General features: G+C 41.3%; 1 protein-coding gene across 2 annotated transcripts; it reads right to left on the minus strand.

Annotated features, from left to right (window-relative positions):
• Positions 1-22387: 22387 nt before the first annotated feature.
• LOC131895612 (desmocollin-2) lies at positions 22388-60090 on the minus strand. 2 transcript variants are annotated; one of them, XM_059246109.1, is made up of 17 exons: positions 59679-60090; positions 50737-50821; positions 49455-49654; positions 47856-47975; positions 45972-46127; positions 43205-43349; positions 42173-42339; positions 38853-38987; positions 38417-38602; positions 35375-35631; positions 35113-35255; positions 31652-31876; positions 27186-27422; positions 26509-26633; positions 24969-25229; positions 24244-24289; positions 24057-24157 (listed from the first exon to the last, which is right to left on the minus strand). In XM_059246109.1, the coding sequence occupies exons 1-16, from the start codon at positions 59745-59747 to the stop codon at positions 24254-24256; spliced, it is 2547 nt and encodes an 848-aa protein (XP_059102092.1). In that variant the 5' UTR covers positions 59748-60090; the 3' UTR covers positions 24057-24157; positions 24244-24253. The 2 variants fall into 2 exon arrangements, with proteins under 2 accessions (XP_059102091.1, XP_059102092.1); XM_059246108.1 differs by lacking the exon at positions 24244-24289 and having other exon boundaries at positions 22388-24157.
• Between the last annotated feature and the right edge of the window lie 11718 nt (positions 60091-71808).

Consider the following 71808-nt stretch of genomic DNA (forward strand, 5'->3'; position numbering starts at 1 on the left):
TTTATAAATCACTTTGGTGTCTGAAGCCATTGAAAAAAAAAAACTCCACATTATTTTGGTACTGTACTCTTTCTTGGCTAGCTAAAGCCTCACCTAATGCTTTCAGCATTTGGTACATACAGATAAGTAAATAGAGTACAAAGATATATGGTTCCACTGCCTTCATACTAACTACTAAAGTACAATACCATACTAATCAGGGACTCAGGACAGTCCTGAAAGCAAACTCTGCTTCTCTTTGAAATAGCTCTTTCATCTCCACTGAGAGAGCAAGAGTCCTTTATCTCTTGTTCTTCCTACCTTTCATCTGAGCCTCCCCGACTGAACTGGAATGGTAAGAGCTCTCAGGTAACAGATGTCTGACAGCAACTGCAGCATGATTCCAGAAACCACAACTTTCCTGCCACAGCTTTTAGGACAGTTCAACCTCTCTGACACCCAGACTAGTTTAAATAGAAGGGGAAGGGTACTTTAGAGAGGTCTTCCATGAACTGCCAACTTTAACTCAACACTCAGATTTTAGAAGTGACCAGTGGTTGGGAAGAAAAGCATTTCAGCTTGAGAGAACACTGAATGTTAAAAAGGACAAGCTCTGTTTGCTCAGAGAATAGAGAGGAGTGAGTAGGCTGTGGTGGTAACAACTGAGGAAGGACATGGAGGGCTTAAAAGAAGTAGGGATGACATAACAATGGTCTCACAGCATGCATTAAAGGGTATATATAGGCTTTAGCTCCACTCACAAACAGCTACTGAAGAGACTCTTACTGTAGTATATGGGAAATGGTTGGATTTGCATTTTAAAATCATTCATTCAAGATTGCTATAAGAAAAAAGATAATAAACACGATAAGTTGCATTTGTGATGACCTGAAGCTAGACCTCACAGGACTCACTTACAGATTAGAGATGGGGTACGAGAGAAAGAGAAGACACAAGGATGCTAACTGGGGACTTGGACTAAGCAAGAGTTTGAGTAGAGTGAAGAAACGATGAAGTCGGGGAGAGAAAGTGGTTTGGATTAAAGTATCAAGGACACTCATAGGACTGTGAAATTTGGGATATCTATCATTTGGACAAGTAGTGTTGCATTATTTAAAACTTCGAGACAGAAAGTGTCTAAGGAATGAGCAAAGGTAAAACCCAGCTCTGGGTGTCAGGAGAGGAGTAGGCAATGGCTTCTTCTAGACTAAGACACAGGAGTAACGGCCTGTGGATGTGTGTCCCATAAGCAGAGAGGACAGTTTGTCAGCCAGAAGGAAGGGATTAACTACGAGAGTGGGCATTTGGTAAATCAAGTAAGATTAGAGCTAGAAATTCAGATTCATTGGTCTGGTGATGGTAAGAGCACAATAGTAGTGAATCAAAGACAGACTGAATGAGGAAATAAGGAAATAGGGACATAGCTGATCTTTCTCAGGTCACTGCTCCCTTCTGTTCCATTGGGTCTCTTGAAAGATGAACCAGCAATGTGGATGTGAGAGAAACTAGTCCGTCTAGAGGTAAGCCCAGAGGCACAGGCAGAGAGAGAAAATGTATTGTTAACAAAGGGTGTGTTCCTGGGCTGATCAGTGCAATGTGGGCTTAATCTACCCTGTTATGGTTACTCCTCAATGGTTAATTTTGATTGTCAACTTGATTAGAATAAAAAATACCTAATGAGGTGTAATTGAGGAGACATGCCATTGTGTGTGTCTACAAGGGTGTTTCCAGAGAGGATTAGTTGAAGGAAGAAGACACTCTGAAGGCTTTGGCCATCTCAAGAGCTGGGGTCTTGGACTGAATATAAAGGAGAAAAGGAGAAAGCCAGATGAGCCCTAGAATTCCTCTTTGCCTGTCTCATCTGCCCAGATGTGACCATCAGCTTCACCCTCCTGTTACTGTGATGAACTGGACCCCTAAATCATGAGCCAAAGTAAATCTTGAGCCAAAGTTAATCTTGACTCCCTCAAATTCCATTTTCTCAAGTATTGGGTCATAGCAATGAGGAAACTAACTAATATATCCTTTGAGACACAGATGGAATGTACTTCAGACATGCATGATCTTAAAAAAAAGAAAACCTCCAAGTTCACAGGCTTAAAATGACACACATTAATGTTTACTGTTTCATGTCAGAAGTCTGCACCCAAATTCACTAAGTCATCTGCATTAGCATTTCATTGGTTTGCTATTGAGGTTTTCAATAAGGCAGAGTTTCTTCTAGAGGATCAAAGAGGAAAGAATACACTTCCACCTTCATTAACAGTTTTGGCAGGAAAAAAATGAGAATAGCAATTTCTTATTCAGGTAAGAACAAAGATAATTAAGAGGCATGCCATTTCTACAACAGGAAATGTTGCATGTTAGCTGCTCTGTACTCGAGATGTACTTTTTTACTAATCTCTTCTCTTTATTGTTAGAAACCATGCAGGCCAGAGTGAATAAGTGATAGTGTAAGAGGCAGAATTTTGAGGGACAGAGTTCTTGAGGAGGCAAAGGTCATAGGAAACCAGCATAGTAACAGAGGCATTGCATCAAAGGATGCAGAGAGAGGTCATTGTAAGGGTGCTAGTCAGAGTACATGGAGAGATGCTGGCAGGTTCGGTGTAGATGGCGATGGGAACATGGAGTTCTCTTCTGCTTCTGGTTCATAACTGAAGTTAAATGTGAGTTTTAAAAAGTGGGATACAGATTTGAAGACAGACTAGATGTGAAGTAAATCATTGACAAGTTCGGTGTTTTGAGTTGTTGACTTTAATCTACTTTAAAACATTGTTTCCAGGGATGGGTATGTGACTCAGAAGCAGAATGTTTGTCTACAATACACAAGGCAGTGGATTTAGTCCTTAATATTACAAATAATAGATAAATAAGCAAATAAATACTCTACTGTTGTGTAATTAGTATATATAATCTGGAACAAAAGCTTCATGAACAATGGATACTATACCATTCTAATACATTATTCCTCTTCATTGTCTTCTAATACATTGATAATTGATATCACCTCCTCTCAAGTTAAGTTTTCTCTCTCGGCATTTGTAACCTTGAACTTAGGTAACAGTACAAAGTTACAAATCCAGTAGTGGCACACACCTTTAATCCCAGCACTTGGGAGGCAGAGACAAGCAGCTCTCTTAGTTCGAGGCCAGCCTGGTCTACAGAATGAGTTCCAGGACAGCCAGGGCTAAACAGCAAAACCCTCTCTTGAAAAACCAAAACCAAACATACAGTTACAGCTCTACCAGGTCTCTGTTCCAGACCTCAAGTAAAAGTCATAATGTGGGTAGCAAATGGGTTTGTCCGATAACAAAGTTCTTAAGCAGATTGTGAGGGAAGAGAGATGAAAACAGGAGGTAAGGGGTGTGGGACAACAGACTAAGCAATGAACAAATACATTTAAAATGATAAATAAAGGAAATATTGAGATGAATAAGTATACAAGGAAGTAGCATTGTTTTCTAGTCTTTTGATTGTGCTGGGAATACTAGAATAAGAGACTTAAACAACCAAGAGAATGTGTTCACTATTGTAGTTGAAATTTGAATTTTGATGAGGTTATTAGAAGTATAATAACAGAACAGATGAAGAAATATGACAAAAAAGGTCTTTGGAATTGAAGGAATCTGAACACCTATTGAAGCAGATAAATTGCCTATGTAATGAAGCAGCTGTCTCCTCTTATAACAGGACTGAACTTAACAAGGCCAGGTGTTTTTGGTTTTGTTTTATTTTTTCCAGGGGCTGTTTTTCATAGACCTCTGCCCGTATTACCCCACTATCCTATGTTGACTCATATTAGGTTTCAATCAGACCCTCAGGAAGTATGTCCAGTCTGGTAGCCTATCAGGGTCCTACCTGGTCACAAGCAGGAACTGTTCTTGCTATTTTCAGTCAAACAGACCCCTGACCCTGCAACCACCATTGCTGACCAGATGTCATGAGCCAATCATAAAATGATTCCTGTACCAGTAAGAGTTTATACCTAATCACTTCAAAGTATATTTAACCACAGCTGGAATTCCCCTAATCCTGCTTAAAAGGTGCCTATGAGCTCTTCTCGGGGTCACCATTTTGTCACTTTGTCAGATGGTTTGACCCCAGCATGCTGGATTCTTTTTTTTTATTAAACACTCTTTCTAACTGCATATGTGACTGGTGGTCTTTTATGGGACTTCTCACAGAACTTAACATGTAAAGACACAGCTGTCGATAAATTTAATAAGTGAGGAATGCCCCAATATAGATAGCTAGACAAGAAGAGGTTGGATGGAATTTTAGGGAACAGAGAGGACTCTGGGAAGAAGAGAGGCAGCGAGATGCCAGTGGGACTCTAACTAAATTAGACGTATGGTATAGGTGATAGATAACCCAGCCACGAGGCATAAATGTCTGATCTCTGTTCCATCTTGAGTACTATGAGTTTTAATACGGAACTGCTCCCTCTCTATGGAAGGGAGGCTTATTTTGCTGTTATTTCTCTTAACATCTTTAAGGAAAATGAATAAATAGCATATTACACTTTATAGCAATTTAAAATTTCCTATGAAAACACTAGGAGTCAAGGAGAGAATTTTGTCCAAACTACAAGAGACTAAAAAAAATGATTTTTTAATAAAGCATTTGGTAACTCACTGTGAAAGTAAAAGGGGACTTCCCAAGTAACTGAGCTTGGGAGAATACCCAGACAGATGGTACAGCAGGAGTCCAAAGAGTCCTGAACACAAGCCTCAGGGTCATGTCTGGTCATTTACCTTGTCAGCTCTTTTAGGTGTGAAACTAACACACTAAAGCTACCCAGTAACCCTGACCTGCACTGAGCACACAACCACACACATACCATGGATGCTTGAAGTATGGTGTCCTTGAGCAGGAGGATGATAGAAAATCAATATTTTATTAAGACAGTATTTAAATGCTGTCTTCCATATTTAATTAGCATGGCCGTATAGAAAACAGCACTTGAAAGTAACCTTATATTTAGTCTGATCTAAATCCTTATTTATATTTATTTATTTATTTAGTGTAAATATGTGTGTATATACAGACATGTTCATGCCACAATACAGATGTGAAAGTCAAAACACAGCTCAAGCCTCTCTTCTTCCACCATACGATTCCAGGGGTCTGAACTCAGGTCATCAGGCTTAGTGGCAAGCACCTCTAACCTCTAAGCCACCTTGCTAACCTTGAATCTTCATCACACTGAAGAAATATATGCTCCAAGAAGGGGTTATGTGATTTACCTAAAATACACTGAGGATTTAAAAATGGTAAAATTGAATTGGGACGATGTAGGTCATTTAGTAGAGCTCTTACTTAGCATTCAGGAGCTCCTGGGTTCAGTTCTTAACCTGGGGCTATACAACTGCAATGGCACAGTGTTCAAGAGGTAGAGGCAGAGAAACAGATATTTAATGTCATTCTCCACTACATAGAGAGTTCAAGGTCAGCCTGGGATACATGAGTCCTTGTTATAAAGGAAAAGAAAGAAAGGAAGGGAGAGCAAAAGATGCTGAGATAAAATGTAGAATTTTATTGCTATTCCAATCTCTTAAAGAAGTCTTTAAATATAAATTAATCTGCCAACCAAAGCCAAAATGATAATATTGTTTTCTTCATTTGTATTTTAAACTAAAAAGGTCTTGGCAAGGTTTAAATTACTAATGCCTTTCTTGGGAGAAACAGAATACCTAATTATAATAGTAGAAAATGAAGCAATACTTGCAAGTTAAATCCTGCTCTAGTCTCTAGGAAATTATCCAGAATTTTTTATTGTTCTATAATTTGTTGTTTGGGAGGTTTACGAGAGATCACTAAGCCATACAGAAAGCTTTAGCAATATTTGTATTACACAGATGTATTAGTATTATGATCTTTATTCTCACAAAGTTTGTGTGAAGTGTGTTATGCAACAAGGAGTTTGAACTGACTGATGACTATATAAAAGCTTTATGTGAGATAAGAGATAGATCAACATAGTTAGAAATGATTGCTTAGCCAAGCATGGTAGTACACACCTGTCATCCCAGCACTCAAGCACATAGAGTGTGAAGATCACTTCAAGGCCAGCCTGGGACACATAATGAGACTTCTATAAGACTATGCTAATAATGAGAAATAATGACCATTAGTTCATATTCTTTTACTTGGAAAAAATGAGAAATGGATATTGAAAGAGATAGCCAACACTGTCTTCCTCATGAGACAACCTGTACTATTTCTGATATATGGTTTCAGTAGATACCAACTCTTTGGACTCTGGGTGTGGCTCCACCCCTACCCCTACCCAACCCATGGGAAGAGCCAGGATTTCTTTGTTGATAAGATGCAGAATTGTTAGCTGGAGCTTTGTAATGAAATATCTATGTTTCTACCTTTCCTCACTAGAGAAGACAGAAATCTGCTGACCCCATCATGTTCATAAAACTTTTGGATTTTGTCCTAGATTAATTTTTGCTCTTGTAATAAAAATACCCTGACAAACAGCAGCTGGGGAGAGAAAGGGGTTTGCTTCAGCTTTCAATACCAGGTTACAGTGCATCAGTGTGAGGAAGTCAAGACAGACTGTCAGTCACATTACAAGAGAAAGGAGCAAAGAGAAATGCATACACTATTGAGAGCTGCTGGTAGCAAAAGGCCATGGGAGTATACAGCAGATGACAACTAGTGTTAAAAGGTCATCCTATCAGAACCAAGGGTTCTAGTAGAGGACCAAGCCATCATACAAGGCATGTTAGAGTTATTGCCTTTTGAATGAACTGGCTGTTTCTTGTTGTAGACTTCTTGTGCAATAACAGCTATAATATCTACCCATTACCATGCATTTTCATAAAATGTATATATGTAATCTCATGATTACATCTCAATCTTTTGGACACATATCTGTGGAAAGTCAGAAAGATAACTTTTTATTTAGCTGTATCATTTTGATATATAGAAAATATAGGGGTTGGGGATTTAGCTCAGTGGTAGAACGCTTGCCTAGCAAGCACAAGGCCCTGGGTTCAATCCTCAGCTCAAAAAAAAGAAAGAAAGAAAATATACTAGGATATGCTTCATGGCCAGATCCATTGTCCCATGAGACTGTAGACACTTAAAGCCTGCTTTGTTCCTTTTGCTCAGACTAACACGGAAAATAGTAATCTCTCTTCAGACTAACACAAACTGCACACATTTATCTCATTTTTACCTCAGAGCAAGTTCAAACTAGACTTAAGGCCTTTGTAAATAGATCATACATTTAAAACTTTACAGTTATGCAGAAGGTCAGAGTCACAGGTGTCCTACCAAGGTACTAACACAAAACACCCCAAGAAAAGCCTGTCAATTCTTCCCTTGTCAAGTCTGCTGACCAAAGCTATGCCTCAGAGTTTGTCACACTGGGCATTGCATCGCCTGCCTCTGGTTCTAAGACCTTGGAACCTTGCGTTACCATGGTAATGGCTCTGCTCCTTATCATCTATTCTAGGAATGAGCTATGACCTTGAGGGTTTTGAAACTTTTCTCAGGATTGCAACAAGACTCCTGTTAGAAATGTAAGGATAGTCAGGCAAGAGTGAGAGCTGAAAAGAAGCAGTAGATTTAGAGTAGTTTACTTAGATCAATAAAGAGATGGACTAAAAGAGAACAGTGTGAATAGATGTATTCTTATGCCTTCAGATAAGTAGATTTCTTTGATGGTTGTAGCATCTTCCTTGGACTCTGGGAGAAGGCTCTTTGATGCAGGGCCCCAAATAGCTTTAGTTAATGCACATGCTCACTTGCTTGCCTGTGCTTAGCTTAGTTCTTCCATTTTTACATAGTTCAGGACCCCCTGCCTAGGGACTGATGCTACCCATATGGTCTTCCCATATCAATTAAATTCAGACCTCCTTGACAAGCCAACCCAAAGTAGACAGTGACTTACTAAGACCTTCCCAGGTGGTTCTGGATCATCAGTTAAAGTAAAGCATCATAGCTTTATGATTTTTTACAGATCACATTTAATTGAGGTTGGCCCTTGGGTTCCACTAAAGGCCTCAATGTTTCATTAAAGTTAAATCAGCAGCCACAAAGTCACTAACTATACCAAGGAAACACCTTTTACAGAAAGGGAGATACAGAGAGTGATAATGTGGAAACCCACCAGCTAACTCCAAGTCCTTCAGGATTACTGCTGTGGTCCAGGGGATACTGATATCCTGTCTATGTTGCCCCAATGGGAAATGCCACCTCTGTTTCCTGGTTTCCTCAGGAAGTCCCATGTACAGAAGGGATGTTTGACAAATATATCAACTGTTTCAGATCCTTTCAGGTTGGGCTTGCTTAGTTTCTCATTCTCTAAAAGTTTTTTCAAGTCCTTGGTTCTTGGAAATTTCTAATTTCCTCCTTCCCATGGGGATTTTACACTGCAAAGCTGTGGCTCTGCCTATAACCCCATCCATGTTTCTTAGGCCCGTTCATGTTTTTTGGTGCAAGTCAGGACCAACATGATCATCCAATAAGGATTACCTGCCACCTTCCAAGCACAACCTCCTCCACAAGGCCACCAAATAGTTGCCACCTACTCGGCAGTCATCTGTTCCACCAGGTGTAACCCATGTCTGAAGACCTGGCAGCCCTCTTTGTCTTTGGCGCACACTCAGCCTAATGTGTGTACATTGTACTGCCTAGCAGCAGACCCGGGGCTAAGCACTTCCTTTTGTAGAGTGCTTACTATGTAGTCTTGTCCATGTTCTTTCCAATCACACTACTGTGCCACCAGTTTACATCTGTGTAATGTGTGGGAGCCATGGAAAATGAGCTTATCCTCTAAGATGCTTCATTTACTGAAACTGGAGCATTTTTCTAACAAATGTGCTTTGATTTTGGTATTACTAGCATTTTCTTTAAGGCACTTACATAAATAAGTACATAAAAATTTTCAGTGGCTTATTTATTCATTTATTTACTAGGACAATTTTTCTGTCTCAACCAAGTGTTGGGCTTACAGTGTTTGTTTTTTACATTTTGTAAGTTACTTGTTTCGTAAACCCCCAAATAATACATAATCTCAGTGGTTAAGTCACTACTACTGATACTTGAACTTTAAAGCATCCCCATGACCCAAGGGAAGACTAGAGAGATGACTCAGCAGTTAAAAGTGTTTATATGACCTCTGGAATCCTAATCCCAGGATCCATGCAACAAACTAAGTATCCTGTGCACACCTATAACCCCAGCTCTGAAATGGGTAGAGACAGGAGGACCACTGGCGCTTACTGGATGTGACCCTAGCTAAGAATATATGAGCCCCAGATTCAGAAAGATTGATACTACTTCAAAGGAATAGGTGGAGAGTGCAGAGAAGTGCCCTATATCAACTTCTATGTCTACACACAGTCTCTCTCTCTCTCTCTCTCTCTCTCTCTCTCTCTCTCTCTCTCTCTCTCTCTCACACACACACACACACACACACACACACACACACACACACTAGCAAACTTTGGCAATTCAAAGGATTTACAAGGCAGTTTCTCAGTGTCACAAAGCATTCTTTGTAGATACGATTAGAGTCACACATAGCAGTTGCTTGTCAGCTTTTTGATTCATGGCCAGCAGTAGATACAGTTGTGAAAGTAATCTTATCCCTTAAAGGGGCAGCTACAGGGGTTACAAAGGGGGAGAGCCAAACCATTGGGAATTCTAAGAAGGGAAAGAAATCATATACTATTCTACATTTTCTTAAGTATAACTAACATTTATAAGCTATTGTTTTGTGACCAGTAAAATGCAAAAAGCAAAACACGAAAAAGTGCTGCTTTCTCCAACTGGGAGAGTGCAGCTGCCCCTGAAAGTGTGTCAGTAACCCTGGCAATCTGCAGAAAGAAAAGGGGAAGCAAACAGCATTGATTCTCATCAGTACTTTTGTCAAAAGGCTGACTGACAGGAAAGGCGTTTCATATCTAAAAACACATCTTCTACCCTATGCGTGGTTTCAGAACAAAGAGAGGACCTTGTAACTTTTATTCAAGGCTGAGGCTGGGCATCTCTTTCAACTCTGACCATCTATGGAGTCCACTCCCACGGTAACTGGGCAAGAAAGCTATTTCTCTCCATTTGCAATGATGTTCATAATTCCTGTCTCCCCTGAATATAGGATACCAACAGGAGACATAACACAAGCCTGTATATCAAAGGAATTATAATTAAGTTGTGCAGGAAATTTAAGATTGACATGATTAAAGGCAGCTATCAAATGGTACAACTGAGTTTGAAATTTGGGGGAATGAGAGGGCAGGGCCACATTAGTGGGACTGGCCCAGCCAAATGTCATCCATTGATTTGCAATGGGTTCTAAAGAGGTGTAAGACCAATCATGTATTTTCATAAAGGCAATATTATAAGGACAAAAGGTAACTCATGGCTAACTTCTGTTTTAGGGAATACACATTGTGTCCATTTAGGATGGCCAATAACAGGTTTCACGTTGTCCCAAGTATGATTTGATAGTTTAGGATTACAAGCTGGAAATTTCTTAGGGGGTAATGTGGAATCAGGAACGAGTCCAGCTGGCTGATGCCAATCTATAGGAGAAGTTATATTAATGACCAGATATTATGATTAGACTGACTAGCTTTAAGTGTTCTACATCTCAGAGGCAGACATCCTGTTATAGGAGTAGTGGTAGAAGCAAAAAAGCACGAAGGGAGACTGTCTGAATGTCCCTGGAAGTCAAAGTGTTTGGCTAAGTGAGAGTGTATGAACTAGATCCCTCTCCTCCCATTAAAGAGGAATCATTAGTGACAAGCTTTATTTCCTCAGAATCCTACATGGCTGGGTGGAAAAGAGGGGGTCCAAGGACGTAAGCCCAATAGGTGTCTTGAGCAAGAGCAGAGGGAATGAAACAAAATACCCGAAGAGTAAGCTCAGCCAGCATTACCAGGAAGTGATTTTCAGGGCTTGAAGCTTTCCCCTGATTCACTAAAATCTGAGCAGCCTCAGATGTCAGGCGTTTAACCTGCCCCCAAGAAGGAGCTGAACCGCTGCATACAGAAGCAGCAGACCATGGTGGGTGGCAGGGATGGGGCTGATGATTTGGAGACCATCCATCAGGAAAGCCAGGGCATCTGAAGTTAGTTGTGGGCGCTCAGCTTCTTCATCAGAGGCAGTGCTTGGAGACATCATCAGCTGGGGTGGGCAGGGAGGGAGCTGTAAAGGTGGAAGTTTTCGCTTTCTTGTCGCTGCTGTAAGCTTTGGACGTGTCTGATCTGCAGCAGGCCAGCCATAGGGTCCAACCAACTGCTCTGGAACCCACAATGGAGGTCAGCATCCTGTGGAAATATACAAGCATACTCTCTTCCTGATGATAATAGTACATCTGATCCTTTCCAAAGACGAGTCAGGAGATCCTTCCATTTAACTAAAGGTTTGGGAATAATTTTTGTGGAAAAGTATCTGAGGAAGGAACTCATATTGTCCTCAGAGATATTCATATTGTTGATTATATACAGAGCATGATTAAGATTATTATGGGGTGATGAGTATTTAAAATTCCCATGTTGTAATTTAGATATATGAATTTTGAAGTTATGGTGAGCTCTCTCCATAATAGCTTGACCCTGGGGATTATAAAGGATGCCTGTGGAGTGGCAAATATTTTTTGAAAGCCTTGGAAGTGTACACAGGATCATTGTCCATTCTTAAAGCTCTAGGCATTCTTAGTATAGAAAAGCAATAAAACAAGTGTTGTATTACATCTTTAAAAGCCTCTCCAGAGCAGTCAGAAGCACAGATAACATGAGAATATGTATCCACACACACGTGAACAAAGGCTAGCCTTCCAAAGGAAGGGATATGAGTAACATTTGCTGTAAGTCACAAGGACATAAGTCTCATGGGTTCACTCTCCCAGGAAGAGAGTGTATGGCTGTGGGACAAGCAGGACAATGACACACAATGGCCCAGGCAGCTTCACGAGGAAGTTGAATTGGAAGCGGAGTGTTGCTGCATTCTGATGGTGCAGGGTGTGGTTCTTTTTAGCTGCTTCTGTGGAATAGGCTAAAATTCTTGTGAAAGAATCAGTCATACGATTTCTTTCACATAAAGGACCAGGAAGCATGGTGTGTGCTCTAACAAAGCCCACAAAAAAAGGGATAAATTCTGGATTGAATTAAAATCTGCAGTTTTGAGAACAAACTTAAAATAGTAGAAAAGCTAGAGGGTAGGTAATGGTGCCGTTTCTATATGGGGAAACAATCTGACCACTTATTGAGAGTCAGTGTACAAATTAAAAGTTTTGTCTGTAAGTCTTTCAAAGACAGTAATTACTGGTATTAACTCCACTCTCTGGGAGGTTTCCTGTGTAGGGAAGGATTCTTTATGGCCATCAATAATCAATGCAGCTAGACCTGAGGCTGAACCATCAGTAAAGACAAGGCTGCTGGAGGAAGAAATGGAGCTGATTTAGTTCTATAAGGAAATACAACAGGATGTTGCAATATGAATTTTTAACAAATAATGATCAGGCAATTGCTATGAAAAGTACCTGTATACCCTAATTGAGCAATTTGCCATTCTACAGACTCATAAGACAAAAGATTATGTTGCTCAGCTGTGTAAGGGATAACTACATTGTGGACATCTTGCCTAAACAATTCTTTACTCCTTTTTCTTCCTCTACCTGATAATGAGGCAACCAGATAGGTATAAGCAGTTACAATTTTTCTATGGGTTGCTGGCAAATGTAACCATTCTAGTGGTCCTTTCTGCTATAAACAGGCAGTAGGAGTATATTCAGTGGGTAGCAAAACAAGACTCCATTGGCTAGTATAATCTGTATGAAGAAGTCTGAGAATTTAAGTTTTTCTTCTTTAAGAGCCAAGGAAGTTTCAGCTTCTGTTGTTAACTTTTGTGGTGACCTAGGGTTAGGGTCACCTCAGAGAATATTGAATGAAGGTTTAAATTTAGTTGTGGGCATATCTAAATAGGAGCTAATCCAATTAACATCTCCAAGCAGTTTCTGAAAATCATTTAAGGTTTTTAAATGGTCCATCCATAATTAGAAAGGTTGTGGAGGAACAAAATCTGTGTGAATAACACGTCCCAAACAGGAAAAAGGAGGCTGAATTTGAATTTTTTCAGGGGCCACCTGAAGCCCATATAAAGTTAACTGTTGAACCAGGAATTGTAATGCCTTCTGTACATAAGCTCTCTCAGCACGAGAAATCAATATGTCATCCACATAATGAACAAGGTAAACATCAGAGTACTGTTTACGAACTTGCAAGAGGGCTACATCTACAAACTTCTGACATGAAGTCGGACTTGTCCTGCTCTCTTGAGGTAAAGTTTTCCATTGATATCTCTGATAAGGTCTCTGAAAATTAGGTGAAGGCAGGCTAAAGGCAAAGCGCTGACCATCTTGGGGATGCAATAGTATAGTAAAAAAACAGTCTTGTATGTCTAGAACAATTACATTATGGCCTTTAGGGATGGCAAATGGCGGTGGCCACCTGGGTTGTAAAGATCCCGTGGGCTTCATGAATTTCATTTAATTTTCTAAGATCTTGTGACTCTCTCCATTTGCCCAATTTTTTTTCTTAATAACAAATATTGGAGTGTTCCAAGGGCTGGTGGAAGGCTCAGTGTGACCCTTTTGAAGTTTCTCTTCCACGAGACAAGTAGATGCTTGAATCTTTTCATGGGTTAAAAACCACTGTTCCACCCAGATAGGAGCAATCAGACTTCCAAGTAATGGGATGGGCAGCTAAAGGAACAGTGGCCCCTGTGATAAATTTTGATATCTTAAACTGGATCTGTCATTTTTAATCTTTGGAATAATGTACTCTATTCTGCCCTGGGCTTGTTTACCCAAGCCCTTGCCAGGGTTAAATCCCATCTATAACATTTGTGCTGATACTAGTTCATTAGAAGAGATCAGCAGCACACCCATCTTTTGTAGCACATCTCTCCCCCATAGGGTGAGGTGTAGGGTGGAGATGACACACGGGCAGAAAGTTCCGTGACTTTTGTCATCAGACGAACGTAATATTTCTGAATTCCGGGCAACATTAGATGCCTGACCTATCCTCATAAGTGTGGAGGGAGTTATATAGATTTGTCAGTTTGCCAGCTAGTCCTTCCCAGAAATGCATCCACTCCAGTGTCTAACAAACCAGTTATCCTTTCTTCCTTGAACTTTAAGAGTTTTAGTTGGTCTTGAGTCCTTGACTTCCTGAACCCAGAATGCCAGGTCACTGGATCCAAACCCAGCAGCACCCCTCAGAGTTTTAGACTCGGACTGCCTGTAACCTGATACTGGAGCTGCAGCAGCTGTGCTATATGCTGACCTGAATGAATCTGAACTGTTTTTGTGGGGACTACACAATAATATTGATTTCTCTAGTAAAACCAGGACCAATTTCTCCTGGAACCACATTAATACCCTGTACGGAGGAGCTATGGCCTATAATCAAACCCATCATTTCCTTGGGGCGGGGGTGGTCATAGACCTCCATATTGAGGCAAATCATTGGAGAGGTGAGTCAGAGGTTAATACTACAGCGGTGGAGGAGCACAAGTCCAGCCCCATGCTTCTGGGAGCTGCTCTTTATAATTGTTGGATAATCCTCCATTGAGGAAGGGGTTGTTTGTCTGGGGTTGTTGAGTTGCCCCTATTATTCAGGGGGCCTGGAGTCAAGCCCCTCTGAAGCTTCCCTGGTTAGCCAGGGGTCCTGTGCTGACAGAAGGGGCATTAGCATCAGTCAGAGGACTGAGATTCTTATGGAAGCAGGACCAACAGTCCCTTTTCCAATGATAACCTTTTTGGCAATGGGGACATGGTGTAGAAGGCATTTTTCAGTTTGTGTTTTGACTTAAAGCTGAGGCATTTGAGCTTATATTGTTCCTTTTTTTTTTTTTTAAAGGGGACAGATTTCTGATATGTCCAGTTTTCCATATAAACAGCATTTCAGTGTCATAACTCCTTGATTAGGCATTTCTTTTTCTTGTTTAACAAAAAATTGAGTAGTTGTCTGTCCTTGTGATGCATCTGCTATGGCTACACCTTGAAGATAAGAGGGAGAAACCTCAGCACATGCTTTAATGTAATCAGAAATGCTCCCAGATTTCTTTATTGTCCTCAGTAGAGATTGACAAGTAGGAGAAGCATTTTCAAAAGCCAGTTGTTTCAGGATTATATCTCTTGCTTCAGGGCTAGGCACCACTCTCTCCACAGCCTGCGTTAGTCTAGCAATAAATTCTACAAATGGCTCCTTTGGTCTCTGTTGTACATTAGCAAGCCCCTTGATGTTAGCATCGGCTGTGGGCAAATGCCTCCAACTGCTAATGAAGCTGCCTCCAACGCTGCCTTTTTTTCTAGAGCTTTATCTCAAGCCATTCTCCAGCACCCATAATCATATCATATGTGAGTTCCTTTTTTCCTTTCTTTCTGTTAGATATTTTAGACAATACCTCATGAACCAATTCCTCATATTCAGCCTTCTGAATTGAATAAGTAAGTGCCTCTTGCTAAACAAGCTTTAGCCACCTGAAACCAATCATATGGGGTCATCCATTGGGAAGCTAAACTTTCCACAAGAGTAAGTGTGTATGGAAAAGTCGGCCCACAGGCAGATGTAGCCTCTTTTATTTCTTTGAGCGGTTTAAAGTGAAGGGGTTGCCATAGGGGGTCGTCATCCTCTTCTGCATTAGCCTTCATTATGGGGAGGCATCCCAGCGATTCACTTTGTAGCTGGTCTTGACAACAGTTGCAGCAAAACCATAGGTTCCTGTCACTTCTTTTTATGTTTTTCAGGGGCCCGTGTGGAGTGCATACCCAGGCGCTGCAGGGGAAGGCTTTAGGGGGTAGGGTGGTCTATTGCCTCCCCTCCCAAGCCATCTTGCTCCTCAAATGTTGATTTTTTTTCCTCATCAAATTTTTCAGAATTGGCCGGGCGGTGGTGGCGCACGCCTTTAATCCCAGCACTCGGGAGGCAGAGCCAGGTGGATCTCTGTGAGTTCGAGGCCAGACTGGGCTACCAAGTGAGTTCCAGGAGAGGCGCAAAGCTACACAGAGAAACCCTGTCTCGAAAAAACAAAAACAAAAACAAAAAAATTTCAGAATTGTCCTCTGAGTTGCTTTCTTTTGGGTCCCTTATTAAGAGACAAATGTTTTGTCTAGACTCTAAGTGAGGTGGCTGTAGGGAAGTTCCCTCGTGGAGACGGGCAGCGGGAGGGAGAAGAGGTGACTCTGGTCCTGGTTCATGAATTTTTCAACACAACGACTTCTTAGTTGTATTTCTCCAGGAGGTGATGCTTCAGTTTAAAAAAACAAAAAACCCACTAGCATGTTGGAATGTGTGACAGTAGAGATAGTCTCAGATGTAATTCTCATGTTGATAAATGGGTTTCAGTGTAAAGGGGACAAAGCATTTTAAGTCATCACAGCCAGTCTTGGTCAGGTACCTAACCATTATGAACTCCTTCTCTTATCCTTTCACCCATCAACACTTTCCAGCGGCTTAGAAGGCCGGCAAGATCCCTGTGTGTCACAGCTCGATGATGTGATTTACGTGATTAATGGAGATGGGAGTGGAGGTGACTGGAAGCCACCATACTCAGTCACACTGCTTAGAAGTCCTGCTCTGCCACCCACACCACACAACACAGAAGCAGGATGGGAATCCCAAACCCCAGTGTGTCTCTTTCCTGTGCTGAATGGCAAATGCAAATGTTTTGGTTTTGTTTATTTAATGTCCCTATATGAGGGAAGAATAGTGCATGCATTATGTCTGTCCAAAAACAGTCTATGCCAAGAGAAAGCAATGAGCAAATTGAACCTCTAATGTGTAATTTTTAATGTGTTGGCCCTTTTTGACTTAGACAATACAACTTGATCTCATTAAAATGTGCTGATAGCAAAATTATAAGGACATAAAAATGTGAACGCCATTCTGTTCTTCATGATTTTCTCCCATGGTAAGAAACACATATACACACATATGTACAAATCTACAAGTGAAAGCTATAGTACTGTGCTCTAGACATGCAGATGTCTTCCTTTTTGGAGGAGATGATATTTGAACCACAAATCATCAGAGTCCTGTTGTTTTTTTTTTTAAAGATTTATTTATTTACCACATATATAGTATGCCTGTACACCAGAAGAAGGCACCAGATCTCATTATAGATGGTTGTGAGCCATCATGTGGGTGCTGGGAATTGAATTCAGGACCTCTGGAAGAGCAGCCAGTGCTCTGAACTCCTGAGCCATCTCTCCAGCCCCAGAGTCCTGTTTTTACAAAGGAAGAAATGGACAGTGAGTGAGCCAAGTTTGAGCCTTCCATGAGCAAGATGGGTTTGTGGCATCGCTGTCCGCACATGATGAGCTTAACACCTCTGACCTGGGATAATTGCACAAACATACTTACACAGTAGAGATCATATAAAGTACAGAGATCAGTAGCTCAGTGTGAGTCTATGTCTCAGACCCACAGTAAGCTGGAGACACATGGGAGAAATGCTATGACCTTGTCTGCTCTCCAATGACAATTGGAAAAAGGGTTAGAGAAGGTGAGAGCCATACACTCACACTCTAGTTATTGACATGCTGTGAGGGCTTGAATGAGTAGGTATTAGTGAAAAGACTGTAGCTGAGGCCAGGGGTGCTGGAGAGAAAGCTCAGCAGCTGTTCAGTTTCCAGGACCAGAAAAGTGAAGTACACCTCCATCTGTAACTACAGTACCCTGGAATCTGAAGCCCTCCCGTGGTCTTCAAAGACACCTGCACTCACACATACTTCACCCTCCCACATACACTCCACATAATTAAAAATAATATATATATATATATATATATATGTCTGTCTGTGTATGTATATATGTATGTATTTCTTTAAGAATTGGAGAGAGAAGTATATACCCTCTCCGACTACAACACCTGCTTGCTTGTACTGTTTAGAGTTGTTTCACATGCGTTGAGTGTTTACCATATTCTAGGCATCATATGGGTTTTTACAGGCTTTAGCCCATACCCTTTCCATACCCTGCATGTCCTGACCTGCAGGAGGGGATGTGGGAGGGTTGAGGAGCTGATTCATCATGTCCTCTTTCATGGGGTGCAGTCCTTGTGTGCACATTATAAAAGGTCATGGATGACTGCACAAGGAAGTCATCAAATGCTTTCATGGATGAGATTGTTTTAAAAATTCTCAGAAAGTTTGACAATGCAAGCAACAAATAAGATGTGCTGGGCAGGAAACTGAGGAATCAAAGGTTCCTACTTTCAAGCCTATGTAACTGGAAGGACACAGTGGACATAAGAAGCTTGGGAAGACCTCATCTGATAGGGTAGCAAAATGCATTTCTCTTTTTTACAATGAAGAGTGTTAGAGTGTTATCAGGATAACTCACATCCTATAAGCTCCTAGACATCCACTCTTCTCTTAGGGCACTATTGCTTAAAGAGACTCCAAGGGCACAGGAGGAAAGAACATTTTACTCCAGAAGTCACAACAATGGCTGGACCAGACATTGGCTTGGGGCTAAAACTGTAGGTCGGTGGTATGCACTTGCCTTACATGTAAAAGGCTCCAAAGTCAAGCCCCCACAATGGAAAATAACACCAAAAGGAATTTTTATTTGGGGCCAAGAAAAGGGGGTAGAAACGGAGACTAATAAAGAAGGCTACAATCAGAGTCAGATTTTACATGAGAGGATCAGAACAAAGATTAAAAACTCAAATCTTGGAGTAACTGTCAAAACCAGGAAAGTAAAAAGGGGACTATTACTAGAGCAGGGGGTTGGGGAAGCAACAGAGGATAAGGAATAGCAGGGTAAAAGTGATCTGATCAGGGAAGTGGAGAAAAGGAGGGGGCTCTAATTAGGGCAGGGTGGGAGATACATACAGAAGGAGGAGGGAGGAGAGTAAAATAACAGTAAAGACATCTCAAAAAGTCCTAAGAAATCATACATTAACTATCTTCCTAAAAAAAGGTATTACATCTAGGTCTGAGTATAAATATACATACATAGCTTAAGTGAATTTTCTCACCTGGGTTAACAATGCTCCCTCCAAGAGCCAAAGACCATAGAGCAAAAACCCAACACCCAGGTACGAGAAGCCTGTTTGTGTTACTGGTTGAGGGCTGTCCAAGAGACTCCCAAAACTTTAGAGGCTATTGCTATTGTCCTTGGTTGTCCCCCAGAGGAAGACAGTAAGTCCCTATTGCTGAAGGCACCATGCACTTCAGAAATAGAGCCTGGAGGTCACTGACCTGACTCCTTGAGGACTAGCTTTCTTGGTACCGGAAGGGACCATGCAGGCTTACAAAGGAGGAAAGCAACCAACAGTCCTACCTACCCATGATTACCTATGAATCAGCAACCAGCATGGCATGATCACCCTAAGGATGCCGTAGTGGCACACATGCCTGAATGGCAACCAACAGCTCTCTCATTGAACTTAAGATCCACCAAACAGGAAGGACAATATGCCTGGTACTGGAAAGCTAGACAACTATCAAGAGCCATGGAAGTTACGGATCTTGGAGGAGAATGTAAAACCACCACTTTACTAAACCAGCAGAATACCTGTCAACAATCTAAACCCTTGTCCTCATACCCACAGATAAGCATAATCTTCACCCCTTATCAACAAAACTTCTCTTTGCAACAGAAAACCACAATCAAATCAAAAAACAGAGTTGTGGAGCCCAGCCCCAAGTGGATACATCTACAAAACAACTCCCTCACCTAAGGCTCAGGGAACATTACAAAAGAGGGGATAGGCAGATTATAAGAGTCAGAAGGTCGGTGAGTTAACTGTGAGGCTGTGTTTCCCGGTACTGTCAGAAGCCACGCCCATAAAGTCTCACCAGCATGACTGTCTAGACATGAGCTGAACAAGGACAACAGACGTAGTAAAGTGGATGGGGGACAGAGAAGGAGTCCAGGAGGCTTCAGACATACACAAAGAACTACAGCAACTAAGGAACGCTGAGCGTGAGAGAAAGTCTTCCCCCTGGAAGAGCATACCAAGTGGTCAGCCCTGCAAAAACACATACAAATAACATTATACAGTATGCAGACTGAGTAGGTTATATTTAGCAATAAGTATGTATATACAAATACATATATGCATCCAGTAACAAAGAAAAAAGAGGCCATGAATTTGAAAGAGAGCAAGAAGGGCTACATGGAAGAATTTGGTGGGAGGAAAGGGAAGGGGGAAATGATATAATTTATATTATAAATCAAAGAATATTCTTAAAAAGCTCACATCAAGATGAGAAATTTAAACAAGAAAACTACAGCAGTAGAAAATGGTTAGAGAGAAACCCCAAATAAAACTTCACTGAACCTCCCTGGTAGGCTGAGGCAGGAGGATCATGAGTTTGAGGCTAGCCTGGGCTATATAATGAGATCCTGTCTTAAAAAGAAAAAAAAAAAAGAAATAATTAAACTCACTGACAACAGAGCACCATTGGTTTTCTCCTTGGGAAGATGTGTCACATCCATTTCTCTGGGAAAAGTCCCTAAAATTTTGCCTCCTGATACAATGATGGCTAATTAAGAAGCTTCCCTTCCTTTTCAGTGGTCTCAAGACTTATCACTCTGATTCCTGGGCTATAAATGAGTAAAACAGAGCCTCTGTGACTTCAAGAGTGAGATGTAGAAACAAGTCTGAGCCATGAAGTCCCAAAGTCCATCCCAGGTAAGATGCTGGTTATGCTTCTGGGATAGATGGACAGGGGCAGGTGGCAGACAGCAACAGAATGGAGACTGCAGCTGTGATGACTCCCCCATGCATCTGCAGCATCAGCAACAGCTGTCCAGATGCACTTAGTGCAATTCTGCAACAAGTCTTCATGAATGGACTCATCCTTGCCCGAAGTCCTTCTGAGCTCTCTTCTCCCCTCTCAACATAAGGTAGGAAAGTAGGCCTAGAGAGTTTAAATGGCACCTCAAAGCCTGTGCCCAGTAAGGATAACAATGGGATTTTCAGGGAAACCACTCTGGAGCCTGTGTACTGTGGATTGCTGTGCTGACTAGAAAGAACCACGGACTTGCAGTAATCCATTGCTAATGTCTGGCAGGACAGGTGGGAGAGCAGCTGAGGAAGGGCCTTCCAGGTAAAGTTTTAATTCAGAGGGCTTCAGAATTATCAACCATATAAGAAGTGGATATTCTTCTGTCCATCTGCCTGAACCTGGAATGTCAACAGCATGACCAACTAGGCAGTCCTGTGCAGATGCTTCAATGTTTGCAGATGTGTTCTAAACAACTGCACATATGAGATTCAGTCATAATTGATCATTATGAAAATACACATTCTCAAATGGCAAATGTCTACTCAAAGCAGCCTCCATTGCCCCATTTTCTTAATTGATTACTATTGGTATAAAAGGGGCTCTCTCTCTCTCTCTCTCTCTCTCTCTCTCTCTCTCTCTATATATATATATATATATATATATATATATATATATATATATATATATGATATATTTAAAAGCATTTATTATTATTAGGGGTAAGTTTAGGTAGACCATTTTATATGACTTTTATTCTTAACCCTGTTCCCCTTTTTAAAAATTCATCTATGTTAGTCAAATAAACCCTTTCCTCCCCAAGTTGCTGTTGATCACAGTGCTTCAACATAGCAAGAGTAACCCCAACTAAGACACAACCACACACATTTTTCTTTTAATTCAAGTGTCTCTTAAATATACTAGGTAAGAATTCTAAAGTTATCTTCTATCTTAAGATGATAAAAATAAATAACAGAGTATGCAAATTAGCCAGTGCATCACAGGAATAATATCGAGTGTGTTGTGCTGTGGGATGGTCTGTATGCCAAATGTGTTGCTGATTGGTCAATAAATAAATCACTGATTTGCCAGTGGCCAGGCAGGAAGTATAGGCGGGACTAACAGAGAAGAGAATTGAGAGAACAGGAAGGTGGAAGGAGTCACTGCCAGCTGCCACCATGACAAGCCGCATGTGAAGATGCCGGTAAGCCACGAGCCATGTGGCAAGGTATAGATTTATAAAAATGGATTAATTTAAGCTGTAAGAACAGTTAGCAAGAAGCCTGCCATGGCCATACAGTTTGTAAGCAATATAAGTCTCTGTGTTTACTTGGTTGGGTCCGAGCGGCTGTGGGACTGGCGGGTGAGAGAGATTTGTTCTGACTGTGGGCCAGTCAGGAAAACTCTAGCTACAGTGTTGGTAACAGTGTACCAGTTATCTCTGTGGATCCAACAAATTCTATGATCTCAATAACAGCTGCTGGAAAATGGAAGCTGGTTCCCTGAGTTATAACCACTCACACCATATGAGACCCAAGAGTAACAGACCCACCTCGCTGCTTAAAGTAGCTTAGTTCCCTTTATCATCACCACTAGCACACAACCATTTTGTACATAATTTATTAAAAATAACTGAGAAATATTTTTGACTGAATAGTAATGACTCTACAGCAAACACAGTTGTATTCCAAATTTTTCCAAATGTTTGTTCTGAAAAATAATTGTTATAAGCCAGCCTGGTGAATTCAAGACAGACACACTGTGAACAATCACATGCATCCGAGTTGCACCTAGAATACCCGTGCATTTAGTGTAAGCACTGAGCTCACTGACTGCAGGGAGTGTGACTTCTGATCTAGAATTTGGTTGGCTATGAAGTTTACTCACGTATAAATTCTTAAAAATTTTTAAAGTATTTGGCCCATTTCTGTATTTGGTAAAAACTGTAATTATAAACTATTTTTTAAAATAATTTTACAATCATGTAATTGTGACTAGCTATATCATCTAAAAAATATGAAGTTGTTATCCCAGAGATCAGTTGAGATTCTTATGCTGCGACGCTTACTTCACACACCATCACTATTTCCCACTTCCAGTGTCCTTGAATTAAAGACAGAGATCGTAAATATGCTAGTCTAAACTAGGTAGCCACATCCTACTTCCTACCACATTATTGTTTCTGTTATATAGAATGTTGCTTCTAATAGATTATGGAAGAGTCCTAAAGTTTCCATGGAAAAATTAAAAGTTCTTCACTAAGGACAGAAATGAATCAATTACCAAAAATTTCAAAACAAAGTTACTATTACATTGACCTTAAGAAAACTGACAGTGCATATCTTACATACCATGGAAAGACTATTTTATGAGAAAAGACAACTTTTAAGAATATTTTGGATTCTTCAACCCAAGTACAAGTTTCAAAATCAGATAGGAGAGAGAAAGAGAAAAAGAAGTGGAGAGGGGATGGGGGCGTAGACCATTTGGTATTTCACAGAAAAAAACTTTTAAGAGTAACAAAAAATACAATTTAAAGAAGTTTTGAAATCTAAATTTAACTGACAAAGTCAGTACAAAGGAGATGTAGACTCAGTGTAGGGTTTTACCCAGAATAGAACCGAAAAGCAACCCCACTGGAATGGAACTGCACACACACTCAATGGCTGCCTGACAATCTACCTTGGCACTATGAAGCCAGGCCATGTTACAAGAATATCACAAATGTAAGACACAGTATATACAGTGTAGAATGTTTGGGAAAACAACAGTTTCCAAGCACCATACGAACAATCAATTAATCCATTGATTGGAGATAACCATTTCTACAGTCTCCAATTGGGTTATAGGTCAAGTAGTCCATAAGTAGACTCAGATCCATTAAATTTTATTGCACTATAAGTTGGCCGATGTCATTATGCCCAATGTAAACAATAATGCAAATTCCCTTAAAGTTTCCATCTATAGATGACACCTGGGTAAAAAAGAAGTAATTAAAACCCATGCAGAACAGTTTTCAAGTTCAAGTGTACTAATGTACAAAGTTTCTCTGTAAATGTGCGTTTCCATGAACATTCTGCAGACCAAGGCAGGTTGTGGGAGAAGCCCCAAATATAACATCTTTTTTTTTTTTAAAATCCTGGTTTATATTTAAAAGCAGTGAGGAAAAGGTATTAAGTCCATTAGTTTGGGTATCCTGTTCAAAGTTCTTCACCTCTTTGCACATACTTCTGCTAATGTCCTAAATTTGGGCTCCAAATGGTCCAAAAACTCAAGCCCATCTTCTTCCTGTTGGTCACTACAGCAACCCACAGAGCCAGCAGCGGAACCTCTTCCTTCATAGTTGTACGTGAGGACGTAGTCTTGAGCGAGCTGTTGGTTGTCATCCTCATGGCACAACTGCACCTTCTGTCGGGGAGAAAGCACAACACAGTTTATTTTTATTATTTTAAGCACCAAAACGTACTTACAGAAAAAGAATTGCTTCGATTTACCTTTCATTGTTTAATATTTAATCAGAGTGTGTCCTCTAATGGTTTCCTATGTGTAGAAAATGCACATGATTGGTCTATATCATAAAATCACACCATAAAGTCAGTATTAGCATGCCTCTAAAAGTCCTGAGTGGCGGTAAGTCCCCAAGTGTTCATCTTAAGTGGCCATTGCTTCCCTCTTTCTAAACAATGATAAAAGTGAAAACACACTCAGTAAACTGGACCCAAATTGATATGAGCTCCATTCTTTCTGAACAGCAAAGTGACGGCACGTATTGGTATTGCCTTGTGCCAGAGGTTGGGTTGCTAAAACAAAATTTGTCAGATGCAAAATCATAGCACAAAATTATTTCCTTAACTAGTAATAAAAGCCATCAGGTGGTGATGGTGTGTGCCTTTAATCCCAGCACTCAGGAGGCAGAGGGAGGCAGATCTGAGTTTGATGCCAGCCTGATCTACAGAGCAAGTTCCAGGAAAACCAGGGCAACTGGGTCTCAAAATACCAAAAAGCAACAAAACAAAAAAAGAGTAATAAAATATGCAGGAAAGTGAATGACCACATTAATCTGAACATAACTAAAACCCAAATTAATTAAAAATAGTAACTTTCCAATAAGCCGATCCATCACTAACTAAAGGTAGCAGTCTACACAAACACTAAGTTGGAACCTTTTGTAAAATTAAATGATATCAGCATAAGTTTGGGGAACAGCTCAGGAACTCACTTCACCAAGTCGGGGCTGAGTGAAGTTGTGCCACTCGGAGTAAGTGTGTCTGTAGCTGTCCACCTCCACGAGTCCTCCTCTGCAGGGATCCAGGGTGTGGTGATGGTACCCAGCCCCCCGGCAGGACTCTAGGGTCTGGTGGCCGCCTTTCACCATCTCAATGGTCTCTTGCCCTCCGCTTTTGACTCCTGCTCCCAAGGTGCCAAAAGCTGCCTGCCCAGAAGCTCCCACAGCTTGAGTTGTGAAGCCATTGGCGGAATACTGAAACGATAATGGCGGACATCAGTTAAATATACAGAGGAGCAAAGGGCAGTAAGAAGGACGAGCAGGTACAGATGAGACCTCAGCTTTAGGTCAGCATTACAAAAGGGAATCTTTCCAAAGACACGGACGAACTGGATCTGTTCTTTCCACCTGTCCTTTCAATCCTCAGTACCTCTTGCACATGCCCTGTACTAGATGCCATGTCTAACACATGAAACAAGCTGCAGGTGCAAATCAAAATGCTTGATGGGGATTCCACTTTTAAATACTCCTTAGCACACAGGACACGGTCCGTTACAGTCTTCCAGTGCCTTGAAAGCAGCATTGCTGTGTCACAGGGATTAACTTTCTCAGTTAAACCCGTTCCCCTTTATCAGGTAGGAGAAAAAACAGGAATAATGAGAAGCTTTCTCAGTCAACAACAAACTCAGTTCCTCCCAACTCAAATACAAAGAAAAATTTACTACGAACGTGTAATCCTTGCAGTCTCATAAATCAAACAATAAACCAGGCAGGACAATACCAGAAATGCCAACACACTGGCCCTTCCTCTGCCAGGTTGTGTGTTTACACTCTGCAATATAATTTAAGTTTTTTTTCCTCGGTCTTTTTCGCAGATATGGTTAGGTTTTTTTGTGTTGTTTCTGTTGTTTGTGTGTTTGTGCTTCTAGACCTTTCCTGCCCAGCCATCAGTTGGGCTTTTTGGAAGTTAGTGGCTTGTTCTTCCTTCACACCCTGGGCTAGGAACTCAGAGCCCCTCAGCAGCTTCTAGCTTCTGTACTGCTTTAGACCGCCCGCCTCCGGCTCATTTCTAACCCACATGATAGTCAGGAAGAATCCAATAAACCTTTTCCCACCGTGATCAAAGTCGGTAGAGGTTTTATTGCTGGAGTCAGGTTTAAAAAAAACAAATTATACTGGTGATCTGTGAGTAATTAAGAGTAATGTTTTAAAGTATAAACAGCAATTTAGATAGATTTAAAAAAAAAACAAAACAGAGGCCTAACATGGAAGCCAGGAGACACATGGAACAGAAAAAAAATTCATACTAAAGGATTTTTCAATATTAAGTAGCAACTGCATGGCCAAATGAAATACCACCCATCTGTGGGAACTATATGCATTTTATTGATTGCCTGGTATGGGTGATATTTGCTGCTAAATTACTAGACACCAAAAGAAGTTTGTTGAGAAAATCAAACAACAAAACTGGTTTTAGAAGGAACACGTCCTATAGGCTAACGGTCCTCTGTACAAAGACGGGTGAGTGGCTTACAATTTTGTCGTCTCCAGGAGCCTCGGTGTTTGACACGATTAGGTTCTGCTGCGCTAAGTCATCTGGAAGAATTTTCTGCTGTTTTGTTGCCTGGGAAACACTGCAGACTAATGTAAACAGGATACCTGGAGAAGAAAAGAAAGGAAGGGACTCCCTTAGGTCTCTCACCCATAATGTCCAACTGTGTTTACAGCATCTGATATGAATAAGTCAGGCATCAAAAGGTGTCTGTTGAACACCTTCAAGAACGTATGATTGTGTAAGTAAATGCATGAGTGTCCTTAACAGATATGCTACAAACACATACCACATGATCTATTTCTACAGTGAACTGTATCTTCTGCTGAGGATAGATACACATAAGTACATTTAAACATTATATACATTAAATACATGAACTGGTGTGGTGGCTCAGTAGGAAAAGGTGCATGCCACCAACACGGATGACCTATGTTTCCTCCCAGAGTCCCACAGACTCCTGAAAATTGTTCTCTGACCATCACACAGGGCATATTCTCACTGACATAAGATAGATATATGTAAAAAATCTGAAATACATATGTTAAATATATTGTTAATAGAAATATATCTATGTCCAAACTGCAACCTATAGGTATTAACGTTCATTCTAAGACTATGTCTTAAAATTATTTTGAAGGACTCAAGAAAGCACTTACAAAACAGCAAGGCTATGCCCAACAGTATAGCCAGAATAGCCCAGGGTCCAAGTCTCACGTCTGCGTAGCCGGTCCTTTCTCCCGAGCGGGTTGTGCAGTCGCTTTCAGTAATGCAGTCACAGACAATGACGTTCAGTGAAGTGACAGATGACAGACCGAGCCTGTCCGTAACTCGGATAGGAACTACGTAGGATCCAAATGAAGGGTCATTCTGATAGGACAGACGAGCCGCTGTATCTGAATAAACAAATCAAATCAGGTGTTACAAAAGCCACCAACATCTCTTCAGCAAAACCAGCCAGTTATCAAACAGATATCCATTTTCCTACAAAAGGACACTTGTGGATTATCATAAATGCTATGACCCTGAAGCTGTGGTTGAACTGAATGCCCCTGACCCACGGCCACTGCAAGCACACTGCCTCTGGCCCACGGCCACTGCAAGCACACTGCCTCTGGCCCACAGCCACTGCAAGCACACTGCCTCTGGCCCTCAGCCATTGCAAGCACATTGCCTCTGACCCTAGTCACTGCAAGCACACTGCCTCTGACCCACGGCCACTGCAAGCACACTGCCTCTGGCCCACGGCCACTGCAAGCACACTGCCTCTGACCCACAGCCACTGCAAGCACACTGCCTCTGGCCCTCAGCCATTGCAAGTACATTGCCTCTGACCCTAGTCACTGCAAGCACACTGCCTCTGGCCCACGGCCACTGCAAGCACACTGCCTCTGACCCACGGCCACTGCAAGCACACTGCCTCTGGCCCGAGTCACTGCAAGCACACTGCCTCTGGCCCACGGCCACTGCAAGCACACTGCCTCTGGCCCACGGCCACTGCAAGCACACTGCCTCTGACCCACAGCCACTGCAAGCACACTGCCTCTGGCCTGAGTCACTGCAAGCACACTGCCTCTGGCCTACAGCCACTGCAAGCACACTGCCTCTGACCCTAGTCACTGCAAGCACACTGCCTCTGGCCCTCAGTCATTGCAAGCACACTGCCTCTGGCCCACGGCCACTGCAAGCACACTGCCTCTGGCCCACAGCCACTGCAAGCACACTGCCCCTGACCCTAGCCACTGCAAGCACACTGCCTCTGGCCCACGGCCACTGCAAGCACACTGCCTCTGACCCACAGCCACTGCAAGCACACTGCCCCTGGCCCTAGTCACTGCAAGCACACTGCCTCTGGCCCACGGTCACTGCAAGCACACTGCCTCTGACCCACGGCCACTGCAAGCACACTGCCCCTGACCCTAGCCACTGCAAGCACACTGCCTCTGGCCCACAGCCACTGCAAGCACACTGCCTCTGACCCACAGCCACTGTAAGCACACTGCCTCTGATCCACAGCCACTGCAAGCACACCACACTTTCAGTTAGTCTAATGGTGCCTGCAATGGTTAATTTCCACTGCCAACGTGGCAGGAATTTAAAATCACCTAGGAGACACACTTCTAGGCACGCCTCTGGGGGCATTTCCAGAGAGTTTAAGTGATGAGGGAATATCCACACTGAATGCAGGTGGCGCTATCCTGTGGGCTGGGGTCCTGGACTTGAAAAAAAAGGAGGAAAAGAGCACTACACCAGCATTCATCTCTCTCTGCTTCCTGACTGTGGATGGAATGTGGCCAGCAGCCTCAAGCTCCTGCAGCCATGCCTTCCCACCATGGTGGGCTGCGCCCTCAAACCAGAGGAAATCTTTCCTTCCATAAGCTTCCTTCCTTGTTACTGTGTCACAGCACTGAGGGAAGAAACTAATACACCGCCTCCGTTGCAGTCCTTCTGCTCTTGAAATAAAGTACTTTATCTGTTCATAAACAAATCCTTCCTACCATAACTAACAGACGTGGTAAGAGGTGAGTTTCTGTCCTATTTTTAATAATTCAATTAAACCCATTATATTAGATTTCCACTCATGTGTGACTCATCAGGGAGTTAGAGATCTGAAATTTTGGTGTCTCTCATTTGTTTTCATAAATTGTGCCAAATGGACACGAATACTTGTGGTTTATCAACAAGAACTGGTTCTGACAGCTTGGAACACATTCACTTCATGGGCAGCACATGCGCGCACCACAGGAACATAAACACACTTATGCTGATAGGACACTGGGACCAACTGAATTTTTTTGTTGCTGTTTTGGTTTTGATGGATTTTTTTTTTTTTTTTTTTTTTTTTTTAGATCAAAAGCAGTAAATATCCAGATCAAATGCTGGTAGGATCTCAGGCTCAGAGCCAAAGATGTAATATGATTCTCACTGTAGATTGCCACAAGCCACAGAACAATCAGTGTTACTTAACTTCCCAGTATGGCCTGCTCGTTTTCTCTATAGTGTTTGAAGTTCCCAATATGAATTTGGCTTCCTAGGAGAAGACACCACAGAACTAGGATTTCAATAGAAACCACAGTTATCAATTCAGTGCATTGTGTAAGACATGATCATGAGCCAACACACAGAATGGAGAGTGAGTCATGTTCTATTCCTTTCATTATCTTGTTGACTTTTAGAAATAATCCAGTTTTACACATGAGTAAACTGATGCTCCCAGAGAATAAATACCATGGTCAGATTTATGTAACAACTTGTGGATCCAGCGCTTGACATGAAGCCCATGTAACCTCTGTTGGGTACATTCTCCTCGCCCCGGAATTTCCCAAGCTTTCATGAATGTTCAAGAACTGGTATTTTTAAAATAACAAAGCTCTGGAGCTGGGTTACAGCTCAGTGGAAGAACACATGGTTGGTATGTGCAAGACCCTGGGCTCAGTTCTGGTGCCACAGAGACAAAATGACACACAAGGACCCTGGGCTCAGTTCTGGTGCCACAGAGACAAAATGACACACAAGGTCCCTGGGCTCAGTTCTGGTACCACAGAGACAAAATGACACACAAGGACCCTGGGCTCAGTTCTGGTACCACAGAGACAAAATGACACACAAGGACCCTGGGCTCAGTTCTGGTGCCACAGAGACAAAATGACACACAAGGACCCTGGGCTCAGTTCTGGTGCCACAGAGACAAAATGACACACAAGGTCCCTGGGCTCAGTTCTGGTACCACAGAGACAAAATGACACACAAGGACCCTGGGCTCAGTTCTGGTACCACAGAGACAAAATGACACACAAGGACCCTGGGCTCAGTTCTGGTGCCACAGAGACAAAGTGATACAGGGGTTCTGACTAGAACATTGTTGCCAAAAATGTTAATTGGCTGAGCAGAAATTTTTAAAATCCCACATTTTCTCTTAATGCCATTTAAACTAAAACAGTCTGACCTCAATTAAGTAGGATGGACAAAATCCAGGAACAAAGTTATTTTTTCCTAAGAAAGAACAAATAGCCGGGCGGTGGTTGCATATGCCTTTAATCCCAGCACTTGGGAGGCAGAGCCAAGTGGATCTCTGTGAGTTTGAGGCCAGCCTGGTCTACAGAGCAAGATCCAGGACAGGAACCAAAGCTACACAGAGAAACCCTGTCTCGAAAAACCAAAACCAAAACCAGAAACAAGCAAAAAAAGAACAAATAAAAATCTCTCTCCTCTTCCCAAGACATACAAGATAACATTGTTTTAAAATGTGAATGTCTTGTCAGTCTACAGATCATCAAGGTTCAAGACAGGGTGCCTCGGCTTGCTTGGCTATGCCCATGGTTTTCTTTCCCCATCCTTGGTTCTGCCTGCATTGTTTTCCTGTTTTTTGTTTTTTAACTTTTCTTTTACCTTGTCCTATCAAGAATCTGAGACATGACCATTGAGAGCTGGGGTTGAAATAATTTAGAGTTTTCAAGTTTCAGGTCACCCAAAAGGTGACTGAGGTTCTTGAGTTAAGAAAGTTATGAGGCCATGACCTCACAGTCCATGGCAGTACGTCTAGGAGACAAGAATTAAGTTCTGGTGTACATGGGATGCAATGTGGCAGTGGAGAAAAGTCGCTTTAACCTCAGCCATTTTTGCACCAAAGGTCCCTTCTGGGCTACGGTCCACTGTGAACCAAAGCGAGGAAGATTTCCAAAAAGAACACACTAGACACAAAACAGTGAGATGTCAGCATGGCCACAGAGAGAAGCAGTGGGGGGGGGGGGGTTGGACACTGTCAGAGAACAGATACCTGTACAAGGAGGGGCTCACTGTCCCAACTGCTGCCAGGCCAGCAGTTACAAAACATCCATGCAGGTGAGTACTTGGATGTGAATGGGAGTCTATGGAATACCTGATATCATCAACAGCTAACACTGGAGAGGGTCACTGCCTATTACGCCGAGACTCAAGTCTTCTTCCTGAGTGGTTCTCATTTAATGAATTTTTCTCTTATTTCCAGAGGAGGGGGAAGAGGGGGGAGAGGGAGGACAGGGAGGACAGAGACAGAGAGAGAGAGAGAGAGAGAGAGAGAGAGAGAGAGAGAGAGAGAGAACAGCCTGATGTCGAAAAGGAAAAGGCAATATTTGAAATCACACACCATTGATTCTCGTCAGCCTCCACATCCGCCGGACTTCTGAATCAGAGCTCTCCAAACTAAAATCAAAGGGCGGGCCATTCACTGGCTCATCAGGATCAACTGCCACAATTTCAGCAGAGGACATGGTGGGCTTACATATCACCACCGTCTGCTTGGGTATGAGTGGGCCATTGTCATTCACATCTTCCAGAATAATTCCCAGAGTTCCGGTACAGCTTTTCCCATCTAGACATAGAGCAATAAGAACACATTTTTTAATGCCTTTATTTTTTGCTAGAAAATCATACAACGAAAATTAATATCTATATTTATTAGTCACAATGCGTAAGTTACAGCAACAATGACACAGGGAAATCTTACTGCTTCCAAGTGGACTATACATATAATCACTGGTACTTGGACATTTTCATCCATTCACTATGTCATTACATTAGGCATGGAAAGTTCTAGACAGAGAAGTTTCAGTTGATTTGAAGAGACAAAAAGAGAGTAGGGTAGGGGTACACAGTATGCTTAAAGTACAGGTAAATCAAGGGTGTGGACAGCATGTCACACATATCTGTGATGTGGAGAGAATGGAGAAGAAGGCAGACGGGAGTTGACACAGACAAGAGCTAAGAACCTTTGAAAGCTAGAGTAGAGAACTTGGAGGTGGGCACACACAGAGAGAATGCTTAAGTTTTTAGAGAAGGCATGCTGAATAGTAGAAGATATGTAATTGGAAAATTTAAACAGAAAATGGTTCAAGGAGATATTTGAAGGGTGGAGGGACATTTCCAAACGTAGAAATTATCACTATGGGTGTAGTCTCATAAATAGCATGTCATCTATTTATTAAATAAACGGAACTTAGGACTGAGGGTGTAACTTCTGTAATTAACTTGTCATTCATATATACAGAAATCTTCCTGATAGCTCTATACAAGGCATTGGGAAGTCTGGGACACACAAAGATGAAACAATCAAGGGCCCGGGGAGGTTATGAAGTCTAAAGCCAAAGATGAAACTAGGATTCCTATCTCTCAACCTTCTGTTCTTTCTAGTCACTAAGGAGGATTTGAATACTAGAGATGGAGGAAGAGGAAAAGTTGAACCACCCAGCGCCTGGGGTCACGTCCCACATACAGCTGCCAACCTAAGGAAGTGGAAAGAAACTAAGCTTGCCTGGCAACCAGAGTCTTAGCCTGTGGCACGATGGCTGGATCTCGGCAGCGCTAAAGCCATCACAGGCTCACAGGCTAGGCACGGCACGCCACGCCACCAGGTTAAGAACCAGTTCTGAACTGCAGACCGCAGAGACGGATGTTCAGGCCAGTTAAGATGGAGTGAAGCCGGAGGAGGGAAGCCAAAGGCAGAGCAGGGCACATGCCCCCATCAATGCCAGGATAGGTCCCACATGAGGAACATTAATGTAAACAACAAAAATCACCAGTAGGAAGATGAAGTCACTCTACATGAGAGCTTTGAAAGAAGGACACTTAAGATCTTCAAGGACATGAAGAAGGGAATTTATTAAACAGAAATGAAATCACAGTTCAAATCCCTGGAGAAATCAAACAGCAAAATTCATCTAATACATATTTGGGAAGAGGAAGGAATAGCAAAGAAACAATATTTAAGGAGAGTCACTGCTGAGAATATTTGAGTTAATTCAGAGAGAGCTGTAATACCTAAATCATCTTCTAAAATCACAATACAACTTAATTTTGCAAGTTAGAGCATACTGAGGTATGCTTATTTAATTGTATATTTATTTTACAAATGCACAAACTTCAATTGGAGACAGTGTCCTTGGCTCAAGCTGGCCTCAAACTTACTATGTAATTGAGGCTGGCCTTGAATTGATTCCATTGCCTCCAATACCCAAGTACTGGGATTGTCAATATATACCATGCCCAAACAAAGATATCATAACAAAATTACGTTTCACACACTGAGTGGGTCTTATATACACAATCACTATACTCATTTTTCTCTGATTTTTTTCCCAGGATGCACAAAACATAGTGTTATATTTTATGTTCTTATATGGTGTGGGGTTAGTTCTAATTGTCAGCTTGTCATGATGTAGAAATACATTGACCTGTGGGCATGTCTGGTGGGGGGCTGTCTTGACTACCTTAATGGAGGTGGGCAGACCCAGCTATAAGTGGTGGCACCAACCCTTGGTTTCGAACCCTGGACTGTACAGGGGTGGAGAGAGCTAGTTGAGCACTAAGCATACATGCTTTCATTCTCTCTGCTCTTGACCGTGGCTATGACTACCTGCTTCTTGCCTTGATCTGCCTGAAATGATGGACTGTAACCTGGAATCATGAGTTAAAATGAATCCTGTCTCCTCCAAGATGCTTTTTATCTGGTCATTTCATCTTAACAACAGAAACAAAAGCGGAATACTTTGACCCTCTCATTCTCTAACACACTATTAATTGTGACTGATTTAATTTTGTATAATGTGCTTAGTTGGGATTCTAACCCCTAAGTATACTGTTGGTGTCCTATAAAATATTTTGTTTTCTAGAAGTGTACTATGTGACTAAATACCTTCTCCCTCTTATGGACTCTCCTGAATGTTGCAAGATAAATGAATACATTTTTCTGAAATAGTTTTCTCAGGTTTTGATGCTTCTTAGATCAAATTAATTTTTCTTTTAATTTTTATTGCATTTGTTTAATTATTAAGAATGACATTGTAGGTCAAAAAACAACTTTCAGCCGGGCGGTGGTGGCGCACGCCTTTAATCCCAGCACTCGGGAGGCAGAGCCAGGCGGATCTCTGTGAGTTCGAGGCCAGCCTGGGCTACAGAGTGAGTTCCAGGAAAGGCGCAAAGTTACACAGAGAAACCCTGTCTTGAAAAACCAAAAAAAAAAAAAAACCAACTTTCAGAAGTCCATTCTCTCCTTTCACCTGGGGATCAAACTCAGGTCATCAGTAGCAAGGACCTTAAAACAGCAGAGACATCTCACTGGCCCCATCTGAAACCACATTATCTTATAATTGCATCTAATACTAAAGATACTATTAGCTGACAAGATTTAGTAAATGACAGGAAACTTAATTTATTAACTAATTACTCTGTATGTTATACTGTGGAAAAATAAACTGAGAATATATAGAGCCAGTTTTAAAACTTTGTTTGGTAGGCTGGGCATGATAACAAACACCTTTAATCTCAGTGCTTGGAAGTAGGTGCAGATGTATCTCTATGAGTTCAAAGCCAATAAAGTCTCCATAGAGGGCTCCAGGCTTGCCAAGGCTACACAGTGAGAGCCCGTCTCAAAAGATTAGGTATGCTGTTGGGCTTGGGGTAGAGCTTGGTAACAGAGTGCTTTGCCTAGCATCTGGAAGACCTGGGTTTGATCCTTTGCACCATGAGATTAAAATGATATGTCATTGACTTTAAAACTGAGGAAGTATACAATTGAAGACGCAGTAGCTGTCTTAAAAACATATTTCTTACCTGCATCTAATGCAAGGACTGTAATATTATAGATGCCATTTCTGACAGTCTCAGCCTCTCGATCCAAGGTTCGGGAAACAGTGATCGATCCTGAGTCTTCATTAACAGTGACCCACCCTCTTGGGTCACTTAACTTCCTGTACCTATGAAGCATGGTGAAGTAACACAGCAATAAATATCATAAGCCAAACCATAATGCCAATAACAAGTCATGGGCTCCTCTCGTGTTGTAAATGTGAAAGGAACAAGAACATACAAATACCTTATGCCACTGCTGCTTCTGGTCTCGGGGTCGTACGCCTTATACCCATCATTTCTAGTACCAGCTGGTACGTTTTCTCGAATCCGCACGGTTTGTGTTGGAGGGATACACTCAGGGCCCTCATCCAGATTTTTCACGGTGACAGTCACTGTGGCTGTGCTTGTGGGGGATCTCACACTAGCCTCTCTAGTGTACGGGGCTTCATTAACTACACCGATTTGCAGAGTCACCTGTTGCTGGATTTCATAGTCCAGAGGCTGTAGGAAATGTGGGGGAAATCAGATCAAACCCTTGAAGAGCTGGTAAAGTTCTCCACACAGGACTTGCTGAGTTGGAAATAGGTAAGTACCAGATTGGGAACAATCACGAGAATATTAAACACAGGCCCCAACCATGTGCATGGGTGGATCCGGGGGGGGGGGGGGGGGCGGGGTGGGAATCTTTCAAATAAATCAGAATTTGGGTGGATCTGGCAACAAACAAACAAACAACTTTCCCTTGAGATTTGAAAAAGTTGAAAATTCTAAATTTAAATTTAAAGTGAAAGGTATCATGGAGCTGGATAAGACAACCACTTAGATGTTTAGTGTAAGTTCCAGTTTGGGGCATGGATTGTAACAGTCATTTTACACTAGTTAAGTAGAATAACTTAGAGTCTTCAGAAGGACAGTGACTTGCACTGGATTTGGGAGTGAGAAACTAGGTCAAATTTTTCAAGAGCTTTATGTTGTTGTTTTGTTGTTTATCTTCTGTATCCAAGACTGGCCTTGAAATCACTCATGGGGCCAAGAATGACAATAACTTCTCAGCTTCTTCCCCCTCCCAGATGCTGGGCTTGTGTGATATGCCTGTGTGATGCCATGCCCACTTTATGTTGGTCTAGGATTCAAATCCAGAACCTTGTGTATGCTAGACCAGCATGCTACTACAGCCCCAGCCCTATAAAATGTTTATGAGTGCTGTGGAGATGTGACAGCCAGCTCTAACTTGATGGCACTGTGTTATTGCCTGCTCAGAAATAAATTGCTCTATCCTTGTGACACTTCCCCCAGAGTGCTCAGACCTGTGTCATAGTTTACACATAACTCCCCTGTGGTGGCTGAAGAAGTTTAATATGGTACCGTTAAGGTGGGATAAGAATAAGACAACGGTGTTCCAGGTTATTAACCACTTTCTTTTTGCCTCTGTAAACTTGCTTATCACTGTAGGACTGGGATGAAGTGGTCCTTTTATTACTATGTAGTGGAAAGAGAAACCACTGAGGGGAGTGAAACAATGCTCTTGCCCAGCTGTGGATTCCACAGATAATTATAATGCACACTTTTGATATCCACCTTCATAAACCCTTCCTTTAGCCCCTTTGACATGGCATGCTGTTGGACTCTAAGGTTGCCATCCTTCTGCTAGCGGTAAGAAGAAATTCATTTAACCCAAGTCTGAACTGAGTCTAACTCTCTGGTCTTCCCAGTAGACTCGAACACCATAACAGTGGAGGGACAAGAGTATAGAAAGCTTAAAGACATTAGTTGCTCCTTTTTGAGATCTATTCCACCAAGGTCAATGGAAAACATGCTTTATTCTGCCTGGTTAGTGGGGTGATGGGAACAGCTGACAGAAATGATCCAGAAATAAAGTCTGGTATTAGGGTTGGGGCAGCAGTTAGGTTAAGTAAAAGATGGGATTTAAAGGGCTTTCCTTTGTTGTTTTTAAACAGAAATTAACCCAGAAACTGCAGCTAATTAGTATCATTGTGAGGAAAATGGACTTATTATTTTTGATCCACTGTCTTTGAGAATGTGTAAAAGGAAAACTCTCTAGACCACTGGTTCTCAACCTTCCTAATGCTGTGACCCTTTAATACAGTTCCTCATGTGTGGTGACCCACAACCATAAAATCGTTTCATTGCTACTTCATAACTGTAATTTTGCTACTGTTATGAATTGTATTGTAAATATCTGATATGCAGGATATCTGATATGCCACCACTGTGACCCACCAAGGAGGTCATGACCCACAATTTGAGAACCACTGCTCTAGACCCAGGATGGAATCATATTCTATTTAATGATGTCATACAAATGAACCTATGATGTCATATAAGCATCTAAGGTCAAAGCAGCTTGGATTGTTTCTGGTACCAGGTCTAATTCTTATGTGCAAAATAGTATCAGAAAGAGGTCTTGGAAGCAGGGATATCATTGACTGCTTGAGTTGCATGCTATGAACCTGGATGATAAGACTGCACCATATACAAAATACAGACAAATAGACCCACTGGTAGTCTCCCTGTGGGTCTGACCAGGTATGACTCATTTAAGAAATTCAGTAAGTGGTAACTCCTTGACCCAGAAACAGAAAGAATAGTCTGTAAAAGATTGGCTCTGTCCACTGGTGTCAAAGCTATGCTAGCTTATTAAACTGTTAAAATCTATGTTAGAAAATGGAGACTATGCCACATGAATAAAACACAAATAAACATGTTTTAAAATCATGTCTTTGTCAATGGTGATTGTGTTGATTAGTTTTTTCAACTTCCTACAAGCTAGAGTCATCTGAGAAGAAAGAACCTCAGTTGAGAAAAGGCCTCCATAAGACCGGTCTGTAGGCAAGCCTGTGGGGCATTTTTTTGATTAATGATTGATGTGGGAGGGCCCAGGACATTGTGGGTGGTGCCACCCCTGACAAGGTGTTCTTGAGGTATCTCAGAAAACAAACTAATCAAGAAGAGAAAGCAAATCAGTAAGCAGTGTCCTTTCACAGTCTCTGCTCCAGTTCCCGCCTTGAGTTCCTGTCCTGACTTCCTCTGGTGATGGACTATGTATAACACGGAAGTGCAAGCAAAAAAACAAAAAAAAAAAACCTTGTTACTCAAAGTGAACCTGTTCATTCCATTTAATACATATGAATAAAATGATATTTATAATTACCCTTGTTATATACTTTATGCCTCCATTTATCAGAATAGCTTTCTTCCCATTAAATCTTTGCCTGCTATTCTATATTATAAATTACAAATATCTAATTTGCTAATTAATTCTTACCTTAACCACACACAAAATGCCTTCATTGGTTTTGGGATCTGTCACAATTTTAAAATTTCCATTTTCGTTGCCCTTTAATATGGTATAATTAGCTCTCCAATTAGGAGAGTTAACTAAATCTTTATCCTGAACAGTAAGACGTAAGATTTCCACATCAACTGTATTTTCCTCCACTGAGGTCACATACTAAAAAAAGAAAAGGAAAAAAGAATAAAGCTTCATTAATTAGTCTTCACAAAACAAGATCATCTTGTGAAGCAAGCCTCCTTCTTACAAATTCCAAAGCACCATGTTCTCATGTTTAAAACTCTAAGCCCCAGCTTCTTCCATGTCATTGAGAGCATTTCATGCCAAACCGTGGAGCACAAAAAGATGCACACACTTTCAAACCCACACTAAGTCATGCATTTCTCTCTAATAAACAGCACACACTTACAACAGAGCGAGTGAATGTTGGCAAGTTGTCATTCACATCCCCGATAGTAATAATGCAGGTTGCTGTTGTCTGCAAACCAAAATACTGGCCATCCATATCCTGTACTTTTATTTTCAACTGGTATTTCTCAATTAGCTGAAAACAAAGAAAATGTAACTGTTAGACAAACGCAGCATCTTTACAAGGAGAATCTTGACTTCCACTCGGTAGCTCTTCTGGCACTGATAATTTAGGGGACGGTTGTTACATTTAACAGCATTTACATCTAAAAAGAATGTCTTGCTCTAGTAATGTGCAATCAGTATATGAAAACTGAGTCGTTTCTCAAATGGAATGTGCTATCAACTCAAGGAATATATAATCAGCTTTACTGACTTTCAAAAGGAAGAGAAACTCTGTGGTCATGAGTACATTTAATATTACACAGTAATGCGAAAAATGTTTTATGTCCCATCCAAAGTATATTTTTATAATCAAAAGTATTATAACTAAAATGACTGCTCTCCTTCTTTTCAAACACCTTCATCCCATAATTTCAGTCCCTATTCTTTCCTGTCTTCACCCACTAACTAAAGAAAAACTAGAGTGTTAATGTTTACGATACCACGTGCGCCTTTCCCAGAGCACCTCTCTCGCACAATCTCTAACGTACACAGTTTGAATGATGCCTGACTTCACCTGATTATCCTTACAAACCTCACGCTGATGTCTGCCAGGAGGTAGGCACGTTTCCTTTGTGTCAAGAAGCATTGAAATTTATCCAAAACAGTCAGTTAATGAGAAGTCAAAGAAAGGTTTTTATTGTCCTAAGATGCCAATTTGTATTAGCTGCAGATGAAAGAGAAACTCCAATATTCAAAAAGGCTGAACAGGCAAAAACTAGAATCCTGAGATCAAAAAATTCCTGCTAAGCACTGTTTAGTAAACTTCATGCGTCCAAGGTGTGTAACCGTTTCTGTCATCAGCATTCATTTACTTTTGGGATTTATTTTCATTATTTGTCACTGTGTGTAAATGTGTGTGTTGGGGGGGGGGGTGTGATCAGAGAGTCCGAAAAAGAGTATCGATCCCCTGGGGCTAGTGGCACAAGCAATTGATACGGGCTAAGGTTCCCCGCACAAGAGGCACAAATATGCACCCTTAACAGCAGAACCATCTTGCAGTCCTGTAAAAGTTCACTTAGAGGCTTTGGTTTGGAAACTTAAGAAGCCATTTTGACTTTTTCATTGTTTGTTTGTTTGTTGTTTCTATTCTGAAGGACAGTATTTTTACATGAAAAGAGCCTGTAGTTGTCCAGAGGAGAGCATTTAGAAAACATTTTGTTAAATCACATCAATAAAAGCAACTATTTATTTGTTGCCAATGATAACTTTGTATAACTTGTGTCAACCATTAAGGTATAAAGGGAAGTGAAAGCATGATGCCTTGATATTGTTTAATCATTCGTCAATATTTGGAAATTTGCATTAAGTCAGGAAATGTAGCCCGGAGGTGGTGGCGCACGCCTTTAATCCCAGCACACGGGAGGCAGAGCCAGGCGGATCTCTGTGAGTTAGAGGCCAGCCTGGTCTACAGAGCGAGTTCCAGGAAAGGCGCAAAGCTACACAAAGAAACTCTGTCTCGAAAAACAAAACAAAACAAAAAGTCAGAAAATGTAGCTAATAGGAAGGTTTTTTAAAAAAGATTTTTGTCTTATTTATTTTAGTTGTATGCATGTGTGCCATGTGCCTGAGTACATGTATGTGCTGCACGTGTCACAGAGGTCATGTGGTCAGGAGGTGTCAGGTGCCCTGGAACTGGAGTTATAAGCAGTTGTGAGCTGCCCAATGTGGTGCTGGGAACTGAACCCAGGTTCCTAAAAGTGCCGCAAGATCTAACTAATAAGCCATCTCTCCAGCCCCTGTTGGAAATTTTGAGATTCAAAGTAACACCCAATAGTCATGTACTACTACAAGATTAAAGATGATACACAATAAATAAGCCTGGCAAAATACTGTAAGAATTCAGGTGAATAGTACTTGCTGGGGGAATGTAATAGTTGGATAAGGAACTAAGTAAATGGCTAATAGGGTAGTCACAAATACAGAATATATATGTAAAATATTCCCACAAGGAAGTCAACATGCTTACAAAAGTTTTAAGTAGAAGATGAGAGGAGACATCTAACACAGTTTGAGATCATGACTCCAAGGTGATACTAGAAAAATCATCAATAGAGGAATAGGAAAGAGAGCTTGTTGACAAGTAAAATTTTATAAACACTGCATCTGAGGTGCGTTTCAGAAGTCCAGGCAGGTAAGGATTTGAGCAGTTAGCTGAGATGGGAAGCGAGGCCTACAATGTGTGAAGGTATTTCTATCTGTGTAAGGGGAAGAATATAAACAAGACTTCTGCAGAGACACACGTTAAAATAATTCTTTCTCAATAGATAACACATTTCTGCCCATCTTGATTCACTCTTTATATTTGACACTTCCTTGTTTAATACTACAAGTATACTTCCATGAAAAATTTGATTTCATAAAAGATAAAAGTCAGCCGGGTGGTGGTGGCGCACGCCTTTAATCCCAGCACTCGGGAGGCAGAGGCAGGCGGATTTCTGTGAGTTCGAGGCCAGCCTGGGCTACCAAGTGAGTCCCAGGAAAGGCGCAAAGCTACACAGAGAAACCCTGTCTCGAAAAACAAAAAACAAAAAACAAACAAACAAAAAAAAAAGATAAAAGTCAGAAGAGAATAACCTCGATGCTCTAAATTAGCATTCCATTAAGTAACCACTTAGTGACCTTCATCTGCATCATAAAAACAATACATTTCCTAAGGTTGGGAACTAGTCTTACTTTCCCGAAATGCTCACACAGGTGATGCTCAGATAGGCAGGCATAAGCATCCCTCATCTAAGGGGTCTGGAGACCAGAAGTGTTTCAGATGTTTAGAGATTTTAGAATACTTACATCAACATCACAGGATACCTCAGTGTCAGGTCCACATTTAGACACAAAATTGTTGTGGGTTCCCTTCATGCCTGACACACAAAGCTCAAAGGCAATCATACACCACGTTTTTAGCAGGTCTATGCTTTGGCTGCATCCTGTCCATGATGTTAGGTGTTGAATTGTCTATCTCTGACATCAAATCAGTGATCAAAAACGTTCATATTTTGGAGCCTTCCTGCCTTGAGATACTTCGGATTAGAGATAATGTATCTCTATTCTTAAATTGCCACATTTATCCGCTAACACTTGTCACCACTCTGTCCAACTGAGACCGTGTGCTCTTAAAAGCCACGCTCTAATCTAGCTTTTTCGGCTGACATTTGTTACCTCTCTGTCCAGCTGAGACGATGTGGTCGTGATCACGCCAGTAGTGGGATGCATAGTAAACAGAGTGGGTGGGGAAGCCGACTGCTCCAGGATGGAGTACCTCAGCTGAGTGTGCAATGTTCCCGGCTCATCGTTGTCAGTGGCGCAGACCTCCCCCACAACAGAGCCTGCAGAGGAAAAGTTGCTGTTGAATTTCCAAACATGCGCTCTATGTCTCTTATTTCGCTCTTTTCTGCCTACTTCAGAAGCCTGCCGGAGCACTTTATCACAGATCAGGATCATAGTTTTTATAAGTTAATTGATACCAACATAAAATAACACTTCCTTTTAAATACGCTCACTTTCTAATATTTTGGGGATCTGGTGACCCCAGCACCTATTTTTACTATATTTTCGTATGGGTGCCTATAAACGATTATGCTGTCCCTCTGTGAACTCTGAACTTCTACTGAGATTTTCTAGTTATTCTTAAGCTCTTTTTCTATTTGCAGGCCTGTGCTTAAATTAACCATTTGAGGCAGTTCTCTCTAAAAATTCTTTTGGTTCAGCCAGATCTTCTCAAGGGAAACCCCCAAAATTGCAGTCTGACATCCAACCAATTTGAGCCTGGAGATAACAAGACTGAGAAAATCTTGTGTATTGTTCTCAGTGACTTTTGATCATGCCCAGAATACTACCACCCATTTAGTCATTAGGAGTTCAGCAGACAAGTCTCCAAGTGCTGAATGACTTCACTTATAGATAGACTCTTCCCTTTAGAAGTATGTCATTTACCTCTCATAGAAATGTAAAGTAATTTCTTTCTTGAGGCACCAGGATGCATGTAGTCTGTTTGATAATCTAGTCTACAGATAACCCATTTACTGGATAAGAAATTGCAGCTTTTCACATGAAGAAAGGACAGAAGAAAATGCCTCCCAGGACCCATGTTCTTGGCACCACAGTAGGCTGCTTTCCTGTGGCCGTAGAGAGGCTCAGTTTATGAACCAAAGCCCATCCAAGCTGCCCTGCATCATTGGTGTAGCTACTTACCAACGGCACTGTTTTCCAAAACTGTGAAACTGTATACTGTCTTTGTAAAAATTGGGTAGTTATCATTCTCATCCTCAATTTTAATGAGGAGGGTCAGTGGGTACTCTGGCGTATACCCATCTGGAGTTGTTGCAAAGGCGGTCAGCTGTGAATAGAGTAAAATCAGGAAAAAGTGAAAATTGTTGTAGAATAATCTTTATTGTACACTGTGAAGAAGTATCTTTGCCAAGGTGCCTTCTGACTGGTTTAATAAGGAGCTGAATGGCCAGTAGCTAGGCTGGAAGAGGTTAGGTGGGACTTCTGGGGACAGAGAGGTCTTGGGGAAGAAGGGTAGTTGTCAGCCGGATGCAGAGGAAGCAGGGTGAGAGGAAAAAGCCACGAGTCATGTGGCAGCATGTAGATGAATAATTTAAGTTATAAGAGATAGTTAGAAACAAACCTCAGCTAAGGCCAAGCTTTCATAATTAATAATAAGTCTCCATGTCGTTTTTTGTGAGTTGTCGACCCAAAGAAAAATCCATCTACAGAAAATAACCAAGTTTTGCTTTTGTGGTGCTGGGGATGGGTTTTAGGGCCTCGCACAGGTCCAGCATGCTCTCTCCATTGAGCTACACCCTCAGCAACCCCTCAAGTGGCACTTTAAAATAAAGCATGGCTGCAGATCGCTTTGGCTTTCATTGGGAGACTACTCAGGCTTGAAGCGCTCGCCTTCCACTGCTATTGCTTCAGGATGCAGACATGACTGTGATGTGGAAAGAGACACCAGACTTCCTGAGGAAGCAGAATATGTTTACAGTGATCTACTATACTAATGTGCATAATTTTAACTTCCTCACTATTACTGTATGTCATCCATAAGTATAATATTTATTATTATTATTTACTAAAAATATTGATTTTTTTTCTGTCTGACAATTTTAGAAACGTAGATTTTAAGTACCTCTTTTGGATATTTCTTAATTTACACTACAAATTCTGGGTGCAATTAACTCGGGTATTATTTTATTTTCTGTTAGTATTTTAGGTACCACCATGGTTATATTAACATATAACATTTCCTAAGAATGTTTTTATTTGAAAAGCAGGAGTTGGAAAGTGATCAAATGAGTAGCTACAGATTTTGTGTGGGATATAATTTATGCGGGGCTCTAGCAAGCCAGAGCAGAGCAAGCACAGATCTGAACATGGTAAACACGGCACCAACAGGTCTTGTCCTTTCCCTCTCCTTTGCTAAAAACCGTTAGGTTACGTCCCCAAAGCTAGTTCCAAAGTCCATTCCCTTATTTGATGACTGACTCATTCCTGAGACAGAACACCAGGGTCCAACAATCATAATGCATGATTTGGCTAATATGTCCAATCAGGATTTAACAGCTCACCCTAGCACAGACTCCCTTTCTTTTCCTTAAAAACTCACTGCTGAAAAACAACAACAACAACAAAGATATGCTTGCTGCTGCTGCTGCTGCTGCTGCTGCTTACTGTCTGCTTCTGCCCAATCCAGAGGCAGCAGCTCCCACCCCGCCATGCATACCCCTTCGGGTAATAAATCTCCTTTGTGCTGAGAATATGGTGTATGGGTGTGTCCTGTATGGACTCTGGAGTGCCACCCTCCCTTAAATTTTATTCCTTTTAGTTTTATGCTGCATATTCCAAACCAAACCAGTTTTATAACAACTATCATAGAAACAGCAGAACATTACAGATACTTAGAAAACCACACTGCAACAATCCTAAACTTGAACACAGGACTCACAGCTTGCATGTCTATACGGTTAGTTTGGTTTCCTCGTGAATAAAGAATGAACTCATCCAAAACTGCATAAAATAATGAAAAATAAGTAAGATAAGCAGGTCCTGCTGGGAAATCAAGCCAGCGTGAGGTCAGGTTTTTACAGGAGAACGCATATCCCCACAGGGGAAATCCATGAAACGTCCGGAAGACTGAATGAGCTTTGTTACGGGCTGCCCACCCTCCTGGTCTCGCTGGGATCGACTCTCCCACTGCAAGGGGCTGAGGTCCAGCTAAGTGCTGAGCCTCCCTTGGCTCCTGGGGCAGACCCACTCCGCAGAGAGCTTCTCTAACAAACAAATGGGCTGCCAAAGTGTTTGCTCCCTTGGAAAACTAAACAGGAAAAAAAAAACCCATAAAACCGGGAATAACCTAACAGAAATGAATTTTTATTTAGTCCATTCAATTTGTTTGTTTCAAGCCAATTCTGCTATCGATTGCAGCCAGAACGCCAATGAAAACCTCAGGGAACAAAGAGAAGTAGGTAAATGGAGAGTGAAAGACACAGTGGCTGAGGTTAATAACTGCTGTGCTGGCTAATTTTATGTCAGCTTAACACAGGCTAGAGTCCTCGGAAAGGAGAGAAGACCAGTTGAGAAAATGCCTCTATAAGATTGTGCTGTGGGCAAGCCTGTGGGACATTTTCTTGATTAGTGATTGATGGGGGAGGGCCCAGCCCATTGTAGGTGGAACAATCCTGGTGGGATGGTGTCCTGGGTTCTATAAGAAAGCAAGCTGAGCAAGCCATGATGAGCAAGCATCACTCCTCCATAGCCTCTGCATCAGCTCTTGCCTCCAGATTTTTGCCCTGTTTGAGTTCCTGTACTGACTTCCTTCAGTGATGGACTACAGTGTAGAAGCATAAGCCAAATGAACCCATTCCTCCCCAGCTTGTTTGGAAACTGTGTTTCATCACAGCAATAGAAACCAAAACCAAGACAACTGCTAATACAACACATGATCATTAGACCTTACCTGAAAGGATTCATACTGCTCACGATCTACGGGACCAGTGCAATACAGGTTTCCAGTATCTCTTTCCACATAAAATAAGTTCAGAGGATCTCTATCAACTCCTGGACCTCTGATGGAATAGTATATGGTGTAGTTTTGAGCCGTATCAGATTGGATCTAGAGAGTAGATATTATAAGCATGAGACATATTTTTATTTCAGCAGAATTTTCAGGGGTATGTTTATGCTATTACACTGCCAGTTACTAGAATAAACAATAGTCGTTTGTCTTATTCAGTATTAGAAAAATGCAGCAATAGAATAAAGAATTATGATTGAAAACAAGATATTTGCAAAATCCTACAGCAGAATCTTAATTTCCAAATCAAGGAATATTTAGAAGACTGAACATTATATACATGAATCAAACACTTGGGACTTCTCTGTGTTAGAAAATATAACAATACGAGAGTGAATGGTTATCTCTCGCCAGTCTATTTAAGTCCTGAGATGAAACTGCACTTGGCAAAGCATTTTAGAAAGTGGTTTTCACCAGGTATGGTGGCATATGCCTGTAGTCCCAGCACGGAGAAAGTAGAGACAGGGGAACTAGGAGATAAGGCCAGCCCGAGGCTACTGAACAAGACCTGTCCAAGTGGATAAGACAAATTCTGAAAGACAAACATCACGTTTTCTCTCATTTATGAATCTGGACTATATGTGTGTATGTGTATGCTTGTGTTTGTATATATATATATATATATATATATATATATATATATATATATATATATATATATTTGTGTATGTATATATGTATATATAAATATTTATGTGTGTGTTTATGTATATATATATATGTGTATATATATATATACCCTAACCCCCATGTATATATACATATATGTGTGTGTGTGTGTGTAACAATTTATATATGACATGAAAGCAGAAGGGGGACTGAAGGAAAGGGATGGGGGTGTGGCAACAGAGAGAAGTGAGTGGATAGGAGTGACTATGGTGAAAATACATGATATGCTTGAAAGGATCTGTCTTTGTGAAGCTTAACAGTGAACAAAACGAACACCAACTGAGCTACATAATGAAATCTTGCCTCAGATTGGGGGTGGGAGAAGCTCCCTGCTCCTGCAGAAGACCTAAGTTTGGTTCCCAGCTCCTACAAGCATCCATAACTTGAGTTCCAGGGAAGCTGATGTCCTTTTTCTGGCCCCCACAGGACTGGCTGCATGTGATGCACATAAATGCATGTGGATGCACACACAGACACATAAAACAAATCATTTTTTAAAAAAGAAATTGGCTTGGTAGATGGAAACTGGTAGGGAAGATGGAAACGGAGCAGCAGGAGAGGAGAAGGATGAAAATGAGCAAAGCGTAACAATTGAAATAAGCGAAGATGTAATAGTGAACCCACTATTGTGTGCACTAATTTACAACTCAACTTAGAACACTAGGCGGAAGGGAAGAAACAGACTTGGGAATAATGACTAGAAAGCCTGTATCTTTCTCCTTCAGTTCGGCAATTTTCATGTTTATTGAGGCATGCATTTTTGGATTTTATAAGCTGTGATACCTTTGTTGACTCGGAAAAAAATTTTAAAAACATGCTTTAGAATGCTAGATGAGCTTTACAGCTCTTATAGATTTCATGACTAAAGCTGAAAAATGTGTACACAACTGTTAAGAAATATACATATACGTTGAAACATGATACTTAAACCTTCCATTCAGATATTCACACGCAACTATTTTACATATTTTTGATTAGTAAAGATTCAACCAAGGCCTTGAACATGGCAGGCAAGCATTCTGAGATACATTTCCAGCCCTCATGCAATTATTTTTAAATCAATATTAATTATTTTTTGAAAATGGAAGTAAACTATACCTGTTGAAGGAAAAGTGGGAAAGGACCCAAGGAGTTCTCTAGCATGGAACAAGGGATAGGCGCCCATCTTCTCTTGGCACGGCTGAGGACTTTCTCTGTGTGCAGTCTTTTATTTAGTACCTTGATTCAGAAGACAAGAATGATAAACTTTCATTGATAAAGTCAATGATGACTTCATCCCCAGACATTAGAGCTGATATATTTGTCTCCTCTTACGAAGATTGGCTAGGGAAGTGTAAACCCATGACGGTGCTTCAAAACCAAGCTAATCTTCAATACTGCAGAAATAATAACAAGAATGACAAAGAAGACGACCGTGGTTGTTATGCCAACCACTCTCTTGAGAAAATACCTTGGTGGAAGTATGGAAGAAAGAGAGATGGGCTGGAAGAATAGACGTAACACTGAAAAGCAAATTCTTGCTGCCACCTTGCCATGCAAGGACACAAGAGGAAGGAGATGGAATGAGAATGACTGGGACAGTTAGCATAAGCAGATTCCACTCACCAGCAACTAGCCAGAGCCAGGGGACCAACAGTCATCAGTCAGACGAAGAGAGAAATATCGTGATAGCGCTCCAACTGCTTCAGTGAAGAATGGCCAGGGACTGACTACCGAGGAGAGGCTGTTTTGACCTTTGGTGTCACAATCGATAGGCACGTACGTACGTACGTGGTCCCAACCTTCTCCCTTGTTACCTGTCTTCTAAGACTACAAGCCACGCTAATGACACAGGGTAGGCAAGATGTGAGCAAAGGAGGAAAGTTGTAGCTGTGTCCCAGAGGCTGAGCCTCCTGATAGTCAGAAGCCCATTGAGGTTCAACACCTTGAAGCCGCAGTTAGATTGTTTCTGCTACATTAGAAACTAAAGCACAAGGGTATTCTCCCACACGTGTGCCCTAACAAAGGGGCTGCAGCCTCCAAGGCCTGGCATCATCTCTTGCATTGTAGCTTGACTCATCTATACACACACTCCTTTTGTGGGCTTTTCTAGAGGATCATGGAAAGAAACCCCCTAAAAATACATGTGGTCCATCATAACTTGACACCATAAAAGGATCATCTTTCCCCCAGAATATGCCACCCGTCTCGTGAATATTAATAAAACTTCTTTAAGAGCCACAGCACGGAATTCGCGGGGCAGATGACTGCCTTGCACCACCCAATCTCTGTCTGTAGGGTTTGTTTGCTTGCCGTGGGTTGGCTAAATAAACATCTGCTCAAACTCTCTATGTCTTTTGACTGAAGTCTTGTCTTCAAGAAGACAAGAACCAGAAACCCTTTTAACATTAGTACGCATGAGGGGAGAAAATTTTGATCAAGAGGGGGTAGTTTCCAAACTCGTTCTGGAAATCCATTCCAAAAATCAAAGTGTCACTTTGGGTCCTAGCTCAAGTTCTCGGTGCAGCTTATCACAAATGAGAGGGATGACGAACTGCAATGGCGTGTTGAACAGCCAACCCTCCTTCACTAAACACTGCTAACCCACAGCTTTTATTAGTCACCCCACGTCTTCTCTCGTTCCACATCCTCCTTGGTGGTGTCAGTTGACCCTAAGGAGGCAACGCCATTACGCTTCCCGCATACCTTCTCATTTACCTCTGCTGGAACTTCTAAATGGACAGATAGCTCTCTTTCTTCTTGGCTCTCCGCGTTGAAAAGCCATATAGTAAAGCTTCTTTGGCCCGAGGACAAGACAACAGAATTGGTTGTGTACACAGAGCCATCTTCTAAGACTTGGAAATCAGGATCACTCAGATGAATTACATTTGCCGACTTAAGGCAGTCCTTCAGGTTCACTGAGGAAATACATACAGCAGTTCACTTTAGCAGCATAGAGTTCAGAAGTATATACAGTATGTGTGTGCAAGGGGAGCAAAACACTTAAATGACATTCACACTGGAATATTTAGTGTTTTTAAATCATATATGAAACTATATGGTTAAGATCCTCTCTAAACACACATATTGTTTCTAGTGCTTGTTCTACACCCATTTGCAGAGATATTTCTCCTGAAACAAAGGAATGTGAACTTCAGTATTTGAATATTTGACACAACACTAAAAATGAGGGTTTTTTTCATAACTAAAATTAGCTGTTAAAGACTACATACTACCTGAGTTAAAGTTATTAAATTGATGTACTACTGAAGTCTACACCAAATGTAAAACAGTTAACATATGATGGTCACATTGGGTTGATTTACTTTTCCTCATACAACTAAGTCCTATAAAGAATTGACAGGCCAGTAAGATATCAGGGGGTAAAGCTCTGGTCCTATATGTGTGTGCTTGTGTGTGTGTGTGTGTGTGCATGCACACATGTACATACACACACACACACACACACACACACACACACGCAGACTCACACACACTTATTTAATAAGTTAAATAAAACAAAGGATTGATGTAAAGAAGTACATGGGACTAAAGATATAGCTCAGGGTAGACGGTTTGCTCAGCATGTACAATGGCTGGTGCAATGCTGTACAAATGGGCTTGATGCCCATCACACCTTAAAAAATGGTGGAAATAAAATGCAGTAAGAAGTAAAAATATTTAATGATGAAAATCCAAGAACAACACCTTAAAACTCAAGAAATAATTCCAATATTACTCTCAAATGCTTAGAAACACACACAATATCATCCATGCAGTACAAATGTCAAAAATTATGTCATTATTTGAACTTAAATCTTTTTATCTTCTTTGGGTAATCATATTTTTCAATAAAAATATGATATAACATGTGTTAAAAATGAATGCACTATTCACTTTTAACTATTAATCATGAATTGCTCATGGTCCTAAACGTCACAGTAGCTTTTAACAAAGCACACCACATTAGGACTTATTACAGACTGCAGCTGCTCTTTACCTCTGCCAACAAATTTCTCCGCAGGTAGTTCAGAGGGGACCTGAAGGATCACTTCTTTACAAGCATCACAGGCAAGTGCAAGGATCTAGAAGAAACAGATTAGTGTCATACACTCACAAGATCTTTCTAATGAATATGGAGTTCACCTAAGTCTCAATTACATAGTAATATCCTCTTAATTACATAAAAGAAACAGTAAGCCGGGCGGTAGTGGCGCACGCCTTTAATCCCAGCACTCGGGAGGCAGAGCCAGGCGGATCTCTGTGAGTTCGAGGCCAGCCTGGGCTACCAAGTGAGTTCCAGGAAAGGCGCAAAGCTACACAGAGAAACCCTGTCTCGAAAAACCAAAAAAAAAAAAAAAAAAAAAAGAAACAGTAAATACTTAAGTATATGTATAGCTACACAATTTTTTTATTATTTTTTAAAACTTTATAATTTAAAATTATTTATTATTTTATTTAACAAAATAAAATAAGAAATATGTACTAGAGTAAGAAACCTGAAATATATGAAGGAGATGGATCAAAGGGTAACAGGTTCCCATGGCTCCCTTCTTTACAGTGGACTTAATACTGGAGGAACCACATTCTTTCTTAGGAATGTTTTTATTTTACTTTGTAAAATGAATTTACTAGTATCTTCACTGACTGGGACAGTGGAGTGAAGATCCAGCAGCAACATGTGTGAGACTGGACCAAACACACACAAGAAAGAGAAAAAAAATAAATTCACCATCCCATCACACTGTTTCCATAAATGTTCAATATCCCAGGAGCTACAGACCCCAAGCAGTCTTGTGAACCAAACCTGGGTGCCATCACTGAAAGGCACTGTGACTGCCATGGGAGGGGTGGGCAATGTCTAGGTATGAGTCTATGCAAACATGAGACCTTATTCTGAAGACACACCTTCTCACTGACAGTTAGAAAACACTTGACTTCAAATATTTTAAACTATTTAGTAATCTACCGTGAGCCAATTTCAACTGATCATGCACTAGAAAACCTAAATTTTATTATGTTGTGAACTTTTTCTATGGATGCCTCTGAAAGGTGTGTGCTCTGTTTTCCTCAGTTCACCAAAATGATAGGCCCAAAGCAAGAAAACCAGCCAGCATCTATGCTGCTAAGTATGAAGTCCTTTAGCGTAAACTAAAATCAGCCGGATTTGGATGAACATTTTCATTTCCAGTCCATCTTAAAGCACCTGTAATTATCCAATTTCAACTATATAAGAATGATCCAATAAGTCAGAGATTACATTTTAATTGCAAAATTGAAATACCTCTCCCCAAACAAGACTTTTAAATTGAAAGTAAAAGATGGGAATTTTCTTTCTTTCTTTCTTTCTTTCTTTCTTTCTTTCTTTTCTTTTCTTTTCTTTTCTTTTTGCCAAGAGAGTAAGACTTTATTGGTCTTTACAAAGTTAATGTGGCAACCCAAAATTGCCAACTAAACATTAGGATTTTAAAAATTGACTTTTTAACATTGGAATAAAAATTGGATAACATTGGATGCTAGGGGTTGGGGAGGTAGCTCAGTATAACAGGACCCTGGTTCAGTTACGAGCACCCACATCCAGGGGATGTGATGCCTTCCTCTGAACTCTGCATGCCCATGCTGCAGATAGACACATAAAATAGATTAAAAAGTTTAACTCTGGCTGAGACTGACCACCCGGAACCACTTCTCAAGCATTCTCACTCAAACTCCAAGAAGCCTGGAGTTACCACTGCAGCTGGAATTTGCATTAGCTATTCCCCCCACCCCCCATCTAATGTAAGTGAACCCTTAGGACTAGAACAAGAATTCAAGACTTCTTAAGGGACAGGGGCCTGTGTATGGTGCTTACAGGGGAAGAAGGGAATTTTCACAGGCTGCCTAGCCAAGGGAGCAGGGGCACAGCCAGGTGTTTTAAGGACTGTGGCTCAAGGAGCCTGACAAAGAATATCTCATTCACTTAGCCAACACTTATCCATTCAACCAACACTCGGTGATAAGGAGGTGCTAAGCTGAGTCACAGGCTCCAGCAGCCAGCAAAGCAAAGACCTTGCCCTCTACAGATCACGGTGCAATGCACCAGTAAACAAACAGACAAGTGCACAAATGTCACACCCCACTAAGACAGATAGCAGTTACCGGAGAAATAAAGCAGAGAAAGGAGAGAAGGCTGGAGTCTAGATGAACTGAGGGGAAAACCAGTTCCATACTTAAAGAACAGTCTGGAAGATGTTACTGAGGATCTATAATGTCATGGTGAGAAGTCCAGGTTTTGTCCAGAGAGCAAAGGAAAGCAGCAATGCATGGAACTGCAGAGTGGCCTTATCTGGGGTTCACAAGCAGTCAATCAACTGGCCTCATGGCAACAAGACATCAGACACGTGGGAACAGGAGCCAGGAGAGCAACTGCAATGGCGTACCAGTGTTCTAAGACAGGGTCATGGTACTTGCACTGAGGTCTCAGTGGTAGGGTCATGGTACTTGCACTGAGCTCTCAGTGGTAGAGGAGTTGAATGGCCCAGTTAAAACAACTGCTTTTGGAAACAGTGTCCCTGACATCCATTCATTCATACATTCAACAAATTTCATTGAATGTCTGCTATATAGTAGACAAACATGATCTGCGTGAAAATTCAACCCCAGGATGATAAGACGTATTCGTAAGCTCAATAGGGTACGGAAATGCCGTGATAGGGAAGTACAGGTTGGTAAGGGAGAGCCAACCTCACCTAGGAACAAGATGAGGACAACTGGGGCGTGGCCATGAGTCAGTCGTGATAGGAGAAGGGAAGGTTTACACTGTAAAGGTACCGAAAGACAGATGACAGAAACCTAAATAGACATCTATCATACAGTGGTTCTCAACCCGTGGGTCGTGACCCCTTCAGGGGTTGAACAACCCTTTCATAGTGGTCGCCCACAATCATCAGAAAACACAGATAATTACATTACAATTCATCACAGTCGCAAAATTACGGTTAGGAAGTAGCACTGAAAATAATTTTACAGTTGGTGGTCACCATATGAGGAACTGTAATGAAGGGTCACAGCATTAGCACGTGTGAGAACCACTGCTATAGTGAATGATGTGTATAGCACAAAGAGAAAAAAAATTAAAGTGGTTTTGAAGAATAAGTTTGGAACAGTTTCTGAATAGTGTCAACAACCTATGTGCACTTTCTTCTACATACTATAAGGAGCTGCTTTGGTTTACAAATAAGTTGGGGCCCCAAAGGCATGAATTCTGGGTGCTATGCCCCATCACTGGATGGTGTGGGCTGGACTTAATCAATGGCTGTAAATGCATGTTTCATTTGATGGCATTGTTAGAAGGTGGTGGAAAGTTTGTGTTGGCTCCCGATTCACGTAAGGAAGTCACTGAAGATGAGGCCGTGAAAGACGGATCCTGTAGTGCCTCTTTCCTGTTATTCCTTTTTACTTAATATTTACCCTGAAATAAATAGCTTTCCTCGACCATGACCTTCATCCATGATGTATCTGCCTTGCCTGAGCCTAAAAGCAATGGCATCAGTTAAGCATGGACTAAAACTTTTAAAATTCTGAGCCAGAATATAGCTTCTCTCCTTTAACATCTTTTTCTCAGGTATTTCTCAGAGCACTGAAAAAAAACTGACCAACAAAAAAGCAAAGATGTCTCCAGTAAATGAAGGTTTATATTGGAGTATGGTAAGTCTGAATATTGTGGAGAAATAAATCAGGGAAAAGAACTTTAATTGAATGAAGACATGTAAGAAAACTAAGAGAATGTCATGAAAAAATTAACTAGCTGAATAACATGATTTTGAAACATCCTACAGCATCAAAGAACGAACAAAAATAGCAAAGAATTGAAGGCCAGGGTCTGCAGATAAAGCTGAAACCTAGACTAAGTTACAGACGTAACTTCTGACCTGCCAAGATTGGCTCTGGTTTGATGGCCTCAATAGACGGAGGGACATGAAACACGGAACACACCTACAATGTACAGGAAGCTACGCTCCATTACACCTTCAATGAGAGACACTGCCACAGTTAAGCTGGCTTTGCATTGGTTTGAGATTCATTCAAATCCATGTTTTGAGTAAAAAAAAAAAAAAAGCTCTTGTATATTATAAGCACAGTGCCACAGGGAAAGCTTTGGAAGCCACCCCACTGTGATGGTTCCTCTTAGTGGATTGAGTGGGAACACACCTCTTGCATGCCTATGAAGATATTTCCAAGAGGTTTAAATGAAGAGAGAAGACCCATCCTGAATGGGGGCGACACCATCCCAAGGGCAGGGGTGCAGGACTGAGTAATAAGGAGGAAACACGCTGAGTGTCAGCACCCCTGCTTGCTACTTCCTGACTGTCTGTACAAGGGGACCAGCTGCCTCACTCTTCTTCTGCCACGGCTTTCCCACCAAAGGAGACTGTAGCCTCCAACTAGAGCCAAAACAAACGCTTCCCTTTTTAATTGCTTCTAGTCAGGTATTTGTTCACAGCAACAAGAAAAGTAGATGATCTCATCACTAATCCCAGAACCATAACAGGTTTTCCAAGGTCACCGTAGTAGATGCTTCATGTCACATTGAAGACATCTTAGACAAAAGAGCTAGGTAGGGCTTGCAAAGAGGAGGAAATATCTCTATTTACATCTGCTTTGACATTAGCTACAAAACTCAAGCAAACCAATCAATGAATTCCCATGAGGGAAGCAACTGCTAAAACACAATTATCAATCACTACTCTTCCTGTCCATGAATGAAACCAGTCACACAGTATAGAAGTTGTTTTCTAAAGCGCTCAAATGTGTGGAAATGCCAGGGAGGAAATTCTGTAAGAAGCCTACAAGGCTGAGTGGCGGCAGCACTATGCTGTCTGTTTCCTGACTGTGGGTACTGAACGCCTTGCTGTCGTCCTGCCATGACGTCCCCATGAAAGACTCAACTCTTTCAGACAAACCTAAACACATTTCTGCATTTACACAGAAAAAAAAGTGGATCCGGTCTGCCATAAGAGAAATCAGCAACATACATACATTAATCCTCAATTAAACGACAACTTTATGACCCCCATAAAATCTCAACACAGTATTTCCTGGGGCTAAACGAGCTGGTTCAAAAGGTCATAGGAAAAAAAGTATGAAAAAGAAGAGCGATGAAGGGTTATGTAGCCGTTAAAGGAGCAGATGAAGTCCTACTAAGTAAAACAAGACTATGTATCAGAATGTGGATACAAAAGTATTAGTTACAAGATTTACAAAGGACAAAGGCCATGCCTGCCTTCACCTGCTCCAGTCACAGTCCACAAAGGACATACAGAACTGTTGTCACTAATAATTTGTGAGTTTTCTATTCATCACATGCTTGCCTACATAGCATGTTGTCAAACACCATTAAGTGTGAAGAGGCATTTCAATGTTCCTTTTAACTCACTTTTCCTCATTTTTATATTTTAATGTTTTTTTATTTCTAGAATTTGTCTTGTCCTTGTTCATACTAGAATTTTCTTCACAACTTATAAGAACTTTTTAATGTATTACACTGGGCTTTAAAATGTATCCGTGTTAAAAAAGGCAAATATATTTACCTTTTAACGTAGCTTATGCTGTTGTTTGGTTTGGCTTGGTTTTATTTTTGTGTTTTTACTATGGGAATTCTGATTGTTTTTATATCATTGCTTTTCTCAACTTAAAAATGTTGAAATGTGAGTCACAGACAGGCTTTCTTAACTGAAAATGTATAGGATTCATCATGTTTCCCCTGTAATCCATATGGTGTCATCTTGCATTTTAATAGTTCATATACTTGGAGTTTTCTGTGGTGTTCTGCATAAAGTATGGGTTCAATTTTATCTTTTGCAAAACTTCTGCCTAGCTCAAGTAGCCTCAAAGTCAATCTCAATAATTCTTATATAAGATGTGACACAGTGGGTCTCAACTTTCCTAATGCTGCGACCTTTTAATACAGTTCACATTGTGGTGACCCCACCCCAATATAAAATTATTTTCATTGCTACTTCATAACTGTAATTTTGCTACTGTGGTGAATCATAATGTAAAATATGTGTTTTCCGATTGTCTCAGGGGTCTTGACCCACAGGTTGAGAACCACTGATGTAACCTGACTTCAACCATTAAATAGCTTTCTGTCTAGCCATATAAAACCTGTTCAGAGAGGACAACATCTCCAAAAATCAGTCATTGGCTTTGTGTTTGTCCTCTATAACTCTGGTACTCCTATCCATAAATGTGCCTGCTCATATATGACCAGCATACAGCCAGATTTATCCACTGAGACATTAACAACAGCAAAAGCCAGCAACAGAAGTGATACCAGTAAACAGACCTATGCAGTATCTTTGAAGATGAAGTTATTTTGACAATAAAGGATTAAGAGGAGTAATGAGGAAAAAGAAGCTTCTAGACTTTCCCATGAGGAGCAAGGTACACAGACATTCTATATATTGAAATCTCTGATACCAAAAGAAAAACATTATTTGAGAACATTAAAAAAAAATGGTATGCTACAGAGTATATCTGTAGAAATATAAAGGCTTGTTGTTTAAAGGTGATGTCTGAAACAGCAATATTAATTTGGGATAATGTGATACTTTAAAACATAACATAGATGAAATTACCTCCAGAAAAAAATGCATATATATTTACATATATATATATATACATATATATACACACACACACTCCAAGAAACAAGACTTAGAAAATCAGCATTTGCAAGTGAGGAAAACAGTGGCCAGACAAAAGTAATAAACAGAAGGGGGTGGCCAGGTCATGCGACATAGGAAGAGGAGGGTCCACTGCTTAACAGCTACACAGTTTATGTCGTGTAAGACACAGGCGTCCAGACAGCTGTTGCACAGCATTGTGCTGGTAGCTAATTTTCTGTTACTGTACGCTTAAACCCTGTCAAAAGGGAAGGTCTCATGTTATGCCTTTAAATCATATACAAAAAAAAAGGAGGATGGGGGAATCAAGAAACTGAGTAAGGAGTCAGATTCTGAGGGTCAGAGAGTTTTTTTCTAAGGTGTTAATGTCCAGAATAACAACTCAATCACAGGGTAGAATTATGTGAAGAATAGAGCACATCACTTGAACTTGTCAAAGAAGATCTTGGAAGGCTGCAGAGAACAAAGCACCATTGGGGCATTCAGGAAGAAAGCTCCAGTGGTTAAGACACTATGGGGTGGGGCAGTACTAGGAAGTGGAGAGAAGCTGACTTGTGGAATGTCAAGGGATTACCTGAGTATATGAGAAATAGGAGATGCGAAGGGAGCCGCACCCCAAAAAGTTATTCTTCCTCTTCAGTAGACCTCACACTTCTCACGCCCTTCTGAGGCTGGCAAAGCTCTATTCACATACACCACACTGGCGTTTAGAACAACCTGAGGGGACTCACACTACACTTTGCTGCTTGAAAGCAAAATGCCAGCAACCAGAACGCCCCGCCCCCTTCCCAGTGCCTATCCCTAGACTCTGAAACTAAGAGAGACCTAGGAGTGAGGGTTCTACTTCAGCTGATTTTCTCGTAGCATTCACTTCTCTTAAAGTGATCTAAGGCATGTGTATTTAGGCGTGAAGGTTTGCACTGGGCAATGCTATATCATGAAGACTAAGCATTCCTTTTCTTTCCAAGAATAAGGCCCTGCAGTATAAAAGGAAGTGGCAACTTCCTGCACTAGATATCAACCAAAGTTCGTTCTTTGTCATCAGCAACATATTTTGTGACCATTGTTTGTCCTAGGCTGTTTCTTCAGCCATAAAATCTTGACTGCAAGATACCTGTCCCTACCTGTGCTTATGAATAGCCCCTGGGAATTGTGATCAAAAGTTTAAAGTCCATTCATTCCTTGGAACTGACATTCTAAGTCCAGTAACCAACCAGATTTTCAATAACTAAAAACATAGGAATCCCTTGTGAAAAGAGAGTCCAGGAGAAATGGGAGATGCCTTAACCTTTCTGACCACACACACACACACACACACACACACACACACACACACACACTACACACACACTTGTTTTCCTAGGTTCCTCCAGGCTTCCTTCAGAGACAGCTGGAGCTTACTGCTGCAGGCTAAGGGCGAAAGGACACCATATCAAGTTGGTCACCTAGCACAATAAGCTTTTTCCTTGTCCAAGGGATCCACATAAAACTACACGCTAGGGCATTCTTATCCCTGACTCCCTGAAGGCCTACTCCCCTCCCCGGGGTGAATTCTGGAGTCTTCTGGCTCCCTAGGGAGATCCAGTCAGGTCCCTAATAAAGTCACTTTTTTGGCTCCCACTCAGAGAGGGCTTAAGGTCCTGGCTGTTTTCCTTCTTAAAGGAGAATGAATCTGAGCAGAGTTGAGACTCCTCCCAGGACAACTCTCAGGGCCAGGAAGTTCACTTCCTAGAGTTTTATGGGATCAGTGGTCATCTCTGTTCGCCCATCTCCTAATTTTGGGAGCAAGTCCAGGCTCTCTCACTCTCTCCTTCGCTCCAACTCTCACTTCTCTCTCGAATCCCAACCCTAGCACAGAACCCTCAAAAGCAACAAGTCCTTTCTTTGACCCCAAGGACACCACACTGGCTTGCGGTGTCGTCCCCCGGGGAGCTACCCTCAGTCAGGATGGCCGGCACCCAGGGCTCCAGGGACCGTGCTCCCAACCTGGCACAGCCCAGGCGCACCCCGCTCTGCCCAGGGAACCCCGAGGCCAGGGTTTTGGCTGGGCGTTCGCGATCCGCCCCCGTCTCCAACGGCGCGTGCCTATTTCAGCTCGCAGCCACACTCCCTCCCCTGCGGGACCTTGGCGCCCGGGTCGCTCAGCTTCCTGTCGTCCTCCCTCACCTCCAACAACTGCAGCGTAAGAGGTCGCGAGGCCCGGTGACCCCCACCTGGGCCAGCCGCCCCGCCCCGATGTCCCTCTCCCCGTCCCAGGATGGTCCCCGGAGCTCACCGCTAGGGTCAGTAGGTACGGAAGGCCACGGGCTGGGCTCCCGGAGCGCGCACGTCCTGCAGCCGCCATGGCCAATCCAAAGGACAGGTCGCCGCCCCGCACCGCTGCGCAGAGGTGGAGCGCGCACAGGCGCTGTTCTTGCGCTTGTCTGATGCTCCCGCCTTGATCCCAAGGGGCTTTTCCTCTGGCCGAGGGTGGAGCTCCAGGCAAGTCCAAAAGACTCCAATAGGCCACTCTTATTTTTCTTGTGTCTCCATGGCTTTAAGAACTCAGCCGGTGGGAACTCCCTCTCACCGCCACCCTTTCACCTGGACTAGGTGCTTCTCATCAGCAGACGCCACCTATATGTCCCCTGTCACCCCCACCACCCACCCCGCCCCGGTGGCCGTCTGGCAGGATTAGCAGCTGGCCCTGCCCAGCAGAAGCCCTGACTGTACTAACACTCACCGCAGAGCTCTGGCCCTGGCTCCGCCCAGCGCACTTCCCACTGCAGGTGGAGGTCCCTGCCCTGGAGGGTAACTCCCAGACCCACAACTGTCCTGAATCAACTGGCTGAGTTACTCACAGCTGTCTGAGGCCAGCCTGATAAGAGGTGGACTCAAGGGAGATTCTATTATGTAAATCAAAATCGGTCAGACAGACATGTATATATGGTTCCAACAGGAGTTGCCTCCTAGAGGGTCTCATGATTCAGAAATTTCGTAGTTTGGCAGTGACACAGGTTCGATAATTTAGGGAGAAAAGAAAAGAAAGGAAAGTGGGGAGGGAGGGAGAGAAGGAGGAAGAGAGGGAGAGAGGGAGGAAGGAAGGAAGGAAGGAAGGAAGGAAGGAAGGAAGGAAGGAAGGAAGGAAGGAAGGAAGGAAGGAAGGGAAAGGGAAATAACAAGAACAAAGTTACTACAGAAAACACATCAACTGAGGCCCAGCCATCAGCTAAATGCGTGCTACTGATTTTCTCTAAGAACCTTGTCATATATGAACATGTTTTCTTATGGTTTTCTCCTGAGCATCTCCCTCATGGGAGTCCCAGCATCCTGGTACCAATTATTTTTCTCTGTGCTGTCATCAGGATTAGAGTTCATGGTGAAAAGTGAAGAAGAACAGGAGAATTTGCTTTCTGACTTGACAGGTACTTAAGCCTATGAATTACAGCAGCACTTAACCAGGAAGATGAAGCTTGAGAGCTGTGTGCTTTGCACTCCTCAGGATGGGTTTTCTGACTCACCCTTCTGCACCTCTTTTCAAAGACACCAGGGAAGTTTTACCAGGAAGACAAATGTGTCCCTTCCCTGTCACCTGGCTTAAGGGTAGCTGCAGAAAACAAGTTTGAAGAGATGACCACAGCACTCAATGCCATTTCAATCACTGAAAATGTTTTCCTGCTGTGAACAGACCCAGAATGGTAGTAATATCAGTTACATGTTCAATTGAACACTGATGTCTAATGGTAAATGTCTGTTGTTTTCTATTAATGAATGCTACACAAGTGGGTGTTCTGTTGTCTCCATAGCCATAAAATTATCAGCGATTGCTAGTAAAATAAGCCTGGGTCACGAGTCTGAGTGTCATGCTTTTGTTTTCTTACTTCTTAACCCTCATTCATGTTTGCCCAGTGATGATTTCATAAATGCCTATCAACTCATTGGTGATGACATCACAGTGTCCAGCTTCAAGCTTTCCAGAAAGCACAGAGGCCAACTGGTTTCGGCGTCACAGCTCTTAACAATAGAACATTGCCAAACTCTTGCCTACCTTTAGCCTCCAATGCCTTTGGGATGGCTCATGCTCTTTCTCATTCCAGAAAGGGGTGAGAGAGCAATCTGACAATCCATCTCAGAGATACCAGGTAACTGAAGCTTATAAAATAGCAATTTTTGTTTGTTTCTTCGTGAAAATTTATTCAAAGAATTAGATAAAATTTACATATTCTAAGTAAATGTTTCACCTTAATAGATTAGACTAGCTGAACCTTGTAAATTCCTCCTCAGACCAGTTTTGAAACATCCTACCATGAAAGTGTGAGAAGAATAGATAGATGTGACTCTTTTTAAGAATGTCATTTGACTGTGAACACTAACTGCACACATATGCCAGCTCTCTGTTACTCTAACAGAATCAAAAGTCAGGATCAGCTTCCTGCCCATCTTGCCCTGCTTTGAGAACATCTCAGGCATCAGCACTCACATTTGATAAGAAAAATAATCCTATGGCACCTCTTCTATCTAAAACGAAACTGCTGAACTGGTCTTGAGAGTCTTACCAAGAGACAGATAGAGACAGAGGTTGGTTGTATAGATATCACAGAGAGTCAGAAGCAAAGGCTCCCTAAAGAGAGGATCGCTGAAGCAGGAAGAGTGAGGCTCTTAGCTCTGACCTCTTGGCTTTCTTCTCTGAATCGGCTCTGTGTTTCTTAATTAATAAGACGGTTGGTTACATCTACGGAGCAATGTACAACTCGAATTCCAGGGGCCAACCCTACCCAATAGTTTCACAGAATTCTAGTTGCAGAGGCCAGAAACTAAATATGCTGAAGTAAACAAGCAAGCAAACAAAATACCCACTTACACAGATGTATACACAAAGACACCTGTCACTGAGCAGGTGAGCAGGATCCCCACCTCCACCTCCCACAATTGCCAGAGCCCGTGAAAGAGAAATTTGTGGATGAATGCAGCTTTCAGGAGGACTTTATCTATCCGAGGTGTGTCCCTAACACAGCATTGACAAGGGAGCAAGTCTGACACAAATAAAAGGTGGAAAAGAAAACAAGATGGAAATGCACTGCTCAGATCTCAGAGGTGGAATAAAGAGTCAACCCAATGTTAACAACAAGGGCACAACTATTCACTGCCCAGACTTGTCCTACCGATTAAATGATACGGTATAGGATGCACTCGGAATAAATGTTCAAAATGTTCCTTAAGTCCTCCAGTGTCTGTTATTATGGGCACCCCTCTTCTCCACACTGTACTACCCCATCTCTGCCCCCCCTTTAACATATTCCATCTCATTCTTGTGAATGTTGCCTGCTTTTCTACTTTGGAAGGAGACTCTCCATTTGGTCTAGAACTTAGTCCTAGTGCTGGTTCACCCATCACTTCTAATCCTTCAGCGCCTTCTCAACAGCACACAAAGACTTCCTTCCACTGGCGTCTACAACTTAACTATGTGAAACAGAACTGAGACTGTAGGAGGTTTGTGTACTTCTTGAAATTGCACCAATTTTAAAAAATGAATTCTTTTGTAATACAGGGAATGAATTTTTGAATCCTGTTAAATAAACTGTTTACTTCCTACTGTTCCACACACTTCAAGTTTGCTTTTCAAAATTAATGTCTGTGACGTGGAGTGTATACACAGGAGCCTTGACAAAGAGTGTGTTTGAGTTTAAATCCCAGGTCAAACAAGCCAAGATTGTCTGTCCTGGTTTTCTTCTTTCTTATTGGCTGTGCCTGTGTATTCTCTTCTGATTGTATAGAGACTGTCCTTTGTGCCTTATCTGACTTAGAAGTATTGCTGCACTCTAAGTGTTGATACTCACATATGCGCGCACGCACACACGCGCACACACACACACACACACACACACACACACACACACACACCTGTGTTTTTCAGGTCTTTGCACTCATAGGTTTCTGTTGCTGTAAGTGCTATGGTGTGTTGTTTCTTCTGCTTGAAGACTCCTCCTGTGCCCCTGGGAGGGCTAACTCCTGTCTACTCTACAAATGTCGGCTTTCATTTATCCCCTAACTAGGTAGAACCCTCTTCACTAAACTAGTTCAGAACACTTATCACAATTATCATAATAACTTTGTTAATAAATTAATTAATTTTTAACTAATATTTCTTTCTCACCAAAGATTGCATTTAAAGACCTTTTTGTGTTTGGGTTCGCCCCTATATCTCCCACACTAGCATACTTCCCAAACAGCTGACAGTCAAGTATTTGTGGAATGAATGAGCGAATGAGCAAATGGAAGGTTGACAAACACACAGCACATTTGGACAGATTTTTGACAAGTAATTCTTTCCTTTTTCTACTCTCCATATATATTGATATAATAGATTGATGTCATGGGTCACATTTACTAGGGCAGGAATTCCTAATACATATCAAACATACTGAACATGCTTAATCGATAAAGAGGAGCTGACAGGGAATGACCACCACCATTTCTGTAAAAGAGTAAACAAGTATAGTGATTGATTTTAATTTATAAGTTAAGAAAGATGAGTGTGTAATAAGAATTTAGTATCTTAAAAATAAATAAATAAAGGAAACAGCAGACCCTATGATGGCTAATCTCGATTGTCACCTGACAGAAATTCCATAATAAAGGAGATGATCCTCCCCCAGGTGACAAGAACCCTTACGGGACAGAGCAGGTTTCTTTGCCTCTCACTGGTGAGGATATCTGTTCTCTGTGCTGCTGCCCTACCCCTCTCATTTCAGATTCCAGCTTCTTCGACCTTGCAATGTAAACTGAAGACCAGTAACCCTCCAAGAACTGCCATCCCTCAGTGTCAGATTAGGACAACTGAGGCATCCAGCCCCATAGACTGACTGGTTATAGGGTCATTGACTTCTCAGGCATGCAGACAAACATTGTTGGACTATCCAAGAACGTAAATGATTCTAGTAAGTTCTGTTCTTTGGTAATATAGATGCATTATGTTAGTTCTGTCCTTCTGGAGGATCTTGCCTGATACAGTCGCCATGAAGAAAAGAAGAAATCATTGAGTGATGGGATTAAGAGAACAGACTCATGGTTAGATAAAAATAAAACTGGACCTTTACTCAACCCCACATGCAAAGTAGCTTCTAGATTGGCCAATCTGTGCAGTGGCTGCAGATCCATAGTCAGTGGAAGACAGCGCAGAATAAACAATTGTGTCTCAAGAGGTAGAAAGGGATTTTCAAAATAAATCCAAATCTGGCCCATGGAAACATCACCTTTTTCACAGTTAAGCTCATCCTCTCCTCTTATGCCATCATCCCATCTGCTCCCACCTGCTCAAGGTCATTTTGGGAGCAATTCTGCCCCTTCTCTTCGTCATCATTCACTAAACCCATCTCAGTCCTCTCAATAACACATGTGGGAAGTCAAAAGAAATCTCTACCTCTCTCTACTGCGTTTCTCCTGCTGGCTCCCACAACCCATTTCTTTGCTCTTCTTTCTAGAAAAAGAAATCTTGAAGAACTTTGAATCTATTTAAGTTCAAGATTTCTGCTTAACAAAGGACACCATAGCAGTTCTTTGATGGTGAGAAGACATGTTTTGTGACATAAAAAAACAAAACATCTGGATAGACTGGGGACTTCAACACATGTGCAAGAAGGTAACAGAGCTTCAAAAGACAAACAAGAAAGGGACCAAGCATTTTAAAACAGAGATCTCAAAGGCTACCAGTGTGTGTGTCAAGAAATCAGAGAATAGTTCCTAAAATATTAAATTATCCTTTGGCCAAATAATTGTAAAAACTGATAAGTTATGGACAATTTGAGAACCCTGATAGAATTACAAATTTAAAAGAATGCTGAGCAGAGTAATCTAACAATGTCCTCATATCCTTTTGATTGAGCAATCATTCTCTTATTGTACAATTACAAGAGATTCTCATTGTTTTCTATAGAAGGTCGTTTGTTATGAGGAAGTTAGGAACAATCGGCACCACCATCTTCAGAAAGCAAATAGATAAATCACAGTTTATGATACCTCCCATTGATCCCTGTCCCAAGTTAGAAACACCAGGATCCATATGGCATCATGAATGGTTTTTAAAAACAGAATCCAGTTGAACAACTAAAATAGAATATTTCTGAATTAAATGTAAATGTAAGCAAACAAAAAGTTTACAACAATAGCATGTTTTTATGAAAAAAAAAAAGACACTCTAAACAAACTCCTCGTGGAAGTAAAACACGAGTTTGAGAAACACAGGTGTGCAAGATAAGGGCAAGAGAAAAGGGACTAACAAAGAGAAAGAGAAATTAAATTTTAATTATACTGTGTTTCAAGAGGAGTATTTTATAGGAAAATTGTTTTACTGGAAAATTGAATAGTATATTATTTTTATTATATGTCCTTTTGTTAGTAGTATAGACTTGTTTCTATCCTGTAATGAGAAATAATAATGAAATGAACTACTAACAAGCCAAGTGAGTAGAGAAGATGTCAACATCAATCCAGTGGGAGGAGCAGAAGTCTTGGTGGTATATATACACAGGACATCATCACTGGTAGTACATATGTGTGGCTGTTAGCTTGTCACACATAATCCTATAGTCCAGATGTTCAACAGAATATTCCAAATGATAAAGAGACCATATGTCCTCAAGGTGGACCAGATTCAATTTGTCATAATCTACTAACAAAAGATGAAAATACTAGGTGGCCTGTAGTTATAGCAGAAGCAAATAAGAATTCAAGCTTCAAATTAGGTAGGTCAACCAAATCAGGAAATTGTAATGTTTTACACGAGGTGTACAAAGAACATTTCCAATCACAAATAGTAAATATCCATATGAAAAGATTGGGCATAAAACATTTTATTTACTGGAAAAAATGTAGTAGAAGGCAATTAATTTTGTTGACACATGCCTGAAATGCTAACCAACCACCCAGAGGGAGCCACTAAATTCTGTGCCCAGCAGGAAGTTGTTCAGTAGATAGAGTCTATAATCACTATCTGAGACTCTACAATTCGTTAGGGCTTCTTAGGAATAGTATAACCCCATAATAAGTAAAAAAAAAAAATCTTACTGAAATTCTAAGCAGGTGAATGGATAAGTAATCCTAAAACAATAAAAACAACACAGAATGAAGAAAACTGATGAATAGAATTGATAGGCTGGAAGAACCCAGTAACGCATTTTGAAATTATTTTATTTATGTAATTCTAATATTTAAAATATTAACTTTTTGATGAACAATCAGTTCAACTACAGCTTATATTATATAAGTAACCTTAACTGGTAATCTTTATGATCAGTTTCCACATGCTGAAGGAAAATTGTTCTTTGAAATTTTGTTAATAAAATGTAAAGAGCTTAATCTTCAAGTATGTGTGGATGAAGAGGCCCTCAACAATGGGGTTTCAGAATGTGTGATGGAGCAGATGACAGACAGAAGAAAGAAGCAGCTGTCGCTGTGCCTAGAGGACACTCAGTGGCATAGTGGAAAAGATGGAAGTGAAAACAGTAATTGTTGATGGTCATGGTCACCGGGCTCTCTTCCTTCTGTGTGTTGCCACTATTGTTCAGTTTGAAGTCATGAGAACCATCTCCCCAGAGTTTTTTGTGAGAAATCTTTGTATACCTCTCCTCTGTTCAACTTCAGAACACCTGCCTGGCCCATTACTGACCGACCTGCTTTCTGTTTCACAGAGCACTTGGAAATTATAGAGAACTTCTAGAAGCTTCTCTCTGCTTAATCACCCCTGGGCACCTGGACCAGATGTATGATCTCTTCTTCCATTCCTTGTAAGCACCACCCCATTCATGACTAAAGTCAGGCTCTCTTCTTGTGCCATCATTCTACTTCGTCCTGCTTAAGGTCAAGGAAAAATTCTGCCTCTTCTCTCTCACCTCATCCACTAAACCACCTGTATCTTCCCAATCACATGTGAGACAAACAAGGAAAGCTCCTACCAGGCTCCACCCCATTTCTTCTGTCAGTTACCATATCCCAGGAATAAAGGGATGTTCTTACAGCTGAGTGGAATAGACTTTTTTCTCAGCTTTGTTTTAGTATCTGAATTGCAAGAAACTGGTCCACCCATCATTGAAACATATCTGTCTCTTGACTTCTGTTTTTCTCTCTCCATATCATTAATTGATGCCTTTTCTTGTATAACCTTTCAATACTGCAGTGCTGTGGGACTTAGTGCAGGTCCTACATCATGGTTCCCAGTATCCTAACTCCAATGTTGATCTCATCCAGCCTCCAACTTTAAGTCTTGGCAGGATGCTGAGACCAGCATCTCTAAATCTGTTACAGATCTCTCTCCAGGTTTAGGTTCAAATTGCACACTAAAGTCTTAACTCTAGTACCTCCAAGGTCTTGCAAAATTCATCTTTCTGCTTTCAGTCAAGACAAACATCCCTTTTCCAATAGTTAAGCAACTTTTTGCTTCTTCTTTTTTTCTTATATTTTAGGTGCAATCAGCAAATCCTACCAAAGGTACCCAGGAAGAATACCTGGACTTCACCTAGTTCTCACCATCTCCATCAATACTGTTCTGATTCTAACTGCCGTCATCTCTCAAGATTGTGCCAAAACACTCTTAATTGGCTTTCTTGTCACCAATGCTCCTAACTTTAATTCATTTTCAACCAAGCAACTTTGTTGTCCTTGTCATTAAATAATTTAGGGCTGAATCTATCATCACGCTCCTGTAATCCCAGCCCTCAAGAGCATATGAGGCAAAAAGATCAAGAGTTCAAGATTAGCTTGGGCTGCATAGAGAGTAACTTCCTCAATAAATCACTAAAAACGAAATAAATGTAAACAGTTTGGATTGTTATGTTATTGTACTAAGTTCTTCTAAAATTCTTTCAAAATTTAAAAAACAAACAAACAAAAATCCCACAGAGGTTTCTTATGCCAGTGAGACCAAATGTCAAATATCTCCAATAATCCCCAGGATTTGAAAGGTCAAGTGTGACATAGCTATTCCAGTGTGTTCAGAAGACATGAGAGTCCTCTCTTGAGGCTAACTTCAAGAGGCTTTCCACAGCCTGTTGCTGCTTCCTGGAAGTTGAAATGTACCTCTCCAACCATGCAGTCTCTACTCAACCATATCCACCTAATAGAAAATAAGCCACCTTTTGGTCATTGGGCTCTTCGGTTTTTCTCACTTTGTTTTTCTTTCTGTGAGAGTTTTATTGAGATAGAACTCAAGTTGTTCTTTCTCGTGTTAATTACATTTCACTAGAAAGCAGCCTCAGGACTGGGGCTGTAGCTCAGTTGGTAGATTGCTGGCCTAGCACACAAAAGCCCTAAATTTGGTACACAGCATCTCATAAATGGAGCATGGTGGTGCATGTCTATAATCCCAGCACTCAGATAGGTGAAGGCAGGAAGATCAGAAGTTCAAGGCTATCCTCAGCTACATGTAAAATCTAAGACCAGTCTGGGATACAAGAGACTCTGATGATGATGATGATAATGATGATGATGATGATGATGATGATGATGATTAACATATTAGCTTGACTTTCCCAAGAGAATCCTAGCACCTAGAATCAGGATAGGAAAACTTAGAGGAGTGGGAAGAAATAGACAAGGGGCAAAATTCTTGGCATGTCCTTGAGAATAAAAACACACAGTTGAATATCCACACAGAATGAAATACATCACACCACTACAGTCACTTTTATAACTATATAAAAAGTGTCCCCAGTCCTGAATGCATTTCTAACCCTTGGGAATAGATTACACAGATACTGAATAGTAGCAAAAAAGCACATTCAGTGCATCCTTCATGACTAAGTTAGAGACAGGAAAGATTTGCTTGAAACTCCAATAAATAGCTCATGTTCAAAATATCTAATCAAAAATCACCATCACTCTAAAATAAAATGAGGTATGCTGTTTTCCTCAGTGAAACTACTGACTTTGTCATCCTCCCATTTGGTCAAGAAACTAGAGTCATGGAATTCAGCCTCTCTTCTCTCCTGGGCCTCTTGCCAAGGTCCGGGATCGTGCGTGTGGTGGACTCTTTATGGCTTATGTGACCATCTCACCTGGTCTCCCAGCTCACCACCATCTCCCACTTATTCTCTTATCAATTTTCTAGCTGTTCTTTGAGGCCCTTTTGCTTCTTGGTTGTTTGTTTCTATAGTTGTTTTTTATTGTTTCTGCTTTTTCTTGGCTCTGGTCTTTATCAACCAAATGTTATCTCCGGCCTTGCTTGAGCCATGCCTCACTTTTACTCTTCTGTCTGACGTTTTTGTTGTTTTGTTTTGTTTTGTTTTCTACTTCTTTCATTAAAGCCAACCAAAGAACTGTAATGATTAGATTTGTAAATCTATCTCCTGTCTCAAATCTCCCAGTCTTTATATAGTCAGACAATTGCAGTCTTATAGACTAGTAGTCTGTCCTGACCATCACTTTAGAGACAGATGTGATAGCTGAAGTCACACTGGTCATCTTGTGTTTCTGAAGTAATTTGTATAAAAAGAAAGTAATCAAAAAGAATGATTTCAAGAACACTGATTAAGTTGACTCTATATGAGCCCAGCATTTGCCTTGCTTTGCACTAGAGAAAAATTAACTTTATTTTGTTTAAGCCACTGTCCACCTGTCATTACAGACTAATACAAAGCCTAGCCATTCCATTCGATAAATAGGATGTTTTATATAGTCTATAACACAGAACAACAGAATTCCAGTGCGGTTCATTGGAAGCTGTAATAAGCATTGGTCATACAGCAAAACCATAAAATTGTCTTGTCACAGACTGAAACTGCCATCATCCCTGTCAAGCTCACCTTTACTGACTCTAAGGCTGAAGTCTGTTCAAGGAAGCACAGAAAATGGTTTGGGAATTGTAATGGAAAGAAAGAGACAGAATTTTGATCAACCGAAAAGTGAAATCCTGCCTCAGGCTATGAAGTTGCAAGTGAGTATTGAGTCTGTCAGACTGAAGGCAGTTAGAGCAACACCACACCATTCAACTGGAGTGTTCACAAGAGCAGAAAATAAACCACTGCAAATATAATATGCTGCATTTTAAACAGTGTACACTGACAGAAGTTGTTCTCATTTAGGGGATTCACTTAATGCAACCATTAAATATTCAATACCATGTATATCAACATTTTAAAAACAAAACCTCAGGCCTGTGATAGAGCTCTGGGGCAGAGCTGTGGCTAGCATGCATGAGATCGATTCTATCCCCAGCAAAAAGTAAAAACAAAAGCAAAACCTTGCTGAGCCCAGTTGTAAGGGGCTACCTTACAGCAAGGAAAACGCAGGTCCTTGAATTCGAGAGCATGATAATTTTGGCTGATAAAATCAACCACAAGATTATTCTTAAAGTTGAAGGGTCAAAGTAATGAGGTTCAGTGATCTGACAGAATCACATAGCATCTTATTACAAAACTCCAGGTCTCCTAAATCCTTTAAATTCATGCTTCTGGGTTTAGTAGGGCAGTAAGACAGTACCTGCTGACTATTATGATCCTGGTCTTATTTCCAGTAAGTGACTAATTCTTCCCTGCACTTTGATTTGGGATTGGTTGGAAGAACTCTAAAATATCACCAGGTCTCCTTGATTTGAACTCTGAATGAAAAGAAAATGAGTTATTGTCCAACATGATGCTCACTTCTCCAACCTTATCACCACGAAGACCGAGGAAGGAGAACCTCAAGGTCAAGTCATCTGTTTACACAGAAAGTTTCAGGCCAGCCTGGGCTGCAGGAGACCCTGGCACAAAGACAGAATGGGGGGAGTCAAAGGAAGAGGAAAGGGGGAGCCTATAAATTTAACTTTGTTGAATCATAATTTAGGTAAAAAAATAAATTGGAATCCATCTTTGTTATCTGTAGCAGCTTAGAATCTGCTGCGTCATAGCAAAAAAACCTAAGATTTTATGTCTGTGATATACAGAAATTCATTAACATACTTAGCAGCATGGCCCAGGTGCCACCAAGCTACCAAGGGAGCCTTTATTCATTTTATCTATCTATCTATCTATCTATCTATCTATCTATCTATCTATCTATCTATCTATCTATCTATCTAACTGTCTGTCTATCTATCTATCATCTATCCATCTATCGTCTATTTATCTATCATCTATCTATTTACCTCTATCATCTATTTGTCCATCCTTCCATTTGTCTGTCTTCCTTCCATTATTTATTTATTTACAAACAGGTTCTCCTTTTTGTAGCATGGTTCATCCCTAACTGTAGACCCTCCTGGCTTCTGACTGATGGAATTAAAAGCACACACCACTGTTCTTTGCTTTAGTATTTCTTGGTCCTTACTTCTTCCACTCTTGAGCATAGTCTCTGATCTGATGTACACCAAATGGCTTCCTGAGTACCAGGCATCTTATCACATAGTAAATATAGTAAAGGGGGTAGAAAAAATGCTCCTTTCAGGAGAACTAATT

The sequence above is a fragment of the Peromyscus eremicus genome, chromosome 19, assembly GCF_949786415.1.
Source record: "Peromyscus eremicus chromosome 19, PerEre_H2_v1, whole genome shotgun sequence".
Classification (NCBI taxonomy): domain Eukaryota; kingdom Metazoa; phylum Chordata; class Mammalia; order Rodentia; family Cricetidae; genus Peromyscus; species Peromyscus eremicus.

Coding starts and splice junctions, on each gene's coding strand:
- LOC131895612 (XM_059246108.1), bottom strand. CDS start 59,747: ATGGCGGCTGCAGGACGTGCGCGCTCCGGGAGCCCAGCCCGTGGCCTT. Junction 46,128..47,855: donor TCCCACTTTTCCTTCAACAG/GTATAGTTTACT, acceptor TCTACTCTCTAG/ATCCAATCTGATACGGCTCA. Junction 35,632..38,416: donor GCATTTTGTGTGTGGTTAAG/GTAAGAATTAAT, acceptor CATTTCCTACAG/CCTCTGGACTATGAAATCCA.